Source organism: Furipterus horrens, unplaced genomic scaffold (genome assembly GCF_987537825.1).
Source record: "Furipterus horrens unplaced genomic scaffold, mFurHor1.1.pri manual_scaffold_10, whole genome shotgun sequence".
Lineage (NCBI taxonomy): Eukaryota > Metazoa > Chordata > Mammalia > Chiroptera > Furipteridae > Furipterus > Furipterus horrens.
This window is the reverse complement of record NW_028327180.1, coordinates 1,100,938-1,173,026: the sequence shown is the minus strand read 5'-3', so window position 1 is coordinate 1,173,026 and position 72,089 is coordinate 1,100,938.

Genomic DNA, 72,089 nt, shown 5'->3' with positions numbered 1-72,089 from the left:
GTTTCTCTCTGCCACTTTCACAATCCTCTTTCCTGCCTAGAAAACAAGCCCCAGCCCGCTTCCGGGACAAACACCCACACAGGGGCACCTGCCCTCTGTCTGGCCAGGGGACACTCCCAGACCTCCAACCCCTGTGACCTCACCCTCCCCAAGCCCCGACCCATGAGCTCCAGCTCAGGGACCAGTGGGTGGACCTCAGAAACAGGACCAAGCAGGAAAGGGGAGCATTTCTCTGCCATCGGCCCAGTATGTGCCGGCCGGAGGGGCGGGCTGTGGTCTGTCACTGAGAGGCGGCAGTGACCTTCCGTGACACATGCACCCGTGGGTCCCTCCGAGGCCGTGGGACTGGAGGAAGCGAGGAGCTTGGTGATGAGAACAGCCCAGGAGGACGGGCCACGGGCACACCCGCCGCATCGCAGGGGAGGCGCTCATGCACGGCCACGCACACGGCCCCTGGGAACCCGTGACCTGGAAGGACCTATAATTAGCATGCCCTGCAGACAGTCGCGGCCAAGTGGTCGTGATCTCACTGCGCTCCTGCCACAGAGCGGAAGCCACCAGCGTATTGTCGTCGCTTTAGGAGAGGAAAGCCTTCTCCTGCGCAGGACTCAGGTGCGCCCAGGGCCCAGGGCACGGCTGCCGCACAGACTTGCTGCTGCCAAGCGGTGAGGCCCTGGGGAAGGTTCTCCTGACGCGGACGGAGGGCACTTCCCCATCTTCTTCCATCCAGAGGGGGTGCGTTTTGACATTTGCTCTAAAGGTGTGCACGGCAGCTGGTGCCTTATTCAACGCGCACACACACCTGCTTCCTAGGGCCGTCAGTCACCCACGGGCAGAAACACGTAAGTAGTCACGCATCGTACAGTAGCGGTATTCAGAGGGCGGAGACATCGCTGTTAATGATAAAGCGTCTCTGGGGAACAGTATTTGAATTCAAGGAAGAGACCAGAGCTTTGCATTTTCTTCTTTTAGTTTCTTTGAGCTTTTCTCGTTTGCAAAGATAAGAACTGGGTCATCTTCAGGGAGGGGATTGTGTAGATAATGACTTGTTTTGATTAATGATTTCTGAAAAGTATTTGACTTGTAGGGTTTGCACTCTGTGACTTTTATGTTCTTCAAATACAACTTGGGAGATTATTATTTTTTCAATCCCAAAGTGATTTTCTAAAAAACTAAATTAGAACTTCGATCAAGTAGACACATAATCTAGGTCAAAGTACGATGCATCCGTGCACAGATAATTAAAAGTCCCCAGGGAATGTAGGAGTTTCATCTTCAATTATGAAACACTAACTAGGAAAAAGTGTCCACTGTCTCCTGGAGATCTAAACACGCCTCAGCAATCTCTGGTGTACTGGTCACTCTTCCTCGTGTCACGGGGACGCAGCCGAAACTACAGAACCACCGAGGGAACCACAGGTGAGGACCGGCCTGTACAACACATCCCTGCAAGGCGGCGGGGAGAGCCCCCCCACTCCAGCGGCAGCGCCAGGGGAGCAGTGGGAGCGGAAAGGCTGCTCTGATTTCACCACGGGTCCCATTCTGGAAAGAACCCCAGGGGCTGAGCACACTCCCATCTCTGCTGCAAATAAGAACATTGAGGCGCAAAAAGGGTAAGGACCAGCAGGGGCCGATTTCAGCCCCTTCGCTGTGTTGACGCCACGGATGCCATCTCTGCCGCGCCCGAAATCCCAGGTCCCAATGTCTCCACATGCCAGGCTGCTGCCATCATCACAGTCCCGTGTTACTATGGCAGTTATTATTGAACTGCGCCGACCACGTAATGCAGAAAGAGGAATATTATGCTGCGGACCCACTGAAGACGCTCAGGGGAAACAGCTCACGTGGCAGCTCCTAGCGTGGAAGCAAACACCAAATAGCATCGTGTTTGCTGCCCACGGCTCGGAGGGGTCCGAATGAACTGTTTTAATGTGACTAGTTTAAAACATGCTTATTAAAGCGGGAAAGTATTTCCTGAGCTGTAATGCACCTCCCAACTCTTCAGAATTAACCCTGCCAATCCCGGTCCCAGGGACCTGCCCCACGGTCCCCCCGTGGGCACCGTCTCCGACGGCACACGTTCAGGGAGGAAAGCCGTGCGGGGGCTGGGCTGCCATTCCGGACCCGTCGCCGGCCCTTCCACCCTGACCGACATAATAAACCTCACTGGTACCGATGCCGCCTTCTGTTAGGGAAAGGAACAAGCCGTCGGCCTCTCGAACGCAGCCCGCTGTTGTTACTCGTGAGCGAGGGACCCTCACGTCTGTTTATCGGGTATCGAGGTGGCCGTCCCCTTTGACCTGGAGTGCACACGTTCCCGGGGTGGATTTCAACTCATTTTTATGTTTTTGTCCTATTTCATTTATATTTTCAAGCAGAAAATATTTTAATCAGATTACCTTGAACATCAAAAAATATATCCGCACTACTAGAAAAAAATTAAAGTCTAACAAGTACAGAAATGGGCACACGAATCACAAACGCTGTGCCTGGCAGAGTCACAAAGTGAACACATGACCCGTAGCCCCAGCTCCCACAGATCTCATGACACCCCGGGCCCCAGTCCCCGCAGCGGGGATCAGTGGCTTCCCCGTCCATGGACGTGAGTTACCCAGAATCCGATTTTAGAAGTAAACGTGCCAACACGAAGGTTGTTCATACAAGCAACAGCAAGGAAGCCAGCGCAGTATTATATAGAATGAATTATTTGAAACCGATCTCATTTTCCTGGCGGGGAAATCAATAAAGCCATCGGACAGTTATTTACTTCCCTGATGGTAAAAGTAAAGAGCCTGCGCTTTCCAATGGCTTCCAGAAGCTCAGGGCAGAGGCGAGTTTATCTCTGCCACCCAGCCCAGCGAAACGCAGCGTGACCATGGAGGCCCGGAGCACACGCTTCTGCCTGACGTGAGCGCTGACCCTTTCCCAGTAACCGGAGTCGTCTGCTTCTCTGGTCTGAGCGCGCCAGGCCTGAACGCTCTCAGCTGTAGGTTATAAACACCCATGTGCCCGGCGCTTTAGAAAGGCGAGGTGGCGATTAGCTTTGATGTTCCCTAAAACTCACTTTCTTTATGATAAAGTTCCATCAGGTTCCAGCAGTGAAGAATAAGCAGTGTTTGTGTAACAAATTGCAAACAGCCTCACAGCGTGGCAGTGTTGGAGGAGCTCATCACCAGGTCGAGAACCAGAATGGCTTTCCTTGCTGAGGCTGATGTGAACTCCAATATTCGTTTTCATTATCCGGGCCGGGACTTCAGACGAAGAAATGGAATTCTGCTGACCGTGTTATGCATTTTATACAACATTTACTTAGTAACAGCATCAAATTAAAGTAACATGATTCAAAAGCTGCAAGATCAGAGGCGTCTGTTCTGCAGAAATGCGCAGCGTAGCTACAAACTGATTTCGTTTGAGAAAAGAGACTCGCGAGCTGATTCTCAGAACTGAGCGGAGCGGCCCGACAGAGGTTCTTTGCCGACTGGGATGGCGACAGGGAATTGTTCACTTTGGCTGCAAAGTCCTAAAACAAAGCATTTTAAGTGAACCATGTAGCGGAGATGGTAATTTTAGATGGGCAGACGTGAATTATACACAGAAACACTGTCTTTTTAGAAAACAGAAAACACTTCTCTTTACAGGGTTCTGCGATTCTTCCCTTTTATCCCCATGTTCGGTCTCGCCGCTGCCCGCGTCACCCAGACATGAACACGAACTCTGGGTTCAGCTGAAAGAATCGGGTGGGGTGTGATGATGAGAACGGTCTGGATGGGACTGAAGTGACGGCGACAGTCCCTTTCATGTACGAGGTCCAGGCTGCCTCGCGTGCCCCGCGCACTGAGCATCACTGGGGAGGCCACAGGGCTTCCCTCACACGTGAAGTCTAGAAAGATTTTTAAAAATGATACAAAAACAAACTCACAGGTGCTTTCCGGAGCAGAGGGGTCAGGGAAGGACGGGGTGCGTGACGCGGGCGTCCGCTGTACACGGTGGGTGGGAGTGGGGCTCCCGGCGGGGGCGCACGTGTGTGCTCGGGAGTCAGACTGTGATGCTGAGCACTGACGCTCCCAGGGTGCTGTGCGCCCGTGCTCCCCGATACCACAGCGCGTTTTAGCAAGTACTTAACCGGAGCAGGACCCGTGCACGTTATTTGTATGTAACTGTACATTTGTGCGGAGAATCACAGCGAGTGCTATAACTGTCAATAAAACATTACTAACATACCTATGGCTGGTTATTCATATTACGTAGGCGTTATAAGCATAACATAAGCAATAAATTTGTGAACATTTATGATACTATTAAGTTACTTTATTTCATAAATCTTATACTATAACTCAAGGGTATGGAGAGTTGAACAAAAATATAATAATCATATTTTTTAAATGAAACAATTATTTATGAGTAAAATTTTCAATTACATTAGGCAACTTATAATTCTTGATATAATAAATCCACAGAAAAGGGAAGCACTTAACATTATTTAAAACAGCTCAGGATTCGGCAAATTCTGTGTCCTTTAACTACAGATTGCTAAGCTGGTCACGTACAAAATAGCCATTTCCTTAGTATTGAATTATCCAGATTAATCTATCTGGTTTTCTCCATATATCATCATTAGCATTAATTAAGTGTGGTCGGTATCCTTAATAATCGAACAGTTTTTGTTTAGACTAAGAAAAATCTGTTTAATTTAATAATACTAATATTACAGCTAATTATGATAATAATGACAGAAATAATATATGAAGTCATAGTATAGAGTTGACTGGGCTACCAAAGCGATGGAGTTCTGGAATGCTCACCAGTTCCTCACGCATCTCTTTGTATTAGGAGCAATGTCTTTTCTGCTTTCTGAAAATACATCTTATAGGCATGTATCCTGTTCAGGAAAACATCTTTGATTTATATAATCTCCCATTAAATGCACTAAATAAGGAGAGAGTTAACACGTCAAGCGCCATGTCAGTCACCAGTGACAGGCACTGTACTTTCCAGCCAGACCATGTCAGTCACCGGTGCCTGACAGTACCCTTTTATAAGGTATTTAGAAGCATTTGTAAAAGAACAGAGTACAGATTGCGATGAACACATACAAGAAGTATACGTGAAGGTACGCATACACGCAGTCTCATCGCAGCCTCACGCAGACCTCCGGCCGCCGGCTCTCGGTGAAGTCGGATGTGGGGGCCAGACGGGAGGAGGACGAGACAGGCCGGGCGCTGACCGTGTGTTCAGGGAACCGTCAGTGATGACTGACATTAACTACCTGATTCAGCCCGTCTGGCCTATGGGCGTGTTTATCCCACACCGGACGACCAGGCTCATCAGGGCGAGGTGTGTGGGCTCAGGTCGGGGCCGCGCCCGCGGAGTCACAGCGCGTACGTGGAGCAGCACCCATGGGGCGCACAGGTGGCCGCTGCGCACAGTGGGACTTCAAGGGGCCCGTACGGGTCCCCCGTGCTGCAGCAGGCCCTTGGCCTGCGGCGCCCCCTGCTCAGCTGAAAGGCCCCATGGGGACGGTCACCGTACCATCTCGTTCACAGATAGAAGTGACCCAACACCCACCTCTGGACACGCCCGGCTTCATCTAATGTGTCCTGACCAGAGTCCGTAGGACAGACGACAATCTCCTGCAATCCAGGTTTCCAAACACAAACACGGATGTTGGGAACGCGTTAACTGGAAACCGCTTAGAATTAGCGTGTTTTTTTATACAGAGAATCCTATCATAGGTTAGGTTACAGTGTGTCTGCAGGCTCTTGTCCGTCAGAATCCCGCAGACAGATTTCTTGTCATGCAAACCATATACATTTTTAAATTAAATTTATTGGGGTGACAGCGGTTAATAAAATTGTATACATTTCAGGGGCACAACTTATAACACTGCATCATGCGCCCACCCCCAAAGCCACATCTTCCGCCGCCGCATATCCGGCCTCGCTTCCCCTTTGCCAAGCCCGCCCCTCCCCCCGGTGACCACAGACTGTGTCGGTGTCCATGAGTGTGTGTCATCTTGTCTGTTCATGTGTCGCTTTCAGTTTTATTTCCCACATACGAGTGCAACATACGGTTCTTGACTTGCTCTGTCTGACTCATTCTGCTTAGCATGATCTTCTCAAGGTCCATCCATGTTGTCACAACTGGCGTATTTCTTCTTCTTTTCTCACGGCCGAGCGGTATTCCTTCGCCCAGAGGTCCTGCCTTACAGTCACCTGCTGAGGGACGCCCCAAGGCCCGCCGTCTGATGCTTCACAAAGGACAGTTACATTCAGCCCAGACACGGGCCCCAGCAGTGAGCAAGCAAACACATGACCAAACACGAACACCGTGTCATTTCACACGTGCATATTTTGGGGGCACACGTTACAGGTGCCATGTCCAGACATGGAGACCCCTCTGAAGGCCCGTGCGGGACAGACTGTCCACCACGCTCCCGATGCCGCCCCTCAGCCCCCACTCACTGTTGCTTCCGAGGCCGAGGCACGACCTCCTGCCAGCGGAGCAAGCCTGGGGCCAGACGGTTCTGAGTGATCCTTTTAATCGAGAGGAAACGTGTGCAGAACTGGACATCCATGCATTTAACCTCAACAGCCGTCCATACAATCCACAGACCATAAAACACGCTGTTTACACACTCGGCTTGATCTACTTTTATGCACATCTGATCTTAGGGCGGTTTCCTTTAATAACTGCCAGCACGCTCACGACGCATTTTTGTAACAGGGCCGCCTCCCGATAACTTAGGTGAGTTGTTCAAGGACTTTAAAATGGTCTGAAGGTCCTCACGGCACTTCCGCTTTTCTCAAGCACATTTTAAATATTTTGATGCAAAATCATGTCCTCACGTAACACCAGTGGAGTTAAAACATAGTCAATTATTTTTAAAAGCAATAAAAATGATAAAGTTTTAAAAATACTTTCCCATATATTTACCATTTCTCAGTCCTTCCAGTCATTTTCAGAAGGATCTTATTCACAGAAAATGTCCTCTTGGTGAAGTCATAATAATCCAGATATTTTTAATAGATGACACTTCTCATTTCCTTTGTTAAAAAAAGCTTCAGTTTCTGACCCCGGAAAGAACAGGCAGAATTTCAAGATTCCTAGAGAGAACACTTATATTTTCTTTTTCAACTTGACACATTGGATGTTGTATTAAATTCTCTTTACTTTCAGATCCACTAAGTTGGGCTCTAAAGAAATAAATCTCAATTTATTAAATTTAAAAAATATAACAAAATAAGATCAAACTCTTGACGGAGACAATGCCTGCCCATCAGCACCCTCACCTGCCCGACAGCCGCACGCCTGCAGAAGTGATTGCATCTGACGTTACCGGTGCATTGGAATGCAAACCACCGAGCTGTAAAATACGAGGCTGCCATTTGCTATAAAAATAAATGAGGAGGCGCAGCGTGGCTGGCAGAGCCGTCGGTTCATGACTATTCATGGCAACGCCAGCATATGTCTCCGCTCGCTCAGCGAGCCGCCTGGCGAGGCCGCTGTGTTCAGCGAGACTTTACAGCCGCAGTGAATGCGGGCGACTTGTTTGAGGACAAAGTAAAACCCACCCGACGGCGACAGCCCATGGGAAACGGTACAGTAACGTCACCGACGTCACCGACGTTGTCCTCGTGAACCCATGATCCCCTGCAGGGCCACAGCCGCCGCGTGGACCGCTGGGCGTCATCGTGTCCACAGGAATACCGCGGTGAATCACAAAACTGTGATTTTTTAATAAAAACATACTTTACAGAAAGGCAGTCATTTCAGAAAATGTTTTCACTTCTAAATTAAAAGTAGCATAAAGCAAATATTGAACGTGTTCCTACTTCTTACAGACACCAGCGTTACTTTTATTTTAATTAACAAAACCATTTTCTCTGAGAAAATACCATGACGGTGGTGCCCGGTACATTGTAAGAGAATTAAAATGAACTCTGAAACCCAGACGCTAGCTAACACCCCCCACGGTCGTTCACACTCTATAAACACACACGCACAGATGAACGCACACTAGTCTCAGGATCCCCCAGCACGGCGGCCACCACTTTTTTGTAATTTCCTATTATTTGCAGTATAATTAATAGAGACTTGCATATATTAGATACCTTCAATAATTGTATAAATGTTAAAGATTGAAATGTCGCAAAGACGTCACCAATATAAACGCCGTTTTAGCAACACTACCTGCTCCCAATGGGCCATGGAGACGTGGGTCTTTCATTGATGTTGCTAACGAATGTCACACAACTTGGAAATTCGTGTTTCTGAGATTACAGGTATTATAGACTCACTCAGGGACATGTCTTCATACATGCACACATACGTGCCTGTCCATCGACCTATATGCATGCCCACATGCCTACATGCATGTGTGCATGCCTGTCTGCTAACCTGCATACTTATGCAGATACCTACATATGTACATACATAAAGCATGGACAGAGAAACCCAATACGGAGGACAAGATTTTTAATTAATTCATCTTATAATTTTTGTCCTGTATTAGGGTTTTAACATTTACTTTATTTTTACCAGTTTGTCCAATAGTTCCCAATACAGACAGTTGTAAATTTCAGTCCCCAATAGTTGCCACAGCAGACTTGTCCTGTCACTGATGTTCTCTCTAAATGTTTGCTGAATGGCTTCACTAACGGCGATAAGAAGAGAAAACTCATTATCGAGGGTCCGGCTCCCAACGAGCAGTTTCAAAGGTTGTAATTCTGCTTCTAGTACATTCAATAGTAAAGAGAATAATGTAAATATTTATATAAAGTATTAACATATGTATTCATAATGTATATTTAAGTCTGAAAATATAAAGATATTATTTTTATAATGTCTATTCATCTTTTTCTTGAAAAGACAACAATACCTACTTTTCTACATGGAGGCCAATTCCGATGCACAATCATATACCCTGTCCTTAAATTTAAATATTAAATTGAAGATTGCTAATTGCCCGTATACTGCTTATATATTCTGCGTTCTTCCTACATTTACATATTTTATGTTGCTATATAAATCATTGGAAATATACTAGATCTTCCAAATTCCATTACCTCCTATGAGTTAGAGCATCTTTGTTCTTTATTCCTCAACTGTGAATTATTTATTTTCAATGGGTCTTCTATTATTTTAAAATGCCAGCCACTGAAATGTGAATATTTTCTAATTGCTGAAGATTACTTGGGTTTTGATATTTTGGATTCATTATTCTGGAGGGATTTAAATACATGCTGACAATTCATTTGAGACCTATTATTACCTGGAAATATTTTCTTAAAACCTATGTGGTAATTTCAATCATCTTGAAAATATTTAGGAACATAAGCTTATGAAAATATAGTTTTCTTTAAGTATATATTCCACAATAACAATGTACTAACTATTCAAAATGATCAATATCTTCTCACAGACTTTAAAGAAGATAATTTTTATTGTTTTGATCTGATGTTCAAAAACTATGGATCTTTTTAAGAAAAATGCTTTGTCTTTACTCTCAACCAAAAAAGCCTTATAAATCAGATTCAACTGCACATAATCTTAACTTTAAACTTATTGATCGGCCAAATTTCTTCCCATGAACGATGTGCAAATCCTCCTGAATGGCTTTCCTAACCACGCGGAATGCTCGCAGCTGTCTGGGCAGCGCCCCCAGTTTTCTCCAGTGTCTGTTTCTACCCTCAGTGACCGGAGCCACAGGCTGTGTCACGTCCTGCTGCCGGCTCAGCGCCGGTGGGTCAGAGCCCGTGCGCCCCGGCCCGGGCGCCATCGCACGCACACCGGTGTCTGGGTCCTGGCCGCGCCCGTGACCTCCAGAGTTGACAGTGCTTTGGTCTGTTCATGTTGATGGGTGCTAAGGTTAATCATTCTAGATTCACGGCATAAAATAGGAGTCATGTGTGCCAGGGTCAAGTGTTGCAAATCATAGCTGAGAAACCCCCCCTGAGAAATGCCGGACCGGCATATGGTTCGTTAACATTTACTGCTGCTGAATTCACGAGGCTGCGCTCCCTGCAAGAAATGCCACGTGCTATGGAATCGGGAGGGCACAGCTTCCTGTTCAGAACACGTTCTGAAATCCATGCTGCCTACATTCAAGGAAGACTCGTTACCTCTCCTGCCAGGTTTTGAAAGACTAATCTGCCAACAAAACTGAAGGATAATCTCCTCACCTAACCCACAGCCCTTTCTGGTCATCTCTCCCTCAGCCCAGCGAGACTCACCCACTGTGACCCGGGCGACGTTAGTCCACACACGCAGCACCCGCTCTCCAGCTGCAGCGAGCAGCGCCTGCTCCCCATCCTCCGGGGTTTCCTGCCTTGGTTCGTTCACCGTCAGGCGAACGTGGGTTCTGAGAAGTTTTATCTGAAATGCATGAACTGTGTCGCTGCTATGGGCCCTGGCTGTGGGTTTCTTCTCACTGAGACTCCATCTGAATTCAGTCACCCACCCCTGAGCCAGACGAAGCGTTTAGAGGCCTGGCCTGGAGATTTCACGGTGCTGCTCTTACACGGCCCTGAAAACCAATGCGTAACTAATAAGGAGAAAGTCAGCAAAGGTCTGTGGAATGATGTTGTAAACTCAGATACAGGTTTTATCATAAGTGACGCCCAGATTTTCCGAGCCTATAGATTACTGCTCAGACCATTAGTTAGCGATTTAGTCGTGGCTGATCTCTCTAAGAGTCTCCTTCTCCCCATTTCTCCACATCCCGTGTGCCCGAGTTCTCTGTTTCCGTGGGGCAGACAGTCCCTTGGACACACTCAGTTCTCTTCTCTCCTCACTCGCTGTCTGTGGGCAGGTGGGCGGCTGACCGGACGGGCCAGCTTTGCTGGAGGCAAGTGCACAGCTCACCCCCACGTACCCTCTCTGCTCTTCTTCTGGAAATGGACCGAACTGTCCTTGGAGATTGATAACAGGTCATCGATTCCTGCCTCCCACGTGGGAGACAGACAGCGCCCAGGGCCGCGAGCCTGTCTGTGCCCGGGCACGGAGCTGGAGCGTTGGAACTCCGAGCCCCCGATACCGTCCCGTGTATCGGCCACACTGGTGCACCGTGAAAGAAGAATGGGCTTCTTGGGGGTCCTGCTCTTCACCTTCTCACTGCTTATTAAGAGCCTGTGCCCATCATTCTGACAGCATTTTGGACATATCCTCACCTTTCATGAGCTGCACTCATTTCTAGGCTAGAACGGTAAACAAGACATGGCCTTTTACCTAAAATAAGTGTTAAGAGATACAAATATGTTTAAAGAAACAACGGCTATTCAGCTCCTGTGAGACAAGTACTTACAAAGTCCAGGAAATCGGGGCGGGGAGTGACGGGGTTCCGTGGTAAATGCAGATAGCCTTGGGGACACGCGGAGGGGCCTCGCTTTTCCAATGGGCTGTAACAGGAAGTAACGGTGAAGGTCATGTCTAGGGGAGTGCGGCTCGAGCTGCAGTGAACAATGCAGTGCCGCCACCATGGAACGAAGAGGGGGCGCAAGTTTGACCAGTAAAAGTGGAGACTGGAAGGGATAATGTAGGTCATCACAAGGTTGGAACGGGTTTGTCCTGAAGTGGAGCATCTCAACACGCAAACGTCGTTGTCTTTTTCATAGAACTCTGTCCCTGAACAGTGGGGCTTCTCTTTAAACCGGAAAGTCGGCTGCCCGGTCCCGCGCCACCAGAAGTCCGCAGCGTTCGCTGTCCCTGCGGAGGCGCCTTCTCTCCGAAGCAGCGCCGAGGGCAGAGCCATTTTTTCAAGCTTCAAGCAAAGAGCCTCATTTCCTGGGGCGCTCCCATGACGTGGACTTGGTTTTTCTATTACAGTGAACTCTGCGTGGATACTTGGAGGGTGAACGTGGGTACGATACACAACCACCAGGCCGCGTGCTGGGGTTCGGAGTTCTGAGTTGTTCGTTACTAGTCACTGTATCAGAATTTTCCCCACGTGTCTGAATGTTAGCGTTTAATACGCCTGAGACATTTATCTCAGTCCTTTTTGGAAAAATCATAAAAGAGAGTACTTCTAAAGTCATGAATGTTTTTCAGAAACCATTAACCATATCAAAGAGATGAAATTTTATCCTTTATACAAGGCACAAAAGTCAATTCAAGACAAGTCACTAATTTCTTTGTGAGTGTCATATTTTTAAGACATAAAATCACTATAATATTTTTATAATCTTGCAGAAATATCAGGACAAAGAAAACCAAAATTTAAATTACAACTACATAAAAATTAAGAGTTTCTTTCCAGCCTTGGCCAGGTGGCTCAGTTGTTGGGAGCATCGTCCTGTAAACCCAAGGATTGCCAGTTCGATCCCTGGTCAGTCAGGTCATACACCCAGGTTGTGGGTTTGGTCCCCGGTTGGAGTGCATATGGGAGGTAGCCAATGATGTTTCTCTCCCCTTTTCTCTCTCTCTCCCTTCCTCTCTCTAAAATCAATGAGCAAGCCCTCAGGTGAGGGTAACTCTAAGTTATGTCCTGCAGATGAACAGCTGTTGGAAACACACAGCACAATGAACACACGATACCTACAATATTAACAATAAGCAGATGCTTGCTATGCAGAGACGTAAGCATCCCCCAAGAATCAATACCAGGCAGCAACGCATAGGAAAACGAGCAAGAAGACACTGGCAGGCGTCACACAGAAGACGAAACACCCGTGGTCCCTATTGTAGGGAGAGCCGTTCCGCCTCATCTGCAGTGAGGGGACTGCAAGTTACAAACCACAGCAAGGTCCCACTGCCCTCCCAACCGAGGGGCAGGAACATGTAAAGTTGGGGATACAAAGGGTTCCTCGGTGTGTGCTTGGGAAGACACACTTCAGAAAGTAACTTGTGTAAGAACTGAATTGGGATAGACACGCACCCTTTGGCCCCGCCCCAGGCATACCTGTGGGAAGGTCTTCCCCACGTGCCCCAGGAGGAAGGTTCACGGACTCAGTGCGCCAGTTTCTGTAATAACAAGAGACCACACCCACGTGTCATTCAGTGGCGTGACGTGTAAGTGCATCGTGGCATATTCATCCAGGGATCACTTTTTAGACGTAAATGCCATAAGTTACACCTTAATTTTGATGTTAATTTTACGTTGATGAGATTGATTTTATAACCCTAGTGTTTAATGAAATGTTTCATGAAAGGAAACTCATCTCTTTAGCACCTATGACGCTATTACCATGGAGTTCAGAAGCATGTTATAAAATTCATTATATACTTTATTTCTTTCTAGCAGCTTTAAAACATAGAAAAAGGCTGAGATTATTTGGTTTATACATAAATATGGAAGAAAACAAGTTAGTAATATAGAAAGTTTTAGCGATTGCTTACTAAAAGTTAAGCTGCTTCCAATAGTACCTCGATGTCAGGTTGTAAGGTCAACCTTTTGGGTCTTTAAGGCAGTGCTACGTTTATGTGTGATTAAGACAACAGGAAATATTCCTGATCAAAATATGTCACAAATATCACAACTGGATTTTTCACTTTTGTTTTTACCGCGCCATGATTCCATCGCAGACCTCTTCTGTTTGGAGTTTTAGGAGGTTATATGTGAGAAGCGCCCACCATAAATCACCGGGACACAGGACGTTGGCAGCAGAGCGAGGCGTTTATTCACGAGTCTGCAGAGTCGGGCACAGCCAGGCGGTGGGCGCGCCGAAACGGAAAAAGCAAACTGGTTTTATCCTAATGCAAGTAACCCCTCCCCCGTTTCCTTATTAGCTGAGTGCTCCGGAGTTTACCATCTAGCGTGATTGCCTGGGGTGCCGGCGAATCTCCAAGGGAGGGCTAGGGACAGACCTACCTCGCCTGCTGAGTTGCCCAGGTACACGTCCCTTGGTCTGGTGATGAATACCTTCCTCCCTTTGCTCTCAGGGACATTCGTGAGGAGTTTCACAATGTCAGTCCCTTACTTGTATACTTACGCTCTTTCTTTATTTTATTGGCTGTTGGCTCAGAGACTGACTCCCTGATTCCCGATTCAATCACAGTGGGCCTCAGCCGTTACTCATCTCCTGCCGGCGTGAGAGTCCCCAGCTTCCCTGTTCCTTACATCACGTCCATCAGATCACTTGGCATCACGATAGCCTGTTTCCCAGGGTTGCTGTTCGCTTGGGTCCGACAGGCATGGGATGTTCTCGGAAGGAATGAGACTCAGCTACGTGTACAAATGTGGGAAGTCAGGCAAGTGTGTGCCTTTGCATGAACCCGAGCAGAGGAGCAGGGCGGCGATTTAGGTGGAGCTGGGTAGGGTAAGATACCCGCGTCTACTTTGATTGTAATTGAATAAACTTGTGTCCAATAAACTTAAGAAACTATTTCATCAAGAAACCTCATACAATGATTTCCATGGTTCTCCCAGTCACTGGATACATCGAACGGGAATTTACCATATTTTAGAAAAGTAAACGTGGAAGCGGTGAAGGGGAATGAAACTATAGCAGGAAAGGGTCACAGGGCAAACGAAAGGTGACCGTGAACGGAGAACAAAGAGGCGGCGTGGAAAGGGAGGGGGTAAGGAGAAGGTTGTCGTGTGGGCGGGAACGTATTTCGTGATCGCTCCGTGACCCGCAGCTTAGCTCACGGTCAGCGTGCAGCGTCAGGGTAGGGAGGCTCCGTGAAAGGTTTTCCTGAAGAGTGTAATGGTTTTATAAAACAATTTATGGTTTAGGCTGACACAGATATTAAGCTCAAATAACCACCTGTGGTGTGGGAGCTAGAACATCCAAATATTACTGATAACACGGGAGCGGTGTTTAATGAGTTGGTGAGAAGAACCCCGGGGCCAGTGCACGGACCAGGTCGAGACATCGGCCACCACGCAGGCCAGGACCCGCGAGCTGTGACCCTGGGGCGAGTCGTCGACCTTACTCCTCTCAGGCAACCCGGCTCCCCAGGGCCACGAGGGTTATCTGAGTCCTAAAGGGCGTGAACCAAGGTTACACTCATCAACCGCAGGGGCCCCTGCACAGGACACGGTCGGTTTTCCGTCAGGGTCTCCTCCCCCACTGCTTTTCACCTGTATCCTCAAAACAGACCCATGAGACAGGTGTCACGGAACAAGTGTATCTGCTGAATCAAGACCTTAAGATCTGAAAAGGTTATTTAAACACTGTTATCAAAAACGAAAGTGATCGCTTTTTCAGCTAACAGGGCATGTCATTGAAGACAAGCAGATTCTGTAGGAAATGAAATGGGAATTGAGGATTCCCACAAGTTATTTTATAAAGTGAATTTGCCCACTCTATAGTCAAAACATTTTAATAAAAATTACAACACTCAAAACTAAGTTTCCCCTCGCAGCAAAATAATTAAATATTTTCTTTATGAATATCATGAGTTACAAGAACCACTTATGAAATAATCATTTTTACACAAGAAAAGCTTTAAAACTCTTTATTTGCATCAGGACAAACGAAGCCAAGATGAGTTACATGTCTTACGGTACCTTCAAGAGTGGAGGAAAGAGAGGGAATATCAAATATCTTTATTGCAACAATGAAAATTTGCAAGTACTCGTACGTGTCAGGAAGAAATAGTTGTCGATTAAAGATTTATTAACCCTGTAGCACATTATAAGCACGGCAGTGTTATAGTTACAGCTTCTCCCATGGGGAATGTCACACTCTCGAGCTTACCTCTTGAAAGTAGTTTGATAAAGTGCTATTTCCACAGGAAATCCTGTAGAGTCAAAGCAGCACATTGCCGATTCTCGTACACGCCTTTACACTAAAGAAAACGTAAGGCCGGGGTTGGAGGGAACTCCCAGGTGAACCTCATCCACCTCCTTCGGTTCAGCTTGGATGGGCCCCACTTGCTTCCTGCTCCACCTCCGAGCGGTGAGCGGGCACCTGTCTGGGCTGCTGGGTCCCACACGTCTCTCCCTGGTCTCCCATGGGCGCGGCGAGGGAGGAGCGGCCTTGGCACGGACGCGCGTGGGCCTCTCTCTCGCTCGGGCCGGGCTGAGGAAGCCCGCCTCTCTCGGGAGTGAGGGTCTGAGCTGCTGGAAGCGCCCCCAGGGAAGGCTCGTGCTGGTCAGAGGCCCCGACACCTGCCCGGGCGCAGCGGCTGCCAGAGGCTGCCAGACACACGCGGCTCATTCCCGCGTCCTTCCGTGACCATGCCTCCGAATCCCAGGAGCCTGGCCATCCTGCTGGGAAAGAAACTGTCGCGGGAACGCTAACTGGCTTGTGCCCGAAGCCGGGAAAGCTCGCGCCAGGCTGAGTGCAGGGCCCGCGGCCGGGAACGGCGCTGAGCTCACCAGGGGCCTGGGCGGCGCCGGGGTTATCGGCTCCCGCTCACAAATACACGTGCTCAGCTGCGTTTTCTTTGCATCGAGAGTATTTTCTTTCATTCGACTGCGGGCATTCTGTTGTAACACACTGGCATCTCATCCTGATAACTGCAAGAGAGGAAATGGGGGGCTGTCAGGTAAAAGAGGCGCCCCGTTTGTGTGACGGGGGTGTCTTATCAGCAGCGAGGCGGGTTTTCAGTTCTCAGTGCCGGAGCTCAGTCTGTCTCCTGTGGATACAAGTGCAGAGATTTGGACCCACAAAGAGCCTTCAGAGTCAGCCGAGGAAAGGCACAGCCTTCGCGAGGGGCAGCCGGCCTTCTCTCTCCTCTCTCTCTCTCTTTCTTTTTCTTTGGTGGGTTTTGCCCCAGCACTTTCAATTTTGCTGAGACTGGTTTTTCAATACTCTGGATTAGTATCCTTTTAAATCTGCTGGGAAGTAAATATAATCTTTCCTTTAAAGTTTGAGAAAACGAAGAGTGAACACATTTTACAACAGCATAGGTTAAATAACATCCATAGGCTACAGAATATTGCTTCTTGCTGCTGCTTATTTCTCATAGTTTAAAAAGCCTGAAAATATTTTATGCACAGCGATGCAAAAATGTATCGGGGAAGAGAAAAATTCTGGTTATAAACAAATCTCTGAATAAGTATATAGAATCCTTTTTGATAATTGGCTTCGATTAAATTGGACAATAAAATTGTCTTCACAATTTTTACTTTGGGCTTGATTTGTTCATTCCCAGGATTTTCAAATCACATGCAGGGACAAAAGGGCTATTCACAAAATAACCGGAGTGCACTATCTTGTCAAGGGCACATTTCCTTTAATAAGCCTGGATCTGTAGATATGACGTTGAAAAGCCAACAGCTTCCTTGGTTGGCAGTTGTCAGCAGGAGACATGGGGTATGACAGGCATGCAATGGGGCTTAGAGGCACGTGAATTCATAGAATACACACACACACACACATATATGCAGAGTGGATCTAAAAGTAGTGTTTATAAAAAGAACATTATATAATCTTTAAGATGTCCTGGACCAAAAAATAATGTACCCGTTCAAAGAAACCAGTTGGGCCGAAATGCCCGCTGTATTTTTAAACTGCTCTTAGTTAAGCGTTTGATGTTTTTAGCAGCGAGTTAAGAAAAGAAGAAGAGGGGACGCTGTGTTTTGCCATTTGATTGTGGAGCTCTGACCCCGAGCGCAGCAGCCAGGGTTCAGGCTGACTGCTTCCTGTCTGCTGAGCAGTCCTGCCTTCGTGAGGAAAAGAGGTGACATGAACGTCGTCTGTCACCGGGCGGAGGCAGGACAGACACCCTGGGCCTCCTGGCCAGTCACGGGCCCCCAGGTCCTTCATTTACTTCCCTGTCGCTGGGACACACACGAGGCAACACACAGAATAACACCTGCATGCCACTATGTTTAAAAATAAAAATCAGTGTAAAGCACTAAATCGGTGCTCATTAAATAGCAAGTCATTTCAGGCAAGACAGCTGTCAGCCCTGCTCTCTGATCTGCATTGGATGGAAATACTCAGATGGGAAATGGGTGTTCTTGGTAAGGAAGACGCAGAGGTTCAGACAAACTCCGTGTTCTCATTGCTTTCACCCCTTATTTGTGTGTGAACACACGCAGCGTGCAATGCCTTCGCGAGGCTCTAATGTAAGACCCACGTTACAGGGCACTGCTCCCTAGAGGGCAGCTCCCACGCGGGCTCCGCGCTTGGAGGGGCCCAGGGATCTGTCCCCCCTGTTCACTTGTTTGCCCCGTGACTCACAGGTCAGAGTGCTGGGACAACCAGACAGTTATTACCAGCGCTCATGAACAGTTTCCAACTGCGATTCTAATTTGAATAAAGACAAGGACATAGATGAGGTTGTATCTTGTGCAGCACACCATGATGAAGGACCCAAGCAGCCCCCGGATGGGAATGTTTGACAAGGTCATTCGATGTCTCTCAGTTGTCCTTCAACTTCCAGCGAGGTCGACAGCGTTGGCAGCGGCATCCCTGGGTATTAAAGTCCCACCGTTCAGGGGAGATGGGGGTTAAATTGTACAGAATGTTTCCCTGGCATTGGTCTCACCGCCACGCCGGCGGGGTTTCTTTAAACAATCATCAGCATCAGCACATAAATTCCATCAGAATGACAGGGGAGATGGGTCTGATTGTTCTGCTTCAAAAGGCACGGTCCTGCCGTCCTGCCAGAGTTTTCCCGTTTATAAAAGCCCAGGTGGGCTCACGTCGCTTTTCAGTGAGCACCTTGGCCATCTGGAGCGATCATGAAGAGCCAGTCAGGTTCTGTGAGTGGCCGGCACTGTTTCCGCCCACGTGAGGTGGCCTGCATCTACACAGGTCACTGCACACTTGGAAGCGCTGTAGACACGGATTAACAGCGGCCCACATGCACCTAATTCTGTACAAAGGACCAGGGAGATTCAAAAGCTCCTTATAATCGCGATTAATCTGCCAACGAAAGAGCGATGAAAGAAGGCCCTTTGCGTAAACGAACACGTTTAGTCAGCTCCTGGTACTATTTTACTACACGTGGCTGTATTCAGTTACCGAATGTAAATGAATGCATTAGAGGCACATACCCAATAATGCAGACTGAAACGATTTCGTCCTAAATACTCGTTTTGCGGAGGCGAGTGTTACTTAAGAAGTTTTACGGACAGCCCGCTCTGCCTGACCGTGAGGGCGCAGTCGTGGGAGGTGCCGCTGGGCGGTCGCGCTGGTGTGCAAACGTGGAAGTGGGGGCACCCCCTGCGATGGCGCGGCCTGTTGCTCGCGGGCCGGTGGCCCGTGCAGTATGTGACGGAGCCCACGGACACGAAACGAGTCCCACGCCAGCTGAGACAACAGGGCCACCGGGAGGCTCAGGACGCAGGACGTGGGCGAGGCTGCTGCTGGGGCCCCGGCACGCGGCCTCACAACACACGCGTGTGTCAGGAGAAGGAGCACGCGCTACGGTAACAGTCGAATGGCAGGACAGTAAATCCGGGGCCAGAGCGTAGGTCGTCGTCTTCTTCCTCTTCCTCTTCTTCCTCTTCTTCCTCTTCTTCCTCTTCTTCCTCTTCTTCCTCTTCCTCTTCTTCCTCTTCTTCTTCTTCATCATCATCATCATCACCACCACTGAGCTTTAGGCCCTCTCATCATCATCATCATCATCATCATCATCACCATCACTGAGCTTTAGGCCCTATCATCATCATCATCATCACCATCACTGAGCTTTAGGCCCTCTCATCATCATCACCATCACCACCACTGAGCTTTAGGCCCTATCATCATCATCATCATCATCACCATCACTGAGCTTTAGGCCCTCTCATCATCATCATCATCACCATCACTGAGCTTTAGGCCCTATCATCATCATCATCACCACCACTGAGCTTTAGGCCCTATCATCATCATCATCACCATCATCATCATCATCATCATCATCATCACCATCACTGAGCTTCAGGCCCTATCATCATCATCATCACCACCACTGAGCTTTAGGCCCTATCATCATCATCATCATCATCATCATCACCATCATCATCACCACCGCTGAGCTTTAGGCCCTCTCATCATCATCATCATCACCATCATCATCATCATCACCATCACCATCACTGAGCTTTAGGCCCTATCATCACCATCACCATCATCATCATCATCACCATCACTGAGCTTCAGGCCGTGTGCGGAACTGCACGTGCTGAGCTGGCCGCGGGCAGGTAGTCGGGACCACTTCCCCGGCAGTACAAGCACGCCGTCAGGACGGCTACGGCGTCACTAGGCGACAGGCGTTTTCAGCCCCGTCATGGTCTCTGGGACCACCTGTGCCATGGGGTCTGCTGCCCAGCTGTTCTTACGGCCACGTGACTCTAACTGCTTTAAAACTTCAACTGGAGCATGTGTACATATCGACAGTCTCTGGTATACAAAGTGAAGCTTGACTTAAAGCTCAGACACACTGAAGTAGAGGGATAATAAGTTAACTTACGACTTTTAACGTAACATCCTCTCCAGGCTGGCAGGGATGGGTGGACGCCGTCACGTCGCCAGCAAAGGAACTAAAGAGGCCGCACAGAAGTGCAGGCTCGGGAGCTCACCAGCCTTTGCCCAGCCCCAGCTGACACGGCGGAGCAGGGCAGAAGTTGCGGCCGGCGCCCACGGGGAGTTCATAAAACACGCGGCGCCTGCCTACTCAGGCAGGGCACGGGCCTCCCTTCCCTCGGATTGTAAAGTCAGAAAAATGACAGCAGCCAGCACAAGAATAGCCATCTGGTGTGAACAAATCAAAATTATAGCTTTTTATTGTCTAATAGGCAAAAAATATACTTTTTGGTGTGCCGTAGAATTTTAGTCATTAGCATGCGTGGGCCGTGAGGTGGAAAAGGTCGGAAATTGCCGGTCCGGCGTAAGGCTGGGTGACTTCGTTGTCTGCATGTAGATTTGGTTAGAAAAATTATTGCTGTCCTCTGATCGTTTTTTCCTCAGGCGTCCACATTATAGGGTATAGTATGCATTGCTTTCTAGAGTAAAAATGTAAATTATATCCTTAATGTTGCAAAAGAGTAACTTTACCTTGCTATTAAGGGTAAATTTGCATGAAAATGTCATATAAATTTATTATAAAATGTGTCAGAACCTTGAAACATTACAACTGAAGTCATACAGAAACATGCAATTTGTATATACATATAGACAAGAATGCCTATATTTTGGAAAAATAAACTTCTTGGAATATTTCTGAGAGATAAATATGACCTATTAATTATTTATAGCATCAAAGACGCACATACTGAGATACCGCCGAGAAGTGTCAGCGGGCGGAGCAGGTGAAGTGACCAGACTCCAACACTGTGTTAGCATCCTCGGCACCTGCTGTTCATCCGAAACGTGCTGGTTAGAACATAAAGCAGATTAGTGAGCAGAGGACGAGTGGTTTTCTACTCTTGAAAATTAACTCTACCACCAAAGTACTATTTTTTCAAAAAATGTATAAAACTGAATAACCAATATTTTTGCAATGGTTTTGTATAAAATTTGGTTTTGATTTTCCAAACCGACTGAAGTCCCGCTGTCTTCCCTACGCAAGGCGCCTTCTGCTCATTGAAATGATGAAATGGGAGAAGTCAACCGTGATCTAACTTATCGGGGTCCCTGACCGGGGGTACTTTATGTTCAGAAGGTTATTGAGAATGTCTGTTATAAATTAGGAATTTGCAAAGAGGAGCATAACTGTCAATCATATACCAGCTAGAAGAGAAGTCACTCCCACGAGATTTATAGAAACCGTCCCGAGCGCAGGAAAACAGCCGCTGCGGGCTGTCCATCCATGTGACCAGCAGATGCCACCGCTGCGATCGGACGTGAGATACAATCTTCTGACAAAATGTCTTCTTTAGAGACAGTTTCCTTCTGAGGAAATGTAAGCTTATAACAGTTATTGGATTAAACTTAAAAATTACCATTACTTTTTAAGGTATGATACAGTCTTTTTATCACAGAAAGAAAATTATGGCCTTAAGGGAAAAAAGTATTGCCTCCAAAAAATCAGGTAAAATTCTGAATGAAAATAAATAAATGTTTGCATGCTTAAAAATGTCCTCTTTCACATACAGATTTTTGTTCCATCTTCAAAAATATGGAGTACAGATTTATGGTATTATTTTAAAACTTGTATTTTAAAATCTTTTCAAAAATTTATAGCAAACACTTAATGTTCTCATGTGGTCCGATACAGCAAAGGTGTCCGGAAGGTGGTTGTAAGGCTGCTGTAGCGCCGGGAAAGGGGTGCAGGGGAGACGCGTTTTCGTCTGTGTTAGGAAACACCTGCTCCGATTTACTTCTGCCTTGACCCAGAGAAGGGAGTGGGCCCCAGAAGCAGCCACCCAGCCGGCCTTCAGCGGGCCCCTGCAGGCGCTCTGTGCGTTCTCTGTAAGAGGAAACAGAGACGCATGCCCTCACCTTCATCTTCCCAACCCAGCGGCGTGAGTACTGAGACGCAACGTTAACTTCAGAAGGTGGCCAAGTGTCCGCAACAGCGAGCCGGCCAGGCAGAGGGGTTCACGTTTGGCAAAGGCGGGCTAAGAACTTCTGACTCGTCTACCAGCAGACCAACTGGAGCGCCTGGAGGAAACGAAGAAGAAGAATTACAGATGCGCAAAGACAGCGAAGCGCTGCAGGGCCCGGATCTCGGAGACAAGGAGCGGTCAGAGGCGGGCGCGCGGGAGCGTCCTTCGCCTGGGGTGTCTGTCCCCCGAGAGAGACCAGCCGAGGGACAGAGGCCGGCAGCCCTGCCTGTCCTTACGTGGTACTCATTCTAATAAGTGTGGCAAACATTCAGAATGTGTATTTGCTAAAAATGCCCTTTTCACAGGGTGGTTTATCGAAGATATTCTCTTGCTCACAAGACATGGGAGCATCCATACAGCTTCTGAGGCCGAGACCACCATCCTCACCTTCGAAAGCACCCAGCGACTGACCCGTGTGGCCCGCGTGGGTGAGGAGCAGCGCAGTCCAGAACTGGTTTTACAGGAGACCTCACAAACAGACCACAAAACACGCTTCTTAAAACCCCCTCCTTTCTCCCGAACACAACGCCCCCCACGGGCCCAGGGACTCGGGGCGGCCGGCCCAGGTGCGGCCCCGGCGGGCGTCCCGGCTGCTCTCACCCAGAGGTTGTGGTGCGACCAGCAAACCGGCCCCCGCATCTGCGCTTGGCTACGAAGCACATTAGTCGGTGAGAGACGAGGAAACCCCGTTTCCGGCAAATGACTCCCTTTTTCCGGGACACACACACGAGGCTGACAATCCTTTGTCCTCTTGTCATTTCTGGATGGGATGTCTACAATCCCGAGCGTTTGCAGCATAAGAATAAACTATGCAACACAGTTGACAGAGAAGTAAAAGGACGAAGACCCAGGTATTCAATGGCATCACTGAGCCACCAGACGCACTAACCACACATTGGAATCTCCACGTGCGTTATAACCTATGACTTGGAATATCATCGCTTCTGTCTGTGTGAGTAATGTTTTCTGTGAAGCTTCACTGAACGTGTCCTGGTGGGAAGGTTCACGGCAGAGAAGCAGAGTCATCCTCACACAGATGTAAAGCAGTTCCCGCCGCTTCCAGAGCTGCCTCCTGCCTGGGCTTTGGATGGGCTCCGTCCTCATCACCCAAATCTGTGCTGTGATAGTTACGTTTTCAAGAGAAATTTCCTGTTATTATTAAAGCGGCCTCTGAACTCCACGGACCTAATGCCTCCTTTTTCTAAAACACACATTCAGCTTGCCTAAGGTGGTGGGCCCCTGTGGCTTTTAAACACCTTTTAAAAAATATTATTTAGTAAAAATATCACTAAATAGTTACTAATATTACTAAAAATATTAAAATATATACTGAGTATAGTCTTGACAAATAGTAGGTATCCAGGTTCTTGAATGAACAAATAATTATACAACTTACATTAAACTCTGTGAAGAAAGGTTGATTCTTGTCTTGGCTTTAAAGCCAATGGGTCGTAAGTAAAACATAGTTCTTCCAGTTTGTCAATACTTCTGTGGTACCCAAGAAAAATGTTTTAATATTTATAATTCGCTGATATTTCAGTACTCTAAATCCTTAAAGGAGGAAGTCCAGTATAGCAGAAAGCAACATGAACTTTCAGTAAAAGATCCTATATCTAATTTATGGATCTTCTGCTGATTGGACCCCCATGTTCGACCGTGTCCTTAACCAGCATGAACGTCCGTCTCCGTAAATGTATACTAAGGACAATCACACCATGTCTGTGTTATACAGGAATAAAATGAGATGAAACCCTCTGAAAATGACTGGGGCGACACAGAGGTTTGCTATCAATAGTAACGTTTCCACGACACAAAAGAAAACAATCGACGTCAATGGCCTGAAACCGTCATGCCGATGGCCGACATCCTCACCGAGCTAATGTCGTGCATTTAAAGGAAAAACGTGACGGTTTGTACTGACCAGGCCCGATGAAAACTTCTAAAGCCGTCTCCGCCCGCTGTGCAGAGGCCCCCGCCCTCAGGCACAAGTAAACGGTGGTTTTATAAAGAGCTAAACGATAAAGGAGTCGCTGGGCGAGTTTCAGGGTGCTGTGTAACGAGACCTGATCGATTTCCATCATCTTTCTCCTGTGAAGTGATGGATGGATGACGAACTCACTTCCACAGAAAACAACAAATCACGGGTGAGTGGCGAGCTCTTCAGAGAGCTCATGCATCCCAGAGGAAGTGTCGCGTTACAGGCAGTGAAATGAGCGCGGGAGCAGCAGCTCCTGATAAAGTTACTACACGGTGTCGTCAGGCACACGCGTGGGCCTCGGGAGGGACACCCTGGAGACGTGACCCGGTGACTGGAATCAAGTCCTTCCACCAGAGAAACACTGCCCGCTGCCCGCCACGTCCCACCAGGTCCTACCATGTTCCATGACTTCCCACCATGACCCACTGAAGAGAACCTGCCACCCCAGAACTGATTACAGCGACTTGGGAAAGTGGGGCATCACCTGTTTACGTAATATTTAACGTGCACAAGTTGAATTAAAAAGAAACGGAAAGTGGATGGGGCACTAAGACCGATGAGCCTGAACAAGGGAAGAAAAACACAAAAGGAACAGGGAAGACGGACACGAGCAAGTGGAACACTGGTGGGGGGACCTCATCTCAGACCGTCAGAGCCCTGGGCGCCCCCCAAGGAGCAGAGACAGTCTGTGGACCAAGACAGTGGCCCGGAAGGCTCCCGAAGAGACTGGGCCGTTCTCATGACAAAACGCAGTGAAACCCGCAACGTCGGGGATGTCCCTGGGGACAGAACGGGGCCCTGGGGACCGGAGTCCCCGGCGGCTGGGCAGGTGTGCCCTTCACAGGGCCCCTGGGTGGGGGTGGCAGGTGTCCTGTGTGGGGGCTGCGGCAGCCCTGGGTGAGGGGCCCTGGGGTACTAGCTGTGCCCCAAGGAGGCCTTACCCCTCGTACACACGCAGAAGAACGCTTCCCCTCCTCTTCTTCCCGGTCCTCTTTCCCCGCCCCCACCCCTCTTCTCCACGCAGGAGCGGTGTGTGCTGGATGCAGCCCTGCCCCCACCCCGGGAGGGGAACGCGGGCACGAGAGGAGGGGAGACCATGTTTCAACCTCAGAAAGTCAGCCCAGAGCTCCGAGGGACGTGGCGCCCTGTGGTTCAGGTCACCGGCGGGCGGAAGATGACGGACTTCATCCAGGGGGCAGGTGACGGAAGGGGCAGCTGCGGCGGGAACTCACAGCAGGTGTGAGGACCACGGTGCACGTAAGACGGAGCTGGGTTCGGTGACAGTTCGTATGTGGTGACTGGAGGGGGGTCTCCAATGCGTGAAGGTTCTTAACCACAAAGGCTGGTCAGACACGGCTCTGGTAGCAGCCACGGGGAGGGGACAGGGGCGGGGAGGTGATGAAACGGCGCGGGTGTCTTATGCGGAGAGGACATGGCAAAGCACGAGATCAAACGTAAGGGACGGGCGGGAGGGCCGCCCGCACAGACCGGGGCCTCGAAAACGTGATGGGACGGCGGCTGAGTATTTTCATCAGTTCATTTACAAAAAGAAACTAACACTTTTCTGAGGTCTTGGTACATCCAGGTATCTAATAATGCTCTGGAAATATAAAAATAAGGAATTTAAAAGTGCGCTGGGTAAGGACAGACCAATACTGGGACTTACAGTAAGTTCATCATGTCTCCGGGAGCAAATGCCAGGATGTGCCCCATCTGATTTCGTTCTGAGCGTCGACTCAAGGGACATTTGGGTTGTATATATATTTATTAAAATCAATATGGTTAATCGTGGGCATTATTGTTCAGTTGTGATGAGTTTGATGTGTATCACAGTCATTAAAGGCTTCGAAGCAGCTGGTTTTGAGACGGCCCGGCACCTCCCGACGTGCTCCGCGTGGTTTCTGTGTGTAAATGCAGTGTTAAGTGCAACATTATCACTGAAGAATCACAGAATTCTGACTGAAATGTCATAAATTAGGACCCGCCTACATGGCTTTACAACATTCGCAGACTAGGAGACGCTATAAAGAAATACATAACCATCTCTGTAATAATGAATATCTGTGTGAAACCCCCATATTTCTTCTGAAGAAAAGACGTTTCGTGCATTGTGGCTGTGCATGGGTTTGAAACCAATATCCAATGAAATATTGTTACATTCAGTTATGGTGACGGCTCTCAATGATGCCAACAGACTGGAATCAGAGCGAGAGGGACATCTATTCAAGGACGCAAAGGCCCCGGGAAGCCGGCCTGTGTGGGCCGCCGCGGTGTCTCTGCCTTTCCGCGCGTGGACACGCCGGCCCCGCCAGCGCAGCTGTGAGGGAGGGACCGGGGAGGGTCTGTCTGGAAACCTGTCACGGCTCGGTCGCTTCTCCTCTCCCACAGCTGAGCGGGCTCTGAAGATCGCTCGGAGAGCCTGCTGAGCCGCAGGCAATAGGAAGCGCAGACCCAGCGGGTAAACGCATCCCAAACCGCGCCGCTCCGGGAGCAGCTGAGCACCCTCACCTAGGAAGGGCGCCCCACTGCCCCGTGCTTCTGCAATGGGAAGGCTGCTTGTATCTTACAGCGGCGAAGGCAAAGTTGCTCTAGGCTGTCCTTGGGAAAAATGACTTAAGTATGTAAAGCATTTTCAGCCTCCTAGTTATTTGATGATAATATCAACATTTAAAAATAACTACCCTGTTAAAAATCAGACGACATTTAAGTAGGTGAGGACAAAGGACATACCGGCCTCATCTTCGCTGCACCAGAGCGATACAGAAGCTGTTTGTGGTTGTTTGCTAGCTTGCTTTGAAACATTGATTGATTGATTGATTGATTGATTTCAGAGAGAGAGGAGAGGAGAGAGAAACATTGATTTGTTGCTCCACCAGCCACGCATTCATTGATTGCCTCTTGCACATGCCCTGACCGTGGATCGAAACCACGACCTTGGTGCGTCGGGACAGCGCTCCCACCAGCTGGGCCACCGGCCAGGGCTCCTGCCTGCTGTTTTGTACCAACGAGTTACCCGTGACAGCGCTCAGGAGTGAGGGTCCACTTCAGTTGTGACACTGTCATTCTGGTTTAAGAATGGGTTGGGTGATTTAAATTTCACAACAATTCTACTGCTTACTTATTTGTTTTGTAGATTTTAATAGTCACAAAGCCATAAACTTGAAGTAAAAAAAACTACTTCTTTAAATCATGTGTAAGCACCGGCAAACATTCTTTCTGCAACATGTTAACTGAATCTTATTTTGAAAAATATACTCTCCAAGCATAATAGGTTTTCTGGGGTATTATGTGCATTGATTTTAAATTGCTAACAATATGGTTTCACATTAACAATGTTTGATTCAATTGCAAGTAAGTTTCAAAGTCTAAGGTGTTTTATTCTCCCCGTTTAATGGCTGCCAACTAGGAAATTTTACTTTAATGATGATGAATGAACAGGCCTCCACTATAACTTTGAAATAAATGTCTTGTATTATATCCAGAACAAAACGTAATGTTTAGACTAAGGTTGGAAGTACATATTGACGGAGCAGATCATTAAATTCTCTAATATGAAATAGAAATAGTCTGTCAAAATTTAAGTAAACTGTGTGGACTCTGTGGTTAGTGAGTTGTCAAGCTGAGTAATAGGCATACGTGTTTTAGAATAAATTTCATTGTTCATTTCTAAAAATATGTTGTTAATGATTGATTTATCACCTGTACTGATGCTTAAAATAAAATGATATCTGGCTAATGAGCATTCCTCTTTAAAATAGATAAATAGAAAAATATTCTAGAAATTTATCACTATTTTTAAATATATTTATTGCTGTTTTTCAAAACTGCAAGCCAAAAATATTTCCTAGTAAGGTAATAAAATAAAGACATTTCCAACCCATTCTCCTTTCTGAAATGGGATGAATGTAACAAGAAATGACATCATTAAGCTCCAATGTACAGGCCCTTTGAACCAGATAAGGCAGGACCCTGGGGGGCCCCAGACAAGGCAGGACCCTGGGGGCCCCAGATAAGGCAGGACCCTGGGGGCCCCAGATAAGGCAGGACCCTGGGGGCCCCAGACAAGGCAGGACACCGGGGCACCCGCTTTGGCAGCTCTTGTCTCCCATGCAGAATCCCATGGAAGCCGGGGGTGCAAGTGCTGATTTCTCATGTGGAGGAGTGGCTGACGCTGCCCCCCAAGCCCCCTTAGAGACCAATACACATGGGAATATAAAGAGAGCGCCCACGGGGATGAGGAACCAGGCAACCCCACCCTGACCGCAGGGGACGCCTCTCTCCCGCCAGAGAGGACGGTGCTCACAGTCAGGATCTGACCAGAGGGAGCGGTGGCCGCCTTAGGACAACAGGAAGAGCATCAGGAGCTCAGTGACTCAGGAGAGCTGCCTTCAGGATGTTGGGCGCACTCATCACAAGCGCAGGTGACCTTGACCTTGCCTGGCAGAAGTTAGGGAGTCTCCCGGCCACCGGAGGGCCAGGAGAGCAGACTGACATCCCTGCTGGTGCCTGACTGGGGGACAGGCCGTGAGCGAAGACCTCACCAGACTGCCTGCGGGAAACAGACTCACTGATTAGGGGGTGCCACTCCCAGGACAGACCGCACCTCAGTCCTGAGCCCCCTGCCTCCGACTCCGCTGACCCCACTGTCTCCGCTGAATGACGGAGCTGAGATGTTGCTTTAACAACTCAGGGCCCTGCACCCGGGGCAGCCCCCCCACCTCTCTGTGGGAACAGTCTCCTGGCCCCGTCCCCCGCCACCCCACCACCACCCCAGCTGGCCAGCAGCTGCCTCTGCCGGGAGCGTCTCCTCTGACGAGGAGCGTCGCAAACAAACTTCAGAACATTGCAGGCTGTGTACCCGTCCGCTGGGGACGGCCGACGGAAAGGGAATATTATGCGTTTACACTGAAGTCACCTTCTAACGCGAGCGCGTTTCCCACCCCGCCCTGGGCCAGGGGACCCTGTGGATGTGGTCTCCCCGGCCCCGCCCTCTACCTGAGGGTTAATGGGACGTGGCCTCAAAGAGGACAGAAGGTGACTGCAGGAGAGAAGGAGTGAGAGGCAGCAGCAGAGTCCTGGATGCACCCACGCGTGGGCAAGCTGTGCTTTCAGAGAGCGCCCAGGAGACCCGGAGTCACCAAGCCAGAGGCTCTCATCCCTGAGGGGACACGGGCGTCACTGCTGATCACTTGACTGGGATTTTCCGTGGGTTCGCAGTGCTGCTGGGGTGCCGGTTCGCAAGCCCTGCCCCCAGTTTGCAGGAAGTGCAGCCACGGGGACGATGGCGTCCAGGGGCCCCGGCGTGGGTGGGTCAGCGCAGGAAGTGTAAGGCCCTTCCCGCGCGCAGGGTCCCTGGGCTGACATGCATGGGCCGCTCTCCGGCGTCCTTCTCGTCCATAAAGTAAAGCCCCTCCAGTCCCGCCAGAGCCCGGCTGGGGTCCGGGCCTGCAGTGAGGGGCTCTCATGGTTTCCAGAACCAACTGAGTCCCCGTATCAGGGACCCACCGCAGAAGGAAATGGTTGCTGTGCCTGAAATCGGGCCACACTACCCTCCCAACCGTGTTCTAGGCGCTTCTTCCTACGTTCCCTACGGGAGACAGAGGAAAGCGACCCGCAGAGCCGACAGTCGGCCCCTTCCTGGGCGGAATTACACTCCGGGCACAGAGCAGGGGGAAGGGTCCCGTCCCCGCGCTCCTCCGAGTCCTCCAGGGCCCCAAAGAGCAGCCCACCCCCCGACAGGAGTGCCAGATGCCGGAGGCTGAAGTGGGCGCAGCACCTCCGCCTGGTGTCACGCCCCAGCGACGGAGCAAGAGGGGCAAGTCCCACCACTGTGGCATTTTTATGCGAAGCCAGACGACATCGGGGACCCAGCGCTGGGGGAGAAAACTGGTCTCAGCAAAAACTACTCTTTTATCAGCGGGGGAACAGCAGCCCTCCTTCCCAAGAGCACGGAAGGAGAAGGGGACACCAACCCCGAGGGCCGCCTCCGACAGGTGATAGGCAGAGGCCATTTTCCCGTCACCAGAGAACAGAACAGCCAATGGTGGCCTTAAACGGTGTCCCTATGGGAGTGTTTTTCTCACTGAGAGTTGACTGTTAATGAGAATAAAAACGATGTACATGATCCCACCAAGAACTTCTGCATGGAGTTACTGGAGTGGATTAAAATGGAACAGAATATGTTGAAATAGAATCACTATGGCACATTAATATTTCACATTTTCCTTGGGATATTAGGAATATACTATATTATTAATTGTGATCATGAAAAAGTCTGAGTTTGTTCCCCTAGGCTAGGAAAATAGTTCCTATTGTATTTTGCAAAAATAATTCTCAATTCTTGAATTTAAAGTATGACCCTGCATATGTTAATTGGGTTCCAGAATGAAATGGTGACAACTAATCAATAAAAAATAAATGGATATTGATATTGTAAGACTTTTTCAATATGTTATTTATAGCACCCTTAAAACAAGCTAGACATCGCATTTAAGGAATCAATATGGGGATATAAAAACTGCAGGACTAATACCTTCTCCTTTAAATTCTTAGTTTGATGAATAGTTGTTAAATATTTATTCCTGGATGATTTACACCCTTGATTAGTTTCCAAAACTTATTACACTTTAAAAATGAGCAATCTGGACTCATTGATTTCCTTTGCATTGGCTTATATGGGCATCCTCTAAGGCTGCACAAGCCAACAATAAAGAAATCATTTAAAAAACAGAAGGACGATGATGTTCAGCTTGTGGCGTCATCAGCGTGAGGCGGTCTAGGCTGGAAGAACAGGGGAGGGAAAGGTCGGTGGTCTTGGTTTTAAGCGTTCAATTAGCTGACATTTCATATCGCATACCATGCTTCTGTGGTTTAATCACACATTTGTAAACACGTGGCTTTCTTCCATGCCGTGGCCAGCCTTCACCTTTTCCCATGGCTTTCCACATTAAAATATGCGATTTAAGTGCAATACGCCTATGTCATTATATTTTCAAGGATAAATGGAAGTTTGCCACAACTACACACAAGGACGATGATGACAATGGACATTCTGAGGAGCAGAGGACAGAAATGAGGCCTTAAGTCTATCTTTTCCGTTAGATTTTCTTTGTCTCCAGCTCCTGAGGAGCCGCAGAAACACCCTGGGACTATCAGCAAAGAAGGGGACGGCTCAGTTTGGAAAAGGATCCAACTGACTTGAGAAAAGAGGGAAACCACCCAAGCCGACCCACCGGGTGAAGCGGCACAGACGGGCCCGGAGAGCGTTAGGCTCGGTGAGGCCCGCAGGCCGGCGAGACAGATGCCGCATGAGCCCGCCGGTGGGAGGGGGCCGACGGGCCGAGGACGCCAACGACCGAAGCAGGACCTGCGGCGCGGGAACACGGGTCAAACTACATGTGCGTGTCAGGGTGGAAAGAAGAGGAGGGGACTGGACCACGGGCATGTATGAACGACCCATGGGCATGGCATGGACCACGGGGCGCGGACTGACTGTGGAGCGGGGGTGGGGTGGGTGGAGGACTGCTGAGGGAGAAAAGTTGAGACGCTGTAACAGACTAACAATAAAAATGACCTAAAAATACCTTGAATTCTAATTAGGAAAAAACCTTAGAGGGTACCACAAAAACACATTTTTTAAAAGATAAAATTATTGGCACATGATCATTTAAGGGGAACGCCAAAAGCCACATGCCTGAGTGGCACGGGTAGGGCATCTGCAGGTGCTGGACAAACGTCATTTTAGAGCCTGGATATCTGATTCCGACCGGACTCAGAAGGCACGGTGCTGTCCGAGGTCCTGAAACTGGGGAGCCGTTCTTACACGGATTGACTTTTTTCCCGTTATTTTCTTTTTCCTTTCCTTTTCTTTTTGTAGTTACACAGAACAAGGCTATTAAGAATGATTGGTTATGATACAAGAGACGCATGATATAAGCAAACGCTGCGGTACCCCGGGGCTGAGTAGAGTCCCCCAGGAGGTGCAAACTTCTCAGGAGCCGAGGCCTCCCTGGAAAAGGCGTGCCTGGTTTTGTTCACCGGAGAACAGGGGCTACTGGCCGAGCCAGGACAGAGAGACTCTGGCGTCACTGGGCAAACAGCGGGCCACCCCCTGGGGCCCAGGGTGCAAAGCGGCTTCTCAGGGTCCAGAGTGGCCTCCCCGGGGAGCAGAGGACGCCCAGGTGCCCGGGGAGATGGGAGGCCGTGGAGCGTGCAGGCCTGGCGGGGGCTGGGCAGGGCTGGGGCTCAGGGCTCGGCGCGGGGCCTCCTGGGCCACGGGCAGCTCTGGGCAGACGTGCGGGGGCTCCGCAGGGAAACGGCTGCGGGAGGACCGTCATCAGGCCCACACCCCCGGGTCGCAGAGCGGCCACGTCTGGGCCGGGGCTGCGTGTCTTCACACCCGCCCTGCTGACCCCTGGCCAGACCAGAAATCGCAGGAAGCCTCCTTGTCCTGCGACGTCTCCCCAGTGCCCTCTACTGAGAAAGCGTAGCATGGCGCCCCCTCTGCACGGGGACGCTGAGGGGACTCTCCTTCACCCCGGAGCAGCACAGGAGGTGGGCCTGCAGCCAAGAGGCAGGCGCTGACAGCTGACCAAGCATCAGAGCTGGAATCTGGTTCCAGGGTCATCCTCTTCTAGGGACACAGAGTATTTTCATTCAAGTCTCTGGACATCCTGCATTGCTCACTGAGTGTTTGGAAATTCTCAGAAGCTCTGCTGTGGCCTGTGAACGGCCAGGGAAGCACCCCAAGGATTGATTCTGGGTCCGCGACGGGTGCATCTGCAGCTACAGCACTTGGGGGTAGTCAGGCTAGACTGCACCCTTTAAAAAGCACACGGCGACTCTAACTCCACCGATGAGCTCTTTTAAAACTGCACGCACGTCCGGGGATGGCCCCCTCTGGGCAGGTCAGGCCGGACTTCCCGGCCATTGGAGACGAGCCCCGTAGCCTCACAAAAGAACAGAGGAGTGCACTGGGGACGGGGACAGGTCGGCCCCAGAACCACCTCGCGTCACAGGACAAAGTGGCAGCAACCTCCTCTAGAAGAAGCCTTGTCTCCAGCTCCAGCCTCTGAAGCAAACCTGCTGGCTCCGTGCGAACTTGACTCACAGGCTCCCGTAAGTGTCCGGGCCTGGTCCCCGAGGGCCGGGCAGGGAAAGCCCTGGAAAACCGGCTGCAGGAGGCACCACGGGGCACAGGCGGCAGAACCGGAAGGGGAACTCCTGCCTCAGACCAGGTGAGACAGTGACAGCCCACGGCCTGTTCCCACGAGGACAGCCACACAGACGAACCTTTGACAGGGACCCCAGATATCCCAGAAGTCTAAAATACTATCAGGCCGTGGATAGAAAACATGCAAAGCCCCCTGACTTAGGAGATATGTTGAGTTGCCAGATGTCATATCTGTTTTGACTCTTAAGCTGTCACCAATGGAACTGGCACCTGGTCTGCCGCCGTGAAGAGCAGGGGCGGGCAGACCACAGGTGCCCTTCTTCGGGCCCACGCCCTGAGGAGATGCGGGGGTGGCCAACCGCACGTGCACACAGGTGCCCACAGAGGGCCGGGTCCCCAGCGAGACCTCACGGAAACGAGCTGCTGAGTCAGCTTGAACGGGCCAGGGCAGCCCCGTCAGGACCTGGGCACTCCTTGCGCCTGACACGGGATGCACCTGCCATCAGACCTGGGGACCAAGGCAGGCACCGTGTGCGTCAGGAAGCCGGCCCTGCCCACCGTGGGTCAGAACACAGACCCTGCCCCGTGGCTCCCCGCCACGTTCCAATTCGCTTTTCCCACGGCAGCTACCGTGTCCCCGCAACCCTTCATGCCTTTATTTGCCACATTTCTGTTCATTGTTCGCAGCTCCCCTACGAGAAGGTCATCCTCAGGGGGGCCAGGATCATTTTTTTGATTATTGATATAACCCAGACACCTAGAAAAATGTTTGGTCATTATTAAATAAATATATAAGTACATTAAAAGTGACGCTGAAATATTACATACCCCGTGCGCAGGACAGGGAAGTGTTGACTTGCCGGGCACGGTCCTTGTTGGTCTACGATGAGATACAAATGAAAGACTACAGATAAATACAGGACACCAAGCACAGGAGAAGGACTTTTCTGAGTAGGATGAGGGAAATCAGGATGGGGGCAGGCCAGCGTGCTGGGACGTGTGTTCCTTCCGTGTTCTCTCCTGGAGAGTGGGACAGTCACCCAAACCCTCCAAAGGAACGATGCCGTCCCGCAGCTTCGCTCTGGCCTTGTGGTGGGAGAGTGAGTAACACAAACACGGGCCTTGCTCCCTGACTGCCTGAGGAGGGTCTAACGAGAATCCACCGACGTGGCGGGGAGATGGTCATCAGCGACCGAGGGTTCCGTCCACAGCAGGTACTTGACAGGAACACACACAGGGGCCCTGGCACGTGGGGTGCAGGGGGGCAGGGTTCCATGGTGTGCCGTGGTCTCTGGCCTGTCCCCTGGGACTTTATGACCCCGGTGCTCTCATCAGCTGTTTCATTTCTGCGTCACATAGAGGTGTTCAGTGTGCAGCTCCAAGACAAGGACCCTGAAAGACACGGCTCACACCTACACACGCGGCCACAGCACAGCACCCACGGGTGAAACACGGAAAAGAAACGACAAAGCCAAGCGACCTGGGTGGACGTAGGCTCGGCCCGTTAGAGGTGACGAGGGGTTGCTGGCTCAGGGTGGGTTACCGTGCCGGACGGGGAGGAGGGGCCGGGCCAGAGGAGCACTGAGGCGAAGGCAACGAAGCGAGACCAATCACGCCACTGTCCGTCAACATGCCCCTAATACTGGGTTGGCCAAAATGTCCATTTCATTTTTTCCGTAACATAAAAGACACTTTTCACGTTCCCCGATAACTTTATGATTTGGGCAGCCTGAGCATGTCGGCTCCCTCCCACGTGGTACAGTGTTGATTGTCCTCAGTGAATGCTCTGGTTGGATCGCCGTCCGCCTCAGCTGCCCTCCCCGACCGTGGGGCGCTGTCCAGCGAGGAGTCTCCAGCAGGAAACCTCACAGACACGCTCGCTCAGTCAGAGCACCTTCTCCACACGCTGCTCAGGTCTTTTTGTTTTGTGTGCGTGTGTGTGTGTCAGTTGCATGTTTACCTTTCTTGAAATAACAAAGCGTAATATGCCTAAAATGCTGTGTAGTTTCTTCCACCTTCAGTATTAAAATGGCAACACAAAAATTTCCCAGTTTTGATAGTTCTTTTTTAATGCACGCTGACAGGACAGCTGTCACCTACAATCTAACAGAATTGTTTCAAATAGAGTAAAAGACCACTAAGCACTGCTAGAGCCATCTCGTGGAAAAAAATGAATGTTTTGGCCAACACAAAACTTATTTTCAGAGATTTTAAATTCAGTAACTACATTGTTTTTAAAGTTACTCTACCAATATATATTAAACAAATACGACTTCACGTCTCTGCTGGCTGAATTTGATCCCGCAGAAGTCAGTGAGGACGGTCACCATTAGAATTGTCACACAACATTACAAAGTGCCTTCTAGAACGTCACATCAGCAAAAGGGCTTGAAACCGAGGTAAACCATATTTTGTTTGAGCTCCTTCATCACGGACACAAGCCCTGTAGACTTGGGACAGGAGATCATACAAATCGTCACATGTAAAACCCAGTGAGCCTGGCTGTGATCATGGTGAGCAGACTGAAAACCAGACGCTCAGGCACCAGCAGGCGGAGTCAGCAACACGGGCCCCTCACGGGAGGGATGGCGACTCTGGCTTTGACAGCAGAAGGGGGAAGACTGAGTGAAACAGGCCACCAAGGAAAGATGGGACGTCAAGGTGAGATGCCCAAAGAGTCTGCTTCTGATGAAAATCCATGTTATTACATTATCTAGTGCGTCCAGACTGCAGGCAAATTGTCACCTCCTTCCCTGGACTTGACACATGTACACACACATGACTCTCCCAAGAGGAGGAGATTACACTTGAGTGCCACGCTCTCTGTGCAGAGACAGTGACCAAGAGTGGCTGGTGGAAGTGTCACTGACCCCCGGCCCTTCCGTCACGCCCAGGTCAGCCCTGGCTCGGTCTGAAGGAGAGACACGCATTGTCCAGTCCGGAGAAAAGCCAGTGGCTGCGCTGCTGACATGCAGGCCCATCACACAGGCAGGTGACAGCTCTGCATTCACACGAGGGGACGGAAGTCACTGGGTATCTACAAGTCCCACACATCGTGGAACAACTGAATGCTTAGAGTAGCAATACATTACGTCTCGTCTTTTATTATTTATCTTGTTTTGCACCTAACAGTTAAGTACATGTAACTTAACGAAGCATAAAATATTCAGAAAAAGTGCTAGAGGATTTGGAAGAACATCACGCGTCGAATTCAGGTCTCTTAGTGAAAACGGCTGGTGTGTGGGCGGCGAGCCCCACCGCGCCGACTATCCCGTCCGCGCTGTCCCGGGGCGACAGGGCTGCCTCTGTGACCGGACAGACGCACTCGGACCTCGTGGTCCTGAAGAAACATGGGCGGTGTCACTGAAAACTGATTACTACGTCATCACTCCCACAGAAATTTTTTGAAAACCAATTCAAATGTTAACTAGTGCAGCTGAATAAATTAATGTGTTATGAAAAAATGGAAGCTCTGCAAGATGACATATTAAGATTATACTGTACATCCTTAAGCATAAGTAGCCCAGACCTAGATGATTAAAAGGAACAAATTCACTAATATAGGCAATAAGGTCGTTACCAGAGCTGAAAAGAACTGAATTGCATGATTAAAGTGTTCATTAATGCACTGAAGAGGACACGGTTGGAAAGATGAAGGAACATTTCTGAAAGGTGCATCTCATTTTAGGGAAATAGCAGATGAGGAGATCTAGTAACTTCAGGCCATTCTCTGAGAATAGTTAAAACAGACTCCAGGATGGAACAGCACAGAGTTCTGGTTCCACAGAGAACCCTGTGCATCCCCGTTCTTCCCTGGAGTTGGATGGAGAGAAAACACGGTCACGCAGCCAGACCAGTGACACCGAGTCAGGGACACGCACGCCAGTGCCCGGCACCAGAGCGAGCTCCGTGGCCTCGCGCCAAGCCTGCTCATCTTCCGTCACAGAGTCTCTCTGCCCGCAAACCAGCACACGAGGGACACGCGTAGCACATGTTTCACGCACTGGGAAGTTTTAAGTGATATCCCATTGCCTATGGACAAACGCTTGGTTTTCCAACAGCAGCAAGAACTGCCGTTTCACATGATGTTACTAGCACGTGCCAATCAACCACCACTAATACTCAGAAAGAACAGTGACGTATGAACAAGCGGATGGCACTGTGACGTGAATGGATAAACTTCAGTTGTATCGGTCAGGGTTCCCCAGGGAAACGGAACCAATAGGGTGAGGATACAAATAAAGATTTATTTTAAGGACATGGTTCGCTGGGAAGACCGGAACCTGGGATTCAGGTGCAAAGGCCCTGCGGCCGGGTACTTGGGAAGAGCCGTGCTACCGGCCACCTGCTCAGGGGATCGGTCTTCCGTTCCGCGCAGGACTTGAGCCGGCCAGATGCGTGCCACCACATTTTGGAGGGCGGTCTGCTTTGCCTACAGTCCACAGATTTAATTTAAATATCAATCTCAGACAAAAACATCCCCAAAGGAGCATCCACCGTGCCCAGTCAAGGTGCATACTATTAACCATCCCATAAATTAAATACGAGCATTAATTATGCGTCCAACATGTCATCTTAATTACAAAGCTGCCCTGAGGCTGATGAAGTGCCAAGCAGTGACTGAGGAAGCAGGAGGCTCCCACAGCGACATAGTCCTTTGCCCTCATCAGTTTAAAGTTTGTAGACAGCCCCCCCATACACCTCAGCTTTCCTGGATTTCCACGGGAGAAAAATAAGCAGTGACAAAAAAACACTGTTGGTTATTTGATTGTATAAATACAGGGAAAGGAGGCAGCGCGCCGACTGCCTCTGGCACATGACTGCAGCGGGCAGATGGCTGCGTTACCCGGGACGCGGGCTGGTGGCCGGGCTGGCACCGAGGCGAACGCGCCTGCGGGCGTCCCTTCTGGGCACAGCCAGCACACCCCTGAGCCCTCGCCTGCCACCGGGACGGCGTCCGCCTCGCCCGTGCCAGCGCCTGGGCTTCTGCCAGGAAGACGCCGGACACCCGTGCCCTGCCCCCAGCACATCACGCGGACGGAAAGTGGGATTTTTCATGTGACTTCCAGGGGCTCCTCTCCACACATGTTCGTTTGGCCTGAGACGTAAAATCTTATTCGGTACTTACTTTGCTAGCATATGTTCCCAACAATTAACTGGGAAAAAAGTAATTTCTCTTCCAGACAGCCTCTGAGTGCAGAAGCGGTGCACCAACACCGTTATCTGTCTAAGCATCATGCTGCAGGGATGGAAGACGCTAAGCAAATGATGAAATCTCGTCCTTTATACATTTAAAAAGAGGCGCACGTCGCACTCATGCTCATTCTACAGAGAAACGCACCGCATCACGCTTAATACAGTCTTTTCTTTGGGAAACGTGGATCGGCACACATTTTACGACTCAGTACATCCGGTGCATTTAGGTCGCGGAGTGAGGGTGCCTGCTTTGCTCCGACACAGTGTTCTCCGTCCTCGGTGCTGGCGTGGGAACGCTCTCCCGGTCCTCCTGCTTCGGCGTTAATCTTCCCGGAGCAGTGATTACTGACGCGGCAGGCGTCTGCATGTAACGTTCCGTTGGAGATAGATGGAGCGCCCTGGTGAGCAACGGCTACCAAGGTATTTACTCGCTTCTTTCTCTGCTGCTCATGCATTTAGGGCTATTTTTCTTTCCCTGCTGTTCTCTTCACCAATTTCTCAAGATGACAAAGTTGGCTGCTGGAAGCCTGATGCATCTCAGCAAGGGTGGCTTTGCGTGCTCACGCTTACACGCCTGGACCCCCCAAGGAAGATGTTGACTGCCTCAGAGCTCTCAGAGAGCTTCAAGTAAGGCCTCGTGTGAGACTTGCTGAGGGTCTGATCAGGCCCGGGAAATTACCCTACAAATGTGCCAATTCATGTTGTGCAAACTGGCTTCCTAATCGCCTAGCTTTGCCTGCCTTCGCTTGAGCACAGATCCTGTTCATACATGATAACGTGATTACGAGGACATCAAAGGAAACCACATGCCAGCTGGGTGTCTTAATTACCTTTCTGCCCGAGCACAGGCGAGAGCTTCCCAGCTGTGGCCTTCCCGTGCTATCAGATACTTCCCCCCAATTCATTTCCGTGAAAGTCATGGCAGCGGATAAATTGCAACCTCTTCACCTCTTTAAACTTGTCCCGATAATGATTCTGAAAAGACGGCAACCTAATTTTACTGAGACATCACATTTTGAAGACGTCACGAAGAGTAACCCTTACCACGTAGGGACGTCTCTCCTGGATCAGGAGAGACCAGATGTTACTTAGGAGTAGAGTTAGCAGCTGCCAGAGGCAGGAGTCCTCTCTGGTGCTAAACACACAGACGAATCACACCTGGGGCCACAGCGGACTTACTCGGATACCACGGACGGGTCGGTGGGGTGGGACTCCCCAGTCCGGGTGCAGAGTGGTAGGAGAAATCCACAGCGAGAGACAGATATTCTCTTTATTCCTATGCAGTCAGATTCTATGAGCAGACATTTAAGGAGAAATGTATAATGATACATCACCAGATATTTCTTTACCTGTTCCTTCTGTCCTACAGCAATAAAGCCAAGATGAACTAATAAAGGAAACAGGACTTAGAGATCTCAGCGTCCTTATTTATTCCCGTGGGCTGCTGTTTCCCACTGGTGTGATATTTGACTCCCACTGTTCCTGTTTCACGCTGTCACTGATGTATGTCCCGTCAAAGCAAGGACATTAGAAGCTGTAACAGAACTGCGCCGAGGGAGCCTCTGTGGTGAACGCGGTGGGGTCGCTCTCACTGAGCCGGACCTGCCTGCACTCAGCGGCCCGAGTCCCTGTGAGGTCCTTCCTCCCACGCCGCCCTGACATCCGTTCCGGGGCCACGTCCCACACCGGACGCAGCCAGAGAAGCGAGCCATCGCCGACCTTTCCTGCTGACGCTGCATAAGCAGTTGCAAAGTCCCGCACACGCCAGTGCCTGTATTTTTCAAAGGTACCTTTCTACTGCCAAGCAAGAATGCCCGTGCCTCGGACGCGTGTCCCCCACTGCCCGGATGCTTACGGAACCCGGGGACTGCGTGCGCTGAGGGAAAGGGAAATTCAATAGAAACACGATCAATGACATTAACTAAAGGCTATGACAACAAAGGGAGATGTACCCGTTTTCCCTTTTAGGTTTTAACGTTTTTACACGGGCCAATGGATAATCATGCATCACTGCTGAGTATTTACTACTCCCAGGCAGTGGCCCACCGGCTTGAGGTGCTGATTTAACTCACATACGTCCTTATAAAATCTGTAAGATTGTCCCAGTGTCACAAAGACCCTAGAACACGAAGTCATCTGTAGTTCTGAATAATGAAGTTATCATCATTGATGCTGCTTCCGTGAAGAGCAGTTGTATTTCCTCAAGTAGCAGCCTCAGCCCCCCGCGCCCCCGGCGGAGCGCCGGCCTCTCCCGCAGACACGGCTGTGCCCGGTCACCGCTGCCGGGGCTCGAGGGCTCTGTGGTGAGCACGTGCGTGCACACGCGTGGGGGTGCACCAGCGACACAGGCGGAACCCGTGTGTGTAATGACGCGCTGTGAGCACAGACATGTGTGAACATCCCTGAGTAGTCTATGCGCATTCTTGCACGGTCCACACTGTTGAACACGCGATTAACATAAGCCACGGTCTCGGGCACCAGATAGATGAACCGGAAGCCCCGATCAAACGACTCTGGAATAACGACATTAAGCGGCACCTCTTCCTAGAACAAGGGAAGAGCGCTGAGCGCGCAGAAGCCTCGGGCCCTCGCGCTGCTGACAGCCCAGGGCCCGCCCACGGCCCCCGCGGACTCACGTGGGGCCCGGTGTCACGTGGCGCAGCCTCCTCCCGGCCTCCGCGGTGGGCGTGGCCACGGGCCTCGGTCTGGCCAATGGCAGGAAGGAGGTGGCACGTGGGCAGCTCTGCCCCGCACCCCGGGGCGCGTTTGGGGGTCCCACGCCTTCCGGCCACCCGGGTCGCGGGCCGAGGAGGAGGAGACGCGCAGCGGGGGGTGTGCCCTGCAAACCCTGGGGAGACTTCTGTTTGCCTGTATTGCAGCTTCCTGTTACCCACATTCCCTTCGCTTTTATACCGGAGACATATCTATGGTGTAGAACCACTAATACAATTTGTATAGCGCATATTTTCTTATTCTTAGTTATTAATACATAACTCCTATAATTAAAATGATCAGCAAAATACAGGTAAAGAATATTTATTAGACCACATGTTGGACCACTAGTAAAAGTTTAAAATTAATTCAGTAAATAAAATCAACTGTCGATTCCCTTTCCATGTTCTAATGATATATATACACATTATATATGTATTTATACATAATTATATATTATATCACTTTTAAAATACACATATATTTTAAGAGAAACCTTGTGGTTATTTTGCTTTGTGCTTCTCATTTCTGGCAATAGCAGGGTCGCCCAGACGCGCGGTAACACACAGATTTGGGGGCCTCACCCCATTCCTCTGTCTCCACAGAGCCGGGGTGCGGTTCTAGAATTTGTGTGTCTTGCACAGCTGAGCTGCTGCGGAACAGATGGTGCGAGAACTCCAAAGGCTCGCAAACTCAAAACTTTTGAAAAAATATATTTCACTGTAGAAGCAAAAGGCTAAGAAGGCCAATAGTCTGAATTACAGTTTCCTTCTGACCTGCAGGCGAGGCCGAAGCAAACACAACACCCTGCTCGGGCGGCAGCTACGGAAGAGGCCGCGCTGACAGACCCACGGACGATCCGTGTCCCGAACTTTCCTCCCGAGGATCTGACGGCCCCCAGCAGCTGCGGCTCCTGCTTGGCCAGGGCTGGCCCTGACCACGGGAACCCCGGCATCTGCGACTCGGGTCAGAACGGCAGCGACGCTGCCTACGCGTCCTGCTCCCAGACCTCAGCGGTGACCTGCGGCCGGAGCGACGGGCCTCCGTGATGGCGCTCGCCAGAGAGAACATGGAGACTCCCAAGGGCAGAGCTGAGAGACTGGGTGTCACCAGAAATCCCGTAGCCCCCCCTTCCCACGGTTCCCCTGGACAAACCAGGCAGGACGCCGGAGATGCGGAGACGGGCTTTGAGACAAGAGTCCCCTGTCTTCTTGGTGGCCAGCACCCAAATAAACCAGTTTCCTTGACATCAGCGCCTGTCCCTGAGTACTGGCTTTTGAAGCTGTGGACAGCCGGACCTGCATTCAATGACAATAGCAAAGATTTTTTTAAATCCTCATGCAATTCAAATACCTATTCCATCTAAAATGATCTACAGATTCATTGTAATCCCTGTCAAAATGTTGTGGCAGCTTTCACAGAAATAATAAAAAAAAAATCCTAACATTTATATGGAGTCACGAAAGACCCAGAGAACAGCCAGAGCGGCCTTGAGAAAGAGGAACGGAGCTGGAGGTGCCACACGACCTGACTTAAAACTATGTTATAAAGTAACAGCAATCAAAGCAGTGTGGTGCTGGCACGGAAACAAACCGGACACGTCGATCAATGGAAGGGAGCAGAGAGCTCAGGAAGGCCCCCCCCCCCCCCCAGTATGTAGTCAGTTACCATACGACGAAACCGGCAAGCTCCTACAACGGGGCCATGACAGTCTCTTCAATAAATGACGTTCGGAGAACTGGGCAGCCGCACACGGGAAAGTGAGACTGGACCATATCTTACACCACACACAAAAATTAAGTCGAAATAATTAAAGACTTGAAAGAAAGATATGAAACCAGAAGCCTCCCGGAAGAAAACGTGGAGCGAAGTCCTTGACAGTGGTCTTGGCGGTGAATTTTTGGATCTGACAGCAAAACAAAGGCAGCAAAAATAAAACTAAAGCAGGAAAGAATCTCAGATTCTGGACACGTGTTCCCGTCCTGCCGACCCGGAGACCTGCGGGTGTGCTGCTGGGACTGCTTTTCTCTTCACTTCTCCTTCCTCCTCCCAGAGGTTGCCGGGGTAACTGCTGATTGCCTCTCCTCTGATGGGCACTATCCCACCGATACATACTGTAGTGTGTGCACATGTGTGTGTCTATATGCACGTGTACATATACATATTATATATATATTTGTTATCAATAACTGTATCACCTCCAAGACCATTATTTAAAACCTCTTAACTACTGACGAGCTTCTCCCATTTTTCCTTGCATGTGCTCACTCTGGATTTTATCCTACCACTACTCAGGGGCGTCAGATTTATTGACACCCCCCTTTTTCCTCTTCGCTACACCTGACACCTCCTTTCCCCTCCTTCCTGTTATGTAGCAAAGAGACAGGGGTGCTCCATTCTCTTGCCCCCTTTGCACATTTCTTACCCCTGACCGTCAAATGCTAGCTCTGATGGAAGCCGTACCACGTCGTACGCAGTTGCTACACCCAGGGAAAGAGCCTGGAGAGGAAAATAAATCGGCCATGCTCACCCTTTCATTTCCGGTGAACAGGGAAGCATCTCCGCTGTTGTACTGTTTCTGCTCCGCAGCCCGACTCTTTGGCTCCTAGTCAGTGACCCTCAGAAACCTCCGGGGTGCCCACGACCTCTCGCTAACGCTCTCGCCTCTCCTCCCCTCTCGTGGCAGCTGATCGCCCACCGTCCGTGCTGCAGAAAGAGGCCGACGGAAGCAGACGAACTCATCTCCTTTCAGACACACGCCCCAGCTCCCGGGCCTGTCCCGCACTCGGCTGCGCTCCTGCGGGAGACGCTCGCTCACCGCATGGCCCTTCGCCAGGGCGGGCCGGGGCCGGCGTCCTCGCGGCTCACGGGCCCACGCACCAGCTCAGAGCCTCTGCTGACGCGCCCTCGCCCGGCACAAAGGACGCGCGGGCCTGGGTTTCACTTCAGTGCTGCCCTCCAACACGTGTTCGTTAGAAACTGAAAGACGGCAACGTGACGAGCAGAAGTCAGAGTGAACGCGCGATCTTGCCGGGAATGGGCAGGAGTCATGCTCTTTCCCTGATCCTACTCGGGAGGGACGAGAGGTGACAGTCCTGCCCCCATGCCTACCCTGAATCTAATCATGATGAACCACCGGGCAGGTGTAAACGGAGGGACAGCCCACAGAAACCTCAATGGCGTTGCAAACAAGGCTGAGAACTGTCGCGCCAAGGGACAGAAGAATCATTCGCGCGATGGAAGCCCTGGGCCAAATCCCAGAACCATCTGTTTTCTTTTGCAGTAAGTGACGTCAGCTGAACACGAGGCAGAATTTGAGTAAAGTCGTTCCATTAGATACCAGTAGTATATCAATCCTAATTTCTTAATTTGTATAATTGCATTGTGGTTAAGAGCACTTATTTTTCCATCTTACCGACAACTAAGAAGAAAATTAAACAGTTTGTACTAGACTTAGAATATTGGAGATCATCACAGAAAGTCCGTGCGGTTTTCCCTTGTTTGCTCCAGTATGAAGTTACCGATCTCACCCTGTGGAAGAAAGACCTAGGAAAGCACTGTCCTGAATTCTCTGGTAGTTCCAACTGCGTGCTGAACCTTCCAAACCTGGGGTTTTAAATACGCATATTTTACGTGGCAAATGTAACGTCTCTGTGCTCCTGAACACATGGTGTGTTTATATGCACCACCTGCGAAAGGACTCGTGCTATTCACGTGGATCGTTTACAGCAAAGTGGTCTAGAAAGAAACGGGAGCCCATAAAAACACGACTGGGCACCCATCCAATCTGTCCTGCTCGTTTTAATTGGGTGTAAGAATACCAGTTTATAGATTTTAATAAGCAAGCCATATAAATGCTTCTCGCAAACAAGAACAGAGATTATAGAAGTCATCTGTCAACTAATTGCTTTAATAAACTTTTCTCCCTGAATCTTTTATTTTCACAGAAAACTGGGTCTCCTTTTTCCAACAGGCCCATCACTGCAAATGTAAATATGCATTTTTTAAATCACGAAGATGCCACTTTTATTCTGCAGAACACACTGGCCATTCCGTCTCCTATGGTCGTAATGAAGCGCATCCAGCGACGGTGGCTGCCAGGCGCGGATACTGCTTTTGTTGTTGCTCAGACTCCAGATTAGTTCTTTCCTCTCAAATCAAAGGATAGATTTGAGAGTTGATGCGAGTTTTGGTAAATTTCTACCTTGGTGGCAAAAATGCCTGCATATTATATACCCTTTCGTTATAAACTCTCCTCAGTGAGTTACCACATCAGTTTTAAAATAAGCAAACAAACCCCAGAATGCGTTTCTGGTTTCTGTAACCTTTCCCCAGACACTGCGGTTACCGCGTCACGCCTCTTCCCACCGTCGGTGCCCAGCCTCGCTAGTACCGCCCCTCAGTCTCTGTGTCCCCGTCCTTGGGGCTGAATGGCTCAGGGGTCGGTCCTTTGGCTCCTGGTGTTTCTGTCAGACCCTCCTGCTCACAGCTGACCTCTGGGTTCCATCCTGTGTCCCCCTCTCCCCACACTGCGGTCCTTCCTTCCAGGTCCGGGTGCTTCCCCTCCCACACGCTGTCCCCTCACGCTGGCCTCGTCCACCTACCCCACCTGCTGTCGCCCTGTTTCCACCTGAGAAAGAAAGCCCCTTTCCCCAGCACGCGCAGTGGGAAGGCTAACGCCGCTGTTAGAACTGAGCCCCACACGTGGACGTGATGCAGAGAACACGCGCCACCAGCTGTGACAGGCGGGCCTCCCATGGCGGGGGACACGGGCCGGCCACGGGGCGTCACAGAACAGGAGCAGAGCTAGAATGATTTTCTAGCTGTGCCAGGAGGAGCCTGGACACCAGAGGGCCAGGACAGGTCACCAGAAAGATAAACACCTGATGCTGATGTCGGGCTTTCTCTGCTGGGAGGCAGACTTTATGAAAAGAAATAAAATCTCCTTTGCCTTTTCTGTACAATACTGTGATGAACAATCTAGAACCGTCTAGCTTGCTTAGCGAGCCTTCTGTGTGGTGATGGACCCGGAAGGCCTCTGGTCTGAGGTCTCTGCCCCCCGGCTGCAGTGGGGCATGAAGAGGAAAGAAGATGCCTTTCTTTTTAAATTCATTTTATTTATTTTTTGGTGGTGGTGGGGCAGCAGATAAAGCTACCAAGTACAAAGGGAGAGTCTCAGAGGCCCCTCCCTGGCCTGCCGCATGGGTTCCTCTGGTTTAGTCTCTTCTCTGAAGAAGCCTGAGCTCAGAGCCAACGTGCTTGACCTCGGCGATAAAACTGACAGTGCACAAGGGCGGAAGTGTGTCAGGCCCCCGCACGCACAGGGACACGCACTCTGTGGCCAGTGCTCGCAGCTCCCTGTGCTTCCGAGGCAGCTGCCAGCCCCCGAAAGGACCCGTCTCTGCCAGCCAGGCCAACGCTCAGTCACGGTTGCTCTGTAGGTCCTGACAGACGCCGCCGAGAAATGCAGCCACCAAGTTCACAGGAGGGCAGACTGTCCTGAAATGTGAGCGATCTGAATGGTCATGAAGGCCAGGAAGGGACGCCGTAGGGTGTCCAAGGGCAGAAACGCATATGCATGTGCGCACATGCACACACGCGCGCACACACACACACACACACACGTGGTGTGAGTGGGCGGGTGGGCCCAGAGGAACGTCTCAGGAAGATGGAGGGGGGCCAGGCCCCGCCGAGACGGCCACGTAGGCTGCGTGCTAAGCGAGAATAGATCTCGAGCATTTTCACCACAAAAACAGAAGGCGGCAACGGGAAGGGACGGACGCGTTAACGGGCCTGACCGTGTTACTCATTTCGCAGCACGTGTGTCGAAGTGTTGCGGTGCCCACTCTCTACATACACGTTGTACTCGTCTGTTACACCTCGGTGGAGCTGGAAACATGTAAAATACATGAACAACATTCTGTGTGAAAGAATAACACGGGAGAGACAGCTGGAGAGCTCAGCAAAGCCTCGGCCCGATCGGTCCTTGTCGGCCACCTGTCCCAGTTCAGCTTGACACAGACCAGAGCGAGGAGGCTGTGCAGGGTTGTAAACTGGGCGTGGGGAGCCTGGCAGCTCTGGGGGGAGCCCCCCGCCCCGGGGGTGTCAACAGTAGAAGGAAGGACAGAGAAGTCCCTGCGGGGTCCCGGGGGCGGCTGCAGTTGGAAGGCGGGGACCATGCCTTTAATCATCTCCCCTTTTTTCCCCTGGCTGGAGATATCAGCAATTTTCCATAATCTTCAAGGTTGAAGAATATAACTCATCGGCTGTCACTGAAATACTACAGTGTTTTCTGTTAAATTAATGGTGTTGGCTTTTAGAATAATAGCACTCTGCTTTATTCCAGAAGTTATAGAGTTGTTTATAAACAAACTGGCAGCTTTGAATTATTTCATTTTAATGTAACTATTTGTCAAAACTCTCTTCTATAGTGGGTCAGAGTCCCTCAGCTCAAGGTGAGAGATTGATTGGTATCCACCAAAAAATGACGCGTGTCAGAAGCGGGGCCAAGAGCAGGGTCTGCAGGAGCCCTTTTGTTAGCAAGCGTGGGGCGGGGTGGGTCTCACCATGACAGCACTGGGTCCTCCCTAGAGATTAGAGCCCTTAAACAACAAAGTAATGCCGACCTAGTCCGAAGTACGTTTCTGTAAATTTAGGCTGATCATTGATCGTAGCGATGCACCAGCAATAATTTGATTAATGATTCACTGAAGAGGAATATAAAAGTGATCAATACTGAAGTTTTCTTAAAGTGCATTCCCAGAGAGAACTCAAACAGAGCCTCTCGCCGCGGTGACAGCGTGGAAGAGGGACGCCTAACCCGCACTCTGAATTCCTATTTGCGCACAAACCTACCGTGAGCATAGAGTCAGCACCCAGGAACCTCACGTCGCTATAAATAATACAAACGGAACACGGAAAAGCGTACCACGGAGATTTAACACCTCACTCAGTCAGCATGACAGAGGCAGGTCCGTGTCCCAGGACGGCAACCACGCACATTTAAGGTGCGCACGCAGGCGAGGAAGGGGCGGGCGGGTGGCTCTCCGACGGAGCAGGTGAGAGCCGCAGGCTGGCGCCCCCCAAGGAGGAAGGTCTGCAAGGGCCGCCGGGCCCCCGGCCCCTGTCCGGCAGGTAGGATGCTCGGGAGCTGTCAGTGCTGTTCTCACAGCCGAAGAAGTAAAAAGAGGCCGTATTTGTACATATTAAATGTGTTCCCTATTAAATAAAAGATAAGCAAATACTTGTAAAAAAGAGAATGGTTTAATTCATGGCAGCATCAATTCTTTTTATTCTTCAAAGGGCTAGAGTTTGGCCTGAAACTCATTGGACTGATGATATATCCAGTGAAATATAATTTAACCTTTAAGCAAAAGCTCCTTCACAGGATTGAGCATTTTAATGAGACAGCTAAAATGAATTAATTGCAAGTGAAAGAAATACCTATACTTTAGTGTAAAATATTACAATTAGCTAATGATGCCAAATGGCATACATAAATTAAAATTATGTTATTTCAATTACTACCTAAAGATATTAGCTTAATATATGATATGCGTACAATAGAAATTAAGTAGCTACTGTATCTCTCTGACGATACTAACAGCATATTAAAATCACAGCCAATATCGTCAGTGCTTTAAGTATAATAGTCAGCATATAATAAGGTGTCAAAATAAAGCTCTTTTCAGAACAGTTAAGTAGTTAATATGGTTTTTAGTAATGAATTCTTTTAGAATAACTTTCCTTCGAAGTGTGTAAGATGGGTTTTCAGATGTTTGAATGGGACACTATTCTTGGGTAGTCTAATGTCACAGATTCTTTACTTTCTTTTAAAATACTTGGTTATAACACGTACCAAATCATTTTATTAAATGCACCTAAAATAATTCCATTTCAAAAGCTCTTGCAAAGAGCAAAGTTTAGCTGATATAAAAAACTTTCTTGTTTATGTATTGACCTACAACTCATTGGGTCTAAAACTAAACTGAGGAAGTGATAGTGTGAAGTTAACACCATTTTCCCCTTATGAGAAGTACTAGAGAAATAAACTGGAATATTAAACAGAGAAAAATGCTTTAAATGATCTACAAATTTAAACCCCAGAGGTAATTTTATGTTACTGAAACTGAAAATTATAATAAAATGTCTAAACAGACAAATACGTAAAATGTGCTAAAATATCTAGATTTTTTAATCTTTAAAATTAACAAGCTAGGAAATCCTCTTTAAATCTGAGAGGAAAGAGAAGGGACTCCGGCGATCTCTGTGGAAGTGTCATCATTCCGCACGCATGACTTTGCACGGGGACGCTCTTTAGAACAGGTGTGGATTCATCTCCGAGGCTGATTAAGACTCAGTGTGTGCCCTCGCGCTGGGTTTTAGGCAACGCATGTAGTGAGGGTCACCACTGCCCTCGCACGATGGAAACATGGAGTAGAACGACGGGGACCTATGTAAGGAGAAATGTAACACGCTGCTCTTGGAATCGTTAACATAACATTGTAAATAAAACATCTTATTATTATGTGTGATATACACAATCAGCACTTCACTCCAAAAAAGCTATTAAATTAAAAATGCTCCCTCATTTCTCACGGGTCACTTAAAAACAGATATTAGCTTTTTAGTATCTGAGAAGTAAACATAACAGGTAACTGTTACATTTTCTCTGATTTCATTTCTATTTGTTTAATTTTGCAGGGAAACATTTGCAAAGTATCTGAAGTCCGCTGTACGTAAGCATTTTATCATGGGGGTGATTTCTGCTGTTTGCAAATCAACACACCTCACAACATAAGCCACAGGGCTTTCCGTTTGCTTTACCCTCGGTAACAGTTGCTACCAGACAAGTCCTCTCGTTTACATACAATATCTGTTGTGCGCGTGCATTTGGTATATAGAGCAAATCGGCTTATTATAGTTTTCATTCCTTATGGGTTAATTGATGCTCTTGTTGCTTTTGTAGTTAGACTCTTAGAATTTTTGCACATAAAGCTCAGAATTAATTAAACTTTTTTTTTTTTTTTAAATCTACAGGGACATTAACTAATTAAGAGCCTCCCAGAGATGACCCAACCATCCAAGGTCAATGTCCTTATCAGGACAGCTGTGTAATAATGTTTAATGACAATAAGAAGCTCCGCACTGCCCTAAAGCTCAGCGATTTTACTTTGTTTTGCCTCCTTTTTAGGTTGCTTATTCGTCCTTCAATGTTTAAACGATGGTACCATGCTTGGCTTTTATTTGGTAGTTAAACAGTTAAAGATATAATTTTGATAATCATTATGGTAGAGGAATAGCGAAACTATAGCAAGCATTGTATTAAATACATATGACTTCAAAAGGTATGATTTAACGGAAACACTGCTGTTGGGTTTGTGAGCCCACCACCTGCGCGGGACTCCAGTGTGACCACACAGTCTGAGGACTAAAAGGATAAAGGCCAGGTTCATCCACCCTCCAGCGTGTGAAGCTAATCACAGTGTTTGATCTGGGGCCCCCCTTGAATGGTGCAGATGTAAGCAATTCACGCCATGAGGCAGCCATGCAGTGTCTGACCCACCGCATTAGGCTGTGTCGCCTTCTGCGAAGACACAATGTCCTGCTGAAGCTGTTAGCCACCCAAAGGGAACTGACAGCAGAGGCCGCCCCCCTCTGAGTGGACGTCCTTCTGCCTGCTGTGGAGTGAATGATGGGGTCGCCCAAATCTCTCCTCCTGGAGGCAAAACAGACCGCTAGCGCTCCTTCTACAGCGCACGACAAGTATCCGTCCCTCCATGTGCCTCGTTGCTCTTATGGAATAATTTATTGATTCAACAAGTATCTACTGAGAATCTGCTACTACGTCCCAGGCTCCAGGGAGAAGAAGCCCCTGCCCTTGGGGGGCTTCTGTTTTGGTGGGAGGCCCACAGGACAGCCGGGGGAGCGAGCAGGTGTAGCTGAGAGCTGCCCGAGCTCCGGGCTCCGTCTCTGTGTGGCGTCTGCCCCTGCGTTGCTCTGGTGACCGTGTGGACGAGCACAAGAGGAAGGAAAGAGCCCTCAAAGCTCCCCTGGACCTGTGCTGTGAGCCGACGCCCACGTGTTGTTTTCAGCCCCAAAGCGGGCCCGGTTACTGCGCCCGGTCCCCTCTCCGGCCAGCTCTCCGGGGGGCGGGGGACGTGGTGTCCTGTCCCAATGCATCGCCGGCGCTGCACGGCTGCGAGTGAGGAGAACGAAAACGGGTGTACACGCGTGACGGAGTCCTGCAAGTTTAAGAAGCATTTTACTTTAGGCTGAGACTGAGGGGCGACCTGAACACTCGATTATTCTGTGGTAACAAGTCTGACAAAGTTTATTTTTCTCCTTTACTGAAAATTTGAATAAGATGCAGAACCGTAACTCCAAGGACACACCGTGAGGAGATGTATGAGGTGAAGACACCCCCCACCGCACGGGCGCGGGGCCAGGGAACGTCCAGTTGGCTTCACGGTTCCGTTTCGCCTGCCAGGGACAGGAGCTCACAGCTTAACACACGCATCTTAGAAAGACACACCTTGTTTCTAGAGCGAACGTCTGAGCTTCAGTCATTAAAAAAATATTATAACACAACCTTTCCTCACCCCGTGCCCATTATTCATAGAAGGCGAAGTAATTTACAAAAATAAATTAATATGGATTTCCTTTCAGATCACAATCATAAGCCTATGTAGTAGTAAGTCTTATTCTGGACATATCATGAATAAACTTTGCATGACAAATAATTATTTTGTGTCACTGCAGAGGTGTGCGTAATGGAACTGCAACATAAAATGAGTGGCTACTGGGACCAGTTTTCACCCGCCCTGGTCACCTGGAGTACTCAATAAGCCATCAACAAGATTAACGACTTTAATAAAAATATAACTTTCTCCCATATTCTGCTCAGTGGGTCAGAGATTAACAGTGAATTTTGTGATTGTGTGACTCGTATCACTTAATTTACCTAAGTTACTCATCTTTCTCATATAAAACATATCGGATTGGTGTGTCTAAGAAAATGGTTTAGAGCTTTTTCAACAAATTAAATAGAACATAGAAACAACGCTCTACACGCTGGAAGGTACACGGAAATCTCCGAAACGCCAGTATCCCGTTCGTCACAGAACACGTCATGCTACTATAAAATGCCAGGAAATATGATTTAATTAGAGGAGGATCACAGTAATTGAGGTCCCTGAAGTCCTTTTTAAACGCCCTCTACAATGGAGCACCTCCCTTCATGCATTTGAGATGCACGCACCTGGCCGTCGAAAACCCCGTACAATGACAGAGGAGGACCTCGAACCCCCGCAGAGTGCCGAGGCTGTGGCTGCGGCGGTGACTCCCCGGGCCTGCCTCCGAGGGCCCACCTTGTCCCTCTGTGTGAAGGAGGCGATGTCTTGGAAGCGCTTATGACTCTAGTAATTATAAGAATAAAACACAACCATGTCACCAGGCTGTTTATTTCTCTCTAAAGAGCCCACGGCACCACAGCGAGGACACCACAGAGAGCCGCTGACACCGGGAGGGAGAGGGACGTGAAGACAGGCCTCCCAGGTGACAGGCCACAGTCCTGCCGCCGCCAACGGCCCGTGCTGGCCTGGGGTCACACGTGTGGCCACTCTGGGGCGGGGGCTGGCACCCGCCACGCACAGCACATCACTGGCACTGGTCACTGATGCGTCCCCTGCCCGGCTGAGCTCCCGATTTCCCCTGCGGCTCCTCTCCTCTCCGCCGCTCCCCTTTCCTGCACGTAGACTCAGGTTTCTGAGCTGCGTCACGTCCCTCCCTCTGAAGAACTTCTCTGGACGTGTTCGCAAAGCGGGGCCCTGGCCGCAAGTTCCCTTGGCCTGGTCCTGTCTGAGAAAGTCTGTGTTCCTCCTTCGCTTCCGAAATGTGACTTTGCCGGACACAGAATCCCAGGGTGGCGTCGGAGTGTGTTTTTCAACCCCGGCCCATCACGTGCCATAGCTCAGCCCGCTCCCCTTTGCTTGCGTGGCTTGTGGCAAGGAGTCAGACAGAACGTGTGCTCTCGCCCTCAGCTCCGCCTCCCCAGCTTCTTCCAACCTCTTCTGTCTGTCCTTTTGCGGTTCGGATACGGCGTCTCCAGGCAGAATATTCTTCTTATTTATCCTTGCTCTCCTCCTTATTTTTCTGGCGTCCCACCCCATACCTGTTACCCTGCTGTGATTGCACCGGAGTCCTCAGATATTCTGTTTCCTCTTTCTCTTTCCTCCTTTCTCTCTTCAATTTTCACGCGGGGATTTCTGAGGACCTGCCTTCAAGCTCTGCAGTCCTCCCCTCTGCCCACCAGAAGCACCTTCGTTTCTTTAGTGTTTCCGGTTTCCAGCGCTTCCCCCGGAGTCTCCCTCAGCGTTTCTGTCCCTGTGTGGGAACACACGCGTGTAGTTTTCGGTCCCTGCACAGCGCCCACCTTCCCGTTAGAACGCTTTCTGAGCACGTCCCTCGCGAGGATTATAAGTTCCCGGTCCGATAAAGCTAAGGCATCGGCCGCGGCTGGGCCCCTCCTGACCCCAGCGTTGCCTCCTCGGCTCGTGCGTCTTGTGCCTTTTCACGGAACTGGCTGTGTAAGGCCAGACACGAGGGGTGAGGCAGGACTGGGGCATGCGGCCCTTGCTCTGTGGCTGCCGCTGCGGGGGTCCGGGCCCCCACTTCTCCCAGCGACGGTTGTCCCTCTCCCGCAGCGTGTGGGTCACCCAGGAGGCTCTCCTTCAGCAGGGCCCGTCCCTGCGGCTCCTCCAGGGCAGGGCGCCGGGGTCCGGCAGGAGCCCTGCGTGGGCGCAAACTGCGGGCGTGGGCGCATTGCGGACGCGGAGGTCCGATGGGTGCGAGGCTGCGGCGCTGAAACGCTCTAACGAAGGTCGCAACGATCAGAAACCTTTGAGGATTATGGCCTGAAAATCCGCAGAAGGGAAGAGATGCTCCGTGGAAAAGCCTATTTCCGGAGCCTCAGAGAGAGAGACGGGGACGCGAGGCAGCTGGATCCGGGGTCCCTGGGGGGCCGGCCAGGTCTGGGGGAGCCGCTCCCGCGCGGCGCTAAGGACGGAGGCCCCGCTGCCCGGCGTCCTGCACGCGTCTCAGCGCGGGCGCCCCACGGAAACGGGAAAGGACTCGCCCTCAGTGTGAGTGACGCTTCCCCGCGACGGAGGAGCCCCGAGTGTCGTCGGGGTGCGTGGCCCCCCGCCGTGATCACAGACACCGAGGAGAGGCGCCCGGTCCGGGGAAGCCCTTGCTCCTCGCCCACAGGCCCGCAGGAGGGGCGAGGCTGGCTCCCGTGAAACCCACACACGGCGGCGAAGACGGGCTGGGGAAGCTGAGAGCACTTCGTAAATGTGAACGCACCATTCAGCACGAGCTGCAGTAATTATGATGGAAACGGGACCAAAGCGAACGGTCCGTCCCTTTCTGCTCTCGAGGGGCTGAACCCCCAGGAGGCCGGCCCCCGCGGAGGGCCGGGGAACGGGGAGCTGCAGGCCACGGGCAGCCTCAGACGTGACGCCCCGGGAACAGCGGCGTTCCCCCTGGGCCACTGTTACTCTGACACTCGGAAAACAGTAACGCCGATGGAAGCGAAGTGAAAACGACGGCACATGTACAAACACAAGGACCCACAGCGTGTGCCTGTCGCTCACGCGGCGCCGTGACCACAGCTCTAGACCACGCCGCGGGCCCCTGCGACACGCAGTTCAGCAGAGAGGAGAAGGTCTATTTCACCTTCCCCGGAGGAGGGACAATAGAGCCGAACGCTGGGGACCCCGCAGCGGGGCGGCCGAGGCGGCAGTGAAGCTGCTGCGCTCGGTGAGGGGCACCTGCACCAGGGGTGCCGGAGCCGAAGGTCAGAAGCCGGGTGGGTCTCTGCGCAAACGGGAAAGACGAAGCCAAGTTCCCTCTCAGAGGTGATTTTTGATGTTTGACACGATAATAAACAGCTGGGTTTGCCTGGTACATATTTTCGTTAGTGAAAGAGACACAGAAAGTGATTCTCGCCACAGCAGAGAGAGAATCGCATATTTAGAAAGTGTCTGTGCGTGTGTTTTAATGCAGCCGCTATTTTATTTTAAGTGGGGTTTGAAGGCTCTATACAACACTTTCAGTTAATTTTCAGAGAAAACTGCATGATTATTCTGTCTTACTGATCACAAGACCACAGTCTATGTTTAGTTTCAGTACTAATATAGTAAGTGATCACATTTGTGCCATCATAATTATATCATGCTCAGACCACAGGCAGTGCAGGGGTGATAAAAGGCTCAAAGACACTCATAGGGTCACTATAAGGAAGTTGTGATCACAGGTGTGTGTGTGCATGTGACGCTGAAACACTGCCCTGTTGCGCATGGAGCTGAGTCAGTATCACATTTAGAAACATTAGCCTGACAAAATGGCCTCAGTGGGGCGTTATCAGAGACACTGATCTGTTACGTGCGCATTATTCGTATTTCCCTGTTCTCTAAAACTGCAGGTTACTCATTCTGGTTGGGGGTCCTAACATTGACTGACTGTCAAGGACATTTTCACACCTGTGAGCGTCGGGGTTGGGGGGACACACCTGGCTCCCAGGGCGATGACTCCGTGTCGCTCAGACAGCGGGCAGGGCACGTGGGACTCCGGCTCAGTCAGTTGTCTTACGGCCGACACACACTCAGGGCTTAGCTGTGGTGACAGACCTTGGGTTTGTAAGAAATGTTTTAATTTTTAACATAACTGGTGTTTATTTTATTCAATTTCCTTACACCTTTTGGTAAGAATTTTTTTGAATCTTGTTACACACTAATGTATGATTTTATATTTTGCATAAGTTATCTATGGATCACTTGAAACTATGTAGAATTCAACTTCAAAAAGTAACTAATTTTGTCATAAATGTAACCTGAAATGTGTCCTTTTGAGTTTCCAATGACAGTTTAATTTTTTAAAATATGCCCATACTAGCGTGTAGAAACATGTGTATATCTATGTACAAATTGATGAGTGAGTTTATTAAAGATAGGACGTTGATAGAAAATAAATCCAGAAGTAGATAAAGCCTAATCGTCCCACTTAAACATTGCTAAGGAGGTCAGCCTCTGTAGTCTTGAGTCTTTCTTCTTTTAACGTCTGTGCCTGATGGTACGTGCAAATAGAGGTCATGTGCATTTTCCTTACGTGTGTTCACAGGTGCTGCTGGAGGGGAGGGAGGAGACGGGGTGGTGCCTGCCAGGCCGTGGCCTTGACCTCCGGGCACACGTGCATAAGCAAATGGCAGTTTCCAACCCACAGCGTTCCTGGCACGGAAACGCTCTCGACTGTATTCCTCAGGTGATCACACCATGTTGCAAATACTGCGGACAATGACCACGGCGGCCCCGGCAGCTTTGTGACAGTGCAGACCCTCGTCCAGTGGGAAGAGAGCCATATTCCAATTTTCTTGCACGAATCAGCACGGCAGCCTTTTCTTCGACTCTAAACCAAGCTGCTTTCCTGTCTCTTCCGTTATGTTACCTGGGACCGGGTCCCTTTGTTGAGGGCTCGTTCACTCTAAAAGCCCTTAGAGCTACCTGAATTCACAACAACAAAGCCTGCAGGCAAAAGATAACTTATTGTTAAGTTTCATTACCCTGAAGAGCCGCGTATTGTCTTACAGTAGTGAGAATGTTAGTTCTCTAATTGTGAGCTGGGCTTGGAAGCACACTATATTTCTTCCTAAGTGATGGCAATATTCTGAAGTTACCCTTCTGATATTAATTGGAGTAAAAGAATCACTTAATAAAATGGCAACGTAATGCATATGGTCCTATTTCATTGGTTTCGTAATTTCATTACGATCATTGACTAATGCACATTTCTGCTCTAGAATCTAAAGCTACTAATATAATCCCACCCCTGGGAGGCTCGGGGCGGCTGCCACTCAGCACCTCCCCTGGGGTCCTGCGGGGGGAAGAGCGCCCTGCAGGTGCTGGCGGGCGGACTCCCTGTCCTCTGCGGGCGGGTGCTGAGTCCCACACAGGCTCCCTCACGATGGGGGCACAGGGCAGAGGGGGTCCTGCCAAGCCCGGGAGCAGGGCTCACCCCGTGGACAGTTCGTACTGTAAGTTAATTATTACACACGCGCCTTATTTAAGCTTTGATTATAACAAGCATTTATATTGCCCATGACTTAATCAGCACTTTGATCGCATGATGGTGACTTTAACATTTCAGCTGTTGGAATAAACAAAACGAATGGTTGACAGCATTCTCTCCCCGTTATTAACGCATCTCCTGACCATGAACACACCCTGGATGCCTAGAGCGCTTCCCCCTTCTGTCCTCGCTGACAGAAAACCGGGGTGTGGGCCAGTGACGCTCTCGGACCGCCCGCCGGGAGGAAGCGCTGAGCCGAGGGCAGGGACACCGGACGCAGGCCCCTCGGGGCCCGGCAGGGCTCCGCCCCTGGTCCCAAAACTCCACGGGAAGTTTAAACTGGTCCGTGTCCTCCCTACTTCAGGTCACAGGACACACGTGACAACAAGAAAATAAAACCAACATATTTAGATGCAGATTAAAGATTAACTTAATTTTATTATGTACAGTTTAAATTTTTTTTTTATTATATGGCCGTTTAATGTGATGAGAATTAAAATGCCTTCATGATAATACTACTTTTACTGTTTATTAAGTATTTTAATTAACTTCTAAAAACAGTTCGGAAACTCTTCTATTTCTGCTTTTTGTGAGTTTAGGTAGCACTTTGTTCTGAGCAGGCGTGAGCTTAGTGAGTCCTCATTGACCACTGGATAACTTTTCATTCCGACCAGGGACTTATCACGATAACAGCTGCTCTGGGGAAGCTGGACGTAGAAGAAGACCCAGTTCACAGCCATCGAGGCTTCCGAATCCACTTCGCGTTCAAGCGCACGTATTGAGAACTGACGATAATCATATAATCACACGTGAGGAGTGTGACAAATAGAAGTGGCTGGGGCATGTCAGTGCGGTGGTTTCCCTGATGACGGGGACCAGTATGAAACGCTGATCTTATCGTCGGGCCTGGATCCGAGCCTTTTATTTCGTCCACGCGTACGATTATCCCGCAGGGCTGGTCGGCGCTGGTTCCGCCAGGACCCCCCTGGGCAGAGGGGCGATGGCTGGTCTGCGCTGTGGGGACGCACGGACGGGAGCCCCGCGCTCGTTACCGTTTCTCACGGCAATTCCGTTCTTGCAAAGTTTGAGGAGCCGGCTTGTCAAACCCTGTATCTGCCCGACCTCCGTTTCCCTGCAAACTAAATAAAAGCCACTCCAGGTGCAAACTATTATTCGCCCTGTCTTATTTTCTTTCTTCGTTACAAAAAGCAACCCGGAATGCCATCCGGAGCGAACCCCAAGGCCAGCCAAGTTCAGCCTTAACGCCACGGACTCGGAGCCTGGCTTGCGCCGCAGCGCCACCTCGCGGCCGGCAGGGCTGCGTGCGCGTGGGAACCGCTCGGGGTTTCTGCTGCTCGGGCCCCGGGCGTCATTTAAGGCGAGTTTTCGTGGGCCTGGATTCCGGAGAGTCACCCCACATCACAGACACCGAGAAAGCCTGGGAGCAAACATGTCCTACGCCATCGCCGGCCCAGTTTCTTTCAGAAGAGGCTGGATTTCTTGAACAGACACGTCTCCAAGGGGGACACACAGAGGCCCCTGGGCCTGTGAAAGGATGCTCGCCATCACCAGCCATCAGAGATGCAAATAAAAACCACAGCGAGACACCACCTCACACCGGTCAGAGCGGCGTCATCGGCAAATCAGCAGCCAACAAGGGCTGGCGAGCCCCGGGGCACCGCCGCTGGGGACGCGGACGGGGCAGCCTCTGTGGAGAGCGGTATGGAAGTTCCTTAAAAAACTGAAAATGGAGCTGCCTTTTGATCCAGAGATTCCACTTCTCAGAATATACCCTAAGAATCTGGAAACATCCACCTGAAAGGCTGTATGCACCCCGATGTTCCCTGCAGTGTTACCTGGAACAGCCGTGAAGCAGCCCAGGGGCCCCTCAGCAGACGGGTGGGCAAAAACGCTGCAGCACGTGCACACGACGGGATACAACGCAGCCGTGAAAAAGAAGGAAGCTTACCTTTGCAACAGCAGGGGTGGAGGTTATTATAGTGAAATGAGCTAGTTGGTGAATGTCTGATGCCATATGATGGCACCTATATGTGGAATCTAACAAACAGGATGAGTTGATGGACAGAACAGAATCAGAGGCGTGGAGCAGACTGACGGCTATCAGAGGGGAGGGGGTGGGGTGGGAGGACTGGGTGAAGGAAGGGGAAGGGGTGAGCAGAGGGACACGTATGCACGAGCCATGGACAGGGACAGCAGTGTGGTGACCGCCAGAGGGAAGCAGCGGTGAGGTCGGGGGAGGGGCGCATCTGTAGTCATATAAACAGCAAAAATAAAGAAACGTGTTTTATTTTTAAGTATGAAAAGAATATATGGGAAAGGTGAGTCAATTTCATGACAACTTCAGAAGTAGTCTTGATAACTGTGGAATTTTCCTGTGTAATTAAAATAGAAACGACCAATCAATCAATTTTTTAAAAACACGTTGACCGTTATCCCAATATCTACATTTTCATAAAACCTTTCCTTTTCTCCTGCGATGTGCTCATTATCTTTGCAACTTAGAAGCTTCATCCCGTTTCGTGGGTACATACTGATAAGCATATTGAAGTTATAATTTCCTCAAGCCTCTCTTTTCTTCAACTATTTCAATATTTGCCAGATGGTTTGATTATTTTCAGAGTTCCCCAGGCTTCCATCCTGAACGCATTGAATCACATCTTCAGATTTTCAGCAGGAAGCTCAAGTTACTGCACATCTTAAGAAAATATAATTTTGAACTGAATATATATCTTAACCTGAAATGTTCAGAGATGCAGTTTCCAAAGCTGGGAACTTGTTAAGAAATTAAATAATGATGATATATGTAGTACATGATATTCAAATTCAATATACTTTTCAGCTCATTTTATATATAATAAAGTATATATTAGTTTTAATGTGTATCTAAACCTTGTATAGCTCTGTTATCATTGAAATTTTACAAAATAATTGTGTCGTTATAATAAGTCTAATTAAATCAGTCCCCACTGCATTAGCCCTATATTCCGGTCTCAGTAATTCTGTGGTTTTTGCTCCTCAAATTCCAGAACGAGTATGTCTGCACTAGAACTTGTGCTCGGTGGAAGTGGCGGCATCTGCGACACCTTGCTGGTCCTTGTTGGAAAGATGGACATGGGAACATGCAGTCCTGTCTCTGCAGATGAGGCCCCCGGGACAGGGACTCCGGGTGGCCGCATGCTGGGGCCGCTTCTCACTGAGGACAGGAGGATGTTCTAGATCATTCACGAGGATCAGCAGAAATGACCGCTCTTACTCTCTGGGAGCTCATGAGCATCAGCACAGAGCAAATTCTAAATATCAGGCAGGCGTAATGCTCTGCGCCATCTGCTCCTGTCCCCCGGTCAGAACCCCGACGGCCGGCACGTGCGTGTTGGCTGAGCGCCGGGCGGGACTCTCAGTAAGGACGGGCCGCTCTTTTTCTTCCTGTCTCTGAAAACGGGTATTGATGCTTCTCTCTTTCTAAGTGTGTTCCTTCCATCGGAACTTGTTCTTTCTATGATTTCCAAAATTCTGAAACCTACAAGTCTTAAAGTAATTACTGCAAGATGCTTGAAGGCGCACTTGAACAAATCCTACATACCCCTCGGGAAATGGGGAGATCAAAGCGATTTGGAGGCCGATCTCATTTCCACACAGCAAATGCCCTCCCCAGGGAGAAATTAGCCGTGGCCTCCATGGTCCCAGTGAGTTACAAACACGGCGCTTTTTTATTTCAAGAGCAGCCTGCGTCCACTGTGGAAACTCTCATTTAACACACGAGAATGTGTGTGTGTCTGTGTGTCTGTGTGTCTGCCGGAGGGAGAGAGGATTTTAACACATGAGAAATGATAACACCAACGTAAAACCTTTAAAAAGTGGTGCACCTGCTTAAACGTAAAGGTTCCACTCATGAAGAAAAGTCAAGAATATTTACTAGTGAAAAAATTTGCTTGTAAACTTTATGAAAATTATAATGCATTTTCTAAGATATATCTGGAACTTTTTAAAGAGACCATTTAGATATCAACGTTTGGCTTGTACTCTTATTTTGATACCCTTAATTATAAAAGTGAGAAGTAATATTTAAATAGGAAAAGAAATTATTTTATGGTCAAGGAATGCAGGCTTAAAGCTAATATATATTTTGCATATAGTATATCTCTCCTGTAATAAAAAGAAGACTCGCAGTATAACAGGATGTATAATACTCGGTATGCAAATAAGAAAGAACTCTGGAGCTGGGCAAAAACGCCTGTTTGTTGATTTCGCCGTCCAATAACCCACAGTTCTAAATAAGGGATAATTCAGGCAAAGACTTGGTTTTCCTCTGGTAGCATCTAGGTCTTTCAGGCAAAAGCCATACCTAATTTTCTGTCTGAATAACTTAGGAGTTGGCATCACGAGAAGCCTGGCTAATACTGAATCTTAGAGATTCAGAAACCGAACTGTATGTCATAGTTCCGTTTACGAATGTAAATGCATGAGTTCAAACCTACGTATTAGAAAGGAAAGGCTATTCTATACCTGCTCAGGCTCTCCAGGTGTCAGGCCCTGGCCCCGCCTCCTTTCCCTGCGGCCTGCTGTCACTTACTGGGAACGCACGGCCTCCTGGGACCCGAGGTCATGCACCCCGACTGTCACGTACATGCACCCTACGTCTTTCTGTCCAGGATCACATGAGATGATGAGTCAAGTCGTTAATAAACAGTAATTCTTTTATACGAGTTAAGCCCAAAAAGGTACGAGGAGAAAAAATAAGTACTGTCACTTGACTTCAATCCAAAACCACAACAATCCAAACACCAGTTACGAATATCATGCTGTGAGAACACGGTGGGTGTTTGGGGAGAGACGAGCTGAAAGAATACGTGTGAGCATGGGAAGCCAACCAGAGGCAGTGTTATATACAGAACCTTTCGAAGGACAGAAACATCATGTGCTCAGTTTGAAAAGCTTGGTAAGTGGATGGATCTGTAGAGAAAAATAGATCTAGTCAAAATGTGAATAAAAGAAACAAAATCTAGTAACTATGAACAAAATGAAATAAGATATAAAAGATTACCCTAAACTTTTCTGATTCAGATTATTCTTATTGTGAATGATTTCAATAGTCATAAACACGTTATTATCATACCTTCCTCATGTAAAAGAAAACTCATGCTGTACGGAACAAGAGTAGCAAAATGTGTATTACAAACCGGAATTCTGTAATTTCCATTTTTTAAGAATTAAAGACCTTTCCTGTAAACCACTGCACGTGGCTATAGATATAACATTGACGATGAAGATACCAGCTCTTCCAGCACAAGTTCACGGGGTGCGGCTGCTCCATCAGAGTGAAGGGGACAGTCATAGCATCACAGCCACAGCACATGTAGGAACGGAAGGGATCGTCAAATTTTAAATCTTCTAAATTAATAGAAAGACATGTGAGCAAAGTATTGATATGTTTTAGGTGTTGTTAATGTAAATGTAGATGGTAAAGGTTTTCAGGAGATGTTGTATGAATGTCACCCTTTGGGTGGGAGGTAAGAACGAGGACACGAAATTTACAGAAATAGTATCTCATTCAAGCCCCCAAATAGCAAGAACGAGAAAATGAGGAACAATGGACAATGCCCACGCGCGATGACAGAAAGGCCCGCAGATCAGTCATCACAATATCGTCAATGGGATGGATGGTAACGTTGTTCCCAGTGCAGATGGACGAGTCACATGAAGCTAAAAGGAACAGACACTAAACACGAGAACAGAGACCACGTGGACAGAAGAGGAACAGCGTCCAGAAAGAAGTCCAGACGCCGCCACGGGACTTTAAGGGGAGAAGGCCTGGGAACAAGCAAGCCTGAGACTGCTTCACAGAGAAGATACAATCGTCCTCACCTTGCACATAATAAGTGGCTTATCTGTTCCACTGAGTTCCAACAGAAGACCTAAGGGATTATTCAGGTCAGTTAAAAAACGAACGATGAAACCCACACACAGACGCGCGCGCCTTTTCCTGAGGAAGGAGAGACAGGAGGGAGCGCGCCCCTACCAGACAGCGTGACGCTGGGCGTCTCTGAGCCAAGCCCGGCTGGGATCAGGTGGTAGGGAGACGTCACAGGACACACGTCCCCTGAACATGAGTGAGGCTGGACTGGGCGGTGTCCGTGCATGGTGCAGCACCGAAAATGACATATTCAGGGCACATTTAAAGTGTTTGGGGGAAAAACTAGAAAATATATAGATGCAGGATATTCCTAAAATACACAGAGCGAAAACCACAGAGAGAGCACACGGCCAGGGCGGCCCACTCTGACGTCAGAAACCACCTGAGACGAGGTATGAGCAGCCAGTGATGTTCGCAGCATGTGAACAAAGGTTCTAAGTGTGTATGCGAACATGTCAGCACATGCAGATGTACCTACAAATCACACAAATACACATGCACACAAATAATTCTAAAACCCACAGAGGAAGACAGAATGGGCCCGCGTTAAGAATAAACAAGCAGGAAAACGAGGACATTAGACAGATGATAACTTTGAATACGTGCTCCACCTCCGTACTAACAAGTAAACAAATTTAAAGGGAGACGGTAATTTACGTTTATAAAACTGGCAAAACTTAATGTCTTTAAACATCAAGACACAATGTAGCAAATGCACTGAAATTTAGCATATGCGTAAATATGCATACATTAAGTCAAAAATCACTCTTCCGTTTACATGCCGCACCATCACTCAAACCTGGGCAAATGGGGACATATAACATTGTGTCGAATGGAAAAACTGAGGTGCCTTTTGAAAACACAGCACGCCATAAATAAATGGTCATTAGCAACTGGACTACATATCTAACTCTTTGCTCCCAGTGACAGTGCCCTGACATGCCGGACAGCTGTCGTGACGGCAGCTCGGCCTCCAGGCTGCGACCCGGCTGAGCAGGTGCAGCTGCAGGTGCGGGGCCGGCGGGGGGGCGGGGCCGAGCTCCCGGGGTCCATCTCGCCCCTCAGACCTGCGCCCTGTTCAAAGCTCAGGCTGTGTTCATTTCTGGAATTTTCCATCTAATATTTTAGGTTGCCATGGGCCTCGAGGTGCTGAGGAGAGTCATCATAATAGAATAATGACGTTTGTTATTCCCTAGTAACCATATGGCCGGTCTCATGTGGTCCTTCCCCTGCCAATGGGCAGACACGGCCGTCAGAAATAAGGGGCCACTTAATAAAAGCAAAAACCCCTGATTTCTTCAGGCAGGAGACACAGCCCGAGAGTGCCGCTGCCGCGGGGAGCCAGGAGCAGAGGCTGCAGTGACTGTCCCCCCCACAGAGGGTCACGTGTGGCCAGCAGAGAATGAAGGAGCGGCCCCTCCCCCAATTCTGGGGCGGTTTTCTGTTTCTTTTTCTTTTTCCATCAGATGAAGTGGTCCAGAGGTGTGATGATTATAACGAAGGAGGTAACAAAAGATACGTCAGCAACATTAACATTAATAGAGATAAGGCCATTTTTAAATGTTTACATCAACTTTTATCATTTTTCCTTGGAAATAGTTCAGTGAATTATATTCATCAGAATCAGTACAGTGTCATTTTATGTTGTTTTTTAATTACAAATTAAAACACAATTTAATTGTATTAAACATTTTGATAAAACCATCCATTTTTCTATATTATATATGTTTTGAGAGGTTAGATCCTAGGAACTCAAACCCTTACTCCTTGCTTCTGCTTTTACTGTTAACAGAATCACCAGCCTTCCCATCGGCAAACGCTGCGCGGCGGGCGGCAACGACCCGGCCTGGTTTTCTGTTCCTGTCTGTAGGAGGAACCTTGCCTGAAGCTGAGATTATGGAATCCATTTGCTAAAATATAACTTTAATCACTTTCCAGGTCTTGGTTGCTACATTTGCGTTTTGATGAGCGTATCCTGGCGCTCCGTGGAGTGAGCAGTACGCCCCTGGGGACTAACCTGACCAGATTTAAGCGTCTGCGAGACCCCGGCGCCCGGGAGCGCCTGTTCCCATAACTGACCTCTGGGCGCGCAGGGGTGGGCTCTGGGGCCCGCGCGCACGGGCAGGTGTCACGGAGGACGCGCACAGGCCTCGCGCGCTGTGTCCCAGTGACCCCCCCGCGCTGCAGCCGAGGAGAGGAAGGCGGGCTCAGCAGTGCTTTGGACATCACGAGTAGCTGATGCGTTTTCCTCTGAGTCATGGAAATGAGTCACTGTGTATTTGCATGAGAGCGTTCGCTTCCTCTTAAAAATTATGTGTTTTATCATGTGGGAGAGAGATTAGAAGTTTACATATTTGAAAAGCCTCTCCTGTGCTGAATGAGTGATGGTCTAATAAACATAAACATTCAGTATCCGCGCACTGTCCTCAGCCAGCCTCCACCTGTGCGTTTATAACGTATGACCTTACTCACCGGGGCGGAAAAGCAGGCAAAGACAATGACCCCGACTTAGTCCGTGAAACCGCGGGGCTGATGCCCACTGACGCCGCACGGGAGAGGGGCAGCTGCTCACAGGTGTTCCCTTGCTGGAGAATTCCGTGCAGCAGTGAAAGCGTCAGCGGCTCAGTTTCCCGAGGTGCCCCGAGGCCGGCTGTCACACGCCCACGGGGACAGCCGCGGCACAAGTGCCATCACCTCACGCACGTTCAAAGGGATCCCCAAGGTTAAAGAGGTCTGCTTGTTTCTTTTCCAGCAGACTTCAAGCCGTGTTCGAGACCATATGCGTTAATTTTAATCCCCGACATTGACCCTGCACGCGTGTGCTTCGGGGTGTGTGAGGAGCGCTGTGTTTCTAGAGCCACCATAAAACACGCGTTGGGAAACACTGCCCTCCGCACATCTCTTTGATGAGCACGGAGCTATCTCTGTGTTTTTATTTGCACAAAATAACTGCGGGAGCACCACGCTCCAAACCGTGGAGGGAAACTCCTCTGGCTTTGGGCTTTGTTGGCACCAGCGAGCCTTCTTTATAATGCAAAGAAATCAGTGTGACGGGGCCGCTCCAGAGCCCTGTCCCTGCGGGCCAGCCTCCATTTTTCACGGCAGCACCCTATTGCGGGAGCTCCAGTCCCCTCTCCACGCGGCTTGTGGTCACAGCAGCCCCCCATCATCCACTGGGTTCTGTTCCAAGACCCCCAGGGGGTTCTGGAACCTCAGAGGGCCCCCCACCCTGTGTGCACCCTGCTTTGTCCCGGACACCCCCCTTTTCACTCCAGTCAAGCACGTCTGGCTTCTCCCCGGCAGGTCCACGCTGCCCCCGTCCCCGCTCTTCTGCTTTGCGGCTGTTGCCAAGGAAAACAAACATTATTTAACGAGGCACCGCGGTCCTGAGACGGCCGCGCTGGTAACCAGAAGGCCACGCGGTGACTGACGTGTGGACAGAGTCCGCAGCACAGAGACACTGGACGGAGAGATGGGATGGAGAGGGAGCTCAGTTTAAAATGTAAGAGCTGTTTATCTCCGGAACTTTCCGCTATTTCAGGACGGAGGGCGGCCGCAGACACCCGGTGCCGTGGAAAGGGCGCCCGCCTCTCACTGCTGCATCTTCCAGCGCGAACATCGCAAAAGGCTGCGGTAGCTGCGTGCGGGCCCGGGAGCCGGCGGTCCGGGCCGCCCGGCCTTCACCTTTGCCGTCCTGCAGGAGGGGCGCCGGGGACGGGAGCACCCGTCGGTTCCCGCGGCCACCGAGCCGGAGCTGTGTCCGCAGGCCGCCCGCCCGCTGACCCCCGCAGGCGCGGACAAGGAGCCAGCCTGCTCCCAGCGGCTGAAGGTTGGCTGCTGCTTTTTATGGGGGGAACTGCTTACTCTTCGTCTGTCTGTTCCCCGGGCGCAAGCTGTGACGTGAGGATTTGCATAAACGGTGTTCTCAGTACCCCTGGTCGGGGACAGGAGGCAGCAGGCCCCAAGGGAGAAGCAGCCGCCCCAGGGTCCCCTGGTGAGCAGCTGAAGATAAGGGTGCTGCGCCACCCGGACTCACGCCCACGGCACCCAGCTGGGAGCCGCGCCCAGCGCAGCTCGGGGCCCCGGGGGTGTCCACGTGGGTCCCTAGTCGTGACTCAGAGCTGTCCTCGGGCCCAGCGCTTCCCAGGCACCTCGGGCCGGGCTGCAGCAGGTTCCAGGGCAGGGGCACCTGCAGGGAAGCCACGGAGGGCGGGGACCAAAGTTAACACCGGCGGGCCTTGGCGGCTCCCCTGTGACCTCTGCCACACGTGTCATTTACTCTGTGGGACAAAACGTGTCGACACCGAGTTAGACGCTCCGTGGGTCATCCCGTGTCAGCACAGAATGACCACCCCTGTGTTGGCTCGTGTCTTTGTTGTAGTTGGGTTCCTTCCTTCGAAGCTGTTCACCGTCTTCATCTTCTGTGGTAAAGACAAAAACATCCTAGCTTTTCTCATGTGAAGGTTATAATCTCGCGCGGAGAGCTCGACTATTGTATCCCATGAAATGAGGCCAATGAAATAATTCCATGGGAAATGCTTGGTAATGTTTAAGTGCTATAACGACTTCAGTTAATTAATTCCATACACTCACTCACATTTAAAGGTCAAATAACACAAATGTCTGAACTGCAAAGAGCTAGAAGATTAATCAAGTAAATGGATTTGTTTTCAAATACAATATTTTCAGACAAAAATTATTCCTTGAATAAACCCAATCATAAATGGGACGTATTTTATTTTATTCTAAAACATATTTAATTCTAATCCCCACATTCCACCCCAGAGTATAAGATACAACCACTTTTTCCACATTGACTTTGTCTTATAAATGTGGAGGGTCGCTTAGCAATGCTTTAAATGTAGTACAAATCTTACATGTTACAGCCTAAATCAATCATTTAACTTGGAATATAATGAAACTTTGTAGAAAAAGTTATAGAAAAAATGATTGCATCATCAGAATATTACGCCTGAATTACAAGGGGTAAGATAGCAGAAGCAAAATCCATTTATGGGGACACTTCTTAAAATGCAGCTGGTCAGTTCATATATATGCTAAGATAAGTAGAAAGGCTTGTTATTATGAATTGCCTGTCACAGATGCAGGTTTGCTAAATTTTATCTTTAATGACACGCACTGTATTTGCTACAACGTGACGATGAGGATGGTACTCAGCCTGCTTCAAGTCCTCCTGCATTAACTTGAACTCTACTTCATGTTATTCGTGCCTTCTTTAAAGCGCGCCATCACGTGGGTTATTCCTCACGGGTCCGTTTATCATTTGAGACGCAGTCATCGCCCGCGCACACGAGTTACTAAAACACCTCACTGTAAGCACATTGCTCCGTGGAACTGAAAAGCAGGAGCTGGCCTATGGATTTGTAGTGGAAATAAAACATTTTTTTTGAAAATTAAAGCTTTTCGTGCAGGTTTAGATGGTAGCTAATTTGTCCAAAGTATTATTTTCTAAAGTTGAAACTTAAGATATACAAATAGTCATTTCTGTTAATAGTATTAGTAAAATGGCCTTGAAAGTGAAGGATATTGAAAAGATTGCAAAGGATATTTTTTAAAAACATCATGATGACCAAAATGAAGTTTAAATACAATAATTCTATTCCTAAAATGTACACAAGAACCCATTAATTTTAGACTAAATGTATTTTTATTTAAATGACTATTGTTTTCCTGAATCCTTGAATCTCTACATTTTACATACATTTCTATAAAAATATATTGACTACAAAAAAAAAAAGATAATAAAAATGACTTCTGGCATCACACTTGGCAAACCTGAATAACCTCACCAAAACATAAATATATTTTACTATAAGTAAAACCTATAATAAATTCTAAGTCAGAAACAGTTGGCTCTTATCAGCTGCGATCCTCATCAATAATGCATGTATTCCAGAGTCTCAGACATCACGGCTCCTGGCAGTGACCCCGGGCACGACAGTGAGGAAATTGTCACTGACAGGTGAGAAAGAACTTACAGAAGAAGAAGGAAAATCTATGGAGAAAAATCTATTCCTGGTCCCACCGGGTGAAAGCGTCCACCTGCCAGATGCTCCCAGGCACAGCTGCAATGCACTGAGGCCTCAGAGGGGGGAGGAGAGGGGCCCCATGATCAGGGAGTCACAGCAACTGCGGGAAAGCCGAGCGAGAACAGAAGGAACCCCAATGACAGACTCACGGAGATGACGTGTGACAGCCTTCTGCCACCCCCACGGCTTCAACTGGAGACGAGGGGGAGACGCGGATGTAGATTTTATCCTAGAACGGCAGAGACGTGACATTTCTAACCAGGCTGCAAAGCCGCCGTGAGGCAGGGAGAGCAAGGGGTCTGCGTTGTACTGAAGGTGACCCCACGCACCTGTGCTGCAGGCACCCACCGGCCACAAACGAAGCCCTGGAATTTCGGCCACGACCTTCAGTGAAAAGGCCTGCAAAGGCAGTAAGTGGTTTCCCACCAGGAGACACCTAACATAGAAATGTCCATTTTCCTATAAACGGAGTGACAGAGAAGAGGGAATCAAGCCCCTGATTCCTGGAAGGAAGGCGACTTCCTTACTTCCCAGGCTGCACGCCGCGTGCCACCTGGTTGTCCCGGCTTCTGCGTCCCTTCGACGGTTTGGATATTTAACGTGATTATTTTACGAAACCCTATCTGTACACATGTCAGACAGTATAAAATCAGATCAACATAATCCAACTCTATTAATAAAGTAGCGTTAGAATCCCTGCATATTCTGTTCTCGGGAAACCAGAAGAGCTAGTTCTCGGCCTCCTCTTTATGGCCCAAGGATAACATTTCTTGTTTCACTTTTGTACAAAGTTAAACCGTCCTTCACTGACGTGCAGCCAAGTCTAACATTATTTTTACACAGTCCATTCTAATACTGAAGCAAGCAACTTGAAAATGCACAAGTTATGTCTTGGGATAAGCAGACTTCTGAAACTCTAGAATAAGAGAGGGATCAATTATTAATGAATCACATCATCTAATAAAATATGTATGTCACATTATTTCCAAATCAATAACACTAGCTTTACTAATTAAAGACTTTTTAAGTATATGATTCCTATCATTCCCCCCCAAGAAAGCATTTGCACTCATTCCGTTATTTCAACCTTTAAAACGAAGTGTCAATAAATCCATTTACATAAGAAAGCTGCAGCTGTATGCGGACGATTTGGCAAACATGTTTCGTGGTGGTGAGACTGGAAGAGGTCTGCATGTCTCCCCAGCAACCTCCGACCCTGTCCCAGGGACGAGGTGTCTCCCCCCACCCCTGATCCGGGCGTGACACTGTGTTCTGACTCCTGTCACCTTACCAGAGTCACTCAGAGCTGCAGAGATGAATGAGGAGCTGACCCAGTTGCTGAGTTACAGGCTGCCTGCCAGTGACCTTATGAGTTCCTGACGTTCGAGTTCACAGCCTTTGACCTAAACCACTGGACCGTCATCTAAGATCTGTTGTTTCTGTTACAGAAAAAGACATTTTGCTGTAGAACTTCTGTTACTAAGCCCAGTTGCCCGCTTGGAATACATAATGTTAAATGTCCCAGAATATTCAGCTCTCCTGAATTTGAGGTTATAATAATAAACAGGGAAATAACTCTAATAGATACATTTTCACCCACTGAGCTGAAGTTTGGAGGGTCCCCTCGCTGTGGGAATCAACAGAATCCGAGACCAGGAGGCTGGCAGAGGGAAGGTTCAGAATGTTCATGTTGCCATTTCTCTGTGAAAATCATGGGGAAGCTCCATTCCTTCTGCATGACATGTGCAAACGAAATCCCGAAAGATCCAGGAGCCAAAATTACAGTCACAGAGATTTGGGCCACATGAGCCAACTGTTTATGGCATATGGCGGTGTTAGTAAATAATCCACTGAGTCTACAGGACCGTAAGAGCGGTCGGAGCGACGCAGTCAGCAGAGAAGAAAGGAACATCCCTCAGAGACCTTAGGCTCCCGGCAGCCGGCAGTGACTGAACTCCAGCTTCTCTCTCTGTGAAGAGCTGAGTGTGATTTTGGTTCCTGTAAACAACCCTGTGTATTGGGTAGGCAGATTCACGTTGGGTTTAAACACACATATGTGGTGGGCATGTGTTTGGCAGGAGAGAGCTGAAGTCTCATGGCTTCATGTTATTTTGTTTGGTGAACACAGTTTATCATATTTTTAGGACGTCAACTGACCTTCTTCCTTTGGGTAAAAATTATTTTCCAAGCATTTTTGATAAGACAATAAGTCAAGACGTCCTCTTTCTGCCTCGGAGTGGGGAAGAGAACCAAGCCTTGTCCTTAGCGTTATTTTAGTGGCTTAGTGGAATGGCGAGGTGAGTGATACAAAGGTCTCAGAATGAGCAGTTCCGATGGGGTCCCTGAGATCTCTCCAGAACTCCCAGAATGCGGGAGATGTGTTGGTCCCTTTCCATCTCAAGCGCACGCTGCCATTTTCTTCTTGACTCACGTGACAGTGCTTGGATATGTGCACGTGTGTGTTTCTTTGTGGGCGGGGCTTTGTAGAAGCCTTCCTACAGAAGTGTAACAGATGAACTACACGCTCACAACTGTCCAGCCCACTGACCCTGCGT